Here is a 72089-nt window from a genome sequence, read left to right on the forward strand (position 1 = left end):
TCAAATTTCCTACTCATTTAGATCAAATTAAATTAATCCAATTTTATGTTTCAGAACAATGGAGCATAACCATTTCCATATTCACTACTTAAGTTGCAAGGGAAAATTAAGAGTTTTTTGAAAAAAAAAACATAATTGTGTGTTTCTCCTAAAACATGTTTAGAAGATTGGAAGAGTGACTGTAAATCTACCATTACCAAATATAAACAAGGATGTTTATATTGCCTTACTTCCCAACTTTTGACATGTAGAAACAATTTCACTATACTATTTGGTTGAACTGGTAACAACAAGAATAACTGGGATTTATCAGTGATATGTATGGGCTCAACAGAGCTTGTGACATATAATCTCTCATTTAACCTTCACTTTCACGCGATGAGAAAACAATCATTGCCGTCATCTTAGCATGAGCCTTTGAGAGTGACATAGGCTCATCTGGTTTTGAAAACTGGAAGGAAATGGTCAACTGGACCTGTTTTAAGCTTATTCACTATCAAGCAAATAAATGGTAGTTTAATACATACATCCAAAATTAAGAATATACTCATAAGTAGACAGGGCTCCCTGATGTCTTGTCCCTCCCAGAGTCCTGTCCTAAGCTTGGCAGTCTATCTCTGGGGCTGCTGGAGAATTCCCATCTGCACTCGAGGATCTACCCTATTGGTGCACGAAGGCACCCTTTTTGGGCCAGAGTTTGATTCTTCTCTTTTCAATTTTTTGCTGCCACATTGAGTCCATAGCAGGTCAGTTTGTCCTACTACAGAGAAGTTAAGAACTTTGTTAAACTGGGGTGACTGGCTGGCTCATTTGGTACAGCATCTGACTCTTGATCTCAGGGTCATGAGTTCAAGCCCTATGCTGGGTGTACATATTACTTAAAAAAAATAAAAGAAAGAAAAAAATTGTTAAATAATTTGGTACCAGCCGACATTTCAGGGAGGATTTGAATCAGTGTCTGTCTGGCTCCTAATCCCTCCATTCTGTCTGTATTGATTCCAAATATATGCCTTTTCCTTTGTTTTCTGCCCTGATTTAAAGTTCCAGTTAAAATCAAAAGATGATTCCATGACAACAAATTTGATCAAAATTAATCCCAACATATTCTTATTATATACAATATAATATGTGAACAAAGTATTGGAAGTATCTACATTAATCAATTCTTTAATCTTAATGATGTTGCCATATTAGGAATTTTTTTTTTTTTTTTTGGTTTTTACCTTTGCAAACTGAATGTTACCTTTGTTGTCAGAACCGGACGTTAATCTAGAGGAGAGCAGCGATCTCACACACAGAGGACTAAAGTCAAAATGCATTGTGAAATGAATTAAACTTCTCATAATTAGTTATATTTTCTTGACTTATTTTCTTATCAGAATCTTTTAATACGTTTTCTCAATATTATTGTCACATGCCCCATCTTTCTTTCCCTGACTCTGTTTTTGTTTTTGTTTTTGTTTTTTTGTGAGTACCACTCCACATATAGAATGCATTAAGTTTCTAGACTAAAGAACAGATGTTTACAATTATTTTTACCCTTTATGTTCTTTTACAAGGCATATATTTGGGTAAGTAAAGAGAAATTATTAGGACATTTTAAGATACACGGGCTTCAAAACCTCAGAGTTTTTTTATAATTTTATGTGCTTCATACAGAAATAACACAAACAAGAAAATAACTCAGATAATATGTGTATCTTAATACACATGAATAACATTGGACAGGCATGTAAATATACACACATGTAGAATCACAGATACCTGGAAATGTTAACTTCATAGACACTTACAAATGGTTTTAAATATACTGTAGATGAAATAGCTTAAGATCATTTACTGGGTTCCTTTTGTACGTAAAACACTAAAGCCGAAATAAGTTACTCCTTTTGGAAGACATTCTGGTTTCTCTATGAAAGATAAAATCTTCAGGAAATATGATGAGACCAATCACAAAATAAAATAGCTGACATATGAGATTTGATAGAGTCTTGATCACTGGAATCCAAAGGCAAGTTTATGTCTGTCTGGGTAACATTCCAGACACATTGGTCAATGTATGTAATTGTCTACTTGGCAAGCTCAGGATGAAATATGGAAGTATTTGAAGATTAGCATTAAAATTCTCCTAATACATACTTCTTTCAAAATGATGTTCAAAATTCATCTCATGCAGGATGCCTTCCTGACAGTTTTGGCAGGGAGAATCATCTTTCCTTCTTCAAATGTTGCTGCTGAGAAACGTATTTTCTTTTCAAATTTAAATGAAATCTCTATAAAAGAAGGAAATAAAAACAGTGAGTGAATCAATACAGGTAAGAAAACAACAACTATGAAAATGTTTGTTGCGACTTTCTATTGGGGCTCTTTTCTAGCAATATACGTGTATATATCCATTCACGCACATATATAAATATACATAAATGTGGCTTAATTCTTTCATTGACACTATAAACATTGGAAGGGAGGGGACGGGGAGGAGAATGTGTCCATGTAGCATCATTGGCATAATAGAAGCTTATCTGTATCAAGATGAAGGGAGACTAGAATCCCACTTTGATCAATCCAATAAACATGTGAAGTACATGGATATGTGGCTACATGTCCATGGTAAGTGAAACACCAGAGTTTTCATGATGAGTAGTAGCTGACATCTCCCACCCACTCACGGTGTATTCCTGATGTGGGGTAAAGTTCAGAGATGCAATGAAAGCCAGTTTAGAAAAAGACTTTGCGGAAAAAGCTTTTGTCTGATGAAGGACTCATGGCTCCATGGAGTGTAGAGACTATTTGGGAATCATAACTTTTGATCAACAGAACCACAGGAAAAAAGAAATTTTTGAGAACGCTTCATCATAGAGGTCGGCCATTTTAAGCCAAGGGATCGGGAAATGGGTCAATGATGAAATGACATCTGAGAAGTCCTGAAGGAGGTGAGGAAAGAGCTATAACTGATGAGTTCCAGAGGAGGCTTTGAAGCACAGAGAACAAAATTAATGAAACAACTATCAGTGATTACAATACCCTGTGATTTCCAATTTTCTTCAACAAAACAAATAATCGCACGTTTGAAAAAATCCTCTTTATTTTATAAATGAAATATCGGAAATGTTAGTATTTACAAGTGACGTGTAGGGGGACAAAACACATTGTTTCCCTATATCCTTTCAGGACGACCAAGGCAATACCACTCCCAGGAAGAATTAACCGGCATCTTTCTTTTTAAAAGCAGTGAAGTCGGCAATGAAAATGAGCAATCTATTTGAAAGGTCCCTTTTAACGAGTCGTCACTGATCGTTCTCTTGACCTTTGCCTCAAATAATTGCATTTGCCTGGTAGAACTTAAAAGAAGACATATCTAAGATCCCCGCCCCCCCCCCCCCCCCACCCACCCAAGACGTTCGGGAACAGAGTCCTGTGAACTAGTGAGTGGGGTTTGAAGACTCAGGGGGTCTATTTGCAAAAACATACATCAGAAGGTTTAAGCAGGTACAGTTCACAGAAATTTCAAGAAAAAAAAAAGGAAAGATTATAAAGTAGTCTACAGAATTACTTGATAAGAAAACCTTCATTTTCCTGTTCCTCTTTTTTGCAGAACGTGAAATGTTCCATTAACATGATGTTCCATTCCTCTCTAAAAGTCTGATTTATCATCTGGATTTGTGTTCCAAGCACTCATCATTTGAAGGTGACAGAAAATGTTAATTCATTTCGATTACACCAATATTTTGTTTGCAGAGAGTTTATCTATTAAAGTGCCCTCATTTTCACATAGTTTGGGCTGAAGAAAAAACAGCTACTGATTTTATATCGAATTCAATAAACTACCTATGTTTGCCCTGGAGAAAGTTCCTTATGTAAATGAATGCCTTTAATGGTGTAGCGATGACTTCTGTAAGCCATTCAGAACACATCAATGTTTAAATCATTTCTGGTGTTAAATTTATTTGAGGTCTGTAACAGAGGAATTCAGCTCCAAAAAAACCTGTATGATCTCGCATCCGATAACTGGTTTAAAGGCACGGATGTCATCTGAAAAACTAGGATGGTTACGTTGAAAAATGAAAATAGTAAAATAATTCAAAAAGCAACATTTAGCTTTTGACTGAAGTTTAAATGTTGACAACAGAGTTGGAAGGAAAATAAAGCAGGTGTAGAATTACGTGTTTGCAGCTGGGGAGTCTACCTGAATTGGGGAGAGAAACAATAGAATTTAGATAGATCTGGGATTTGGTCTGCAAAGAGGCCTAGAATTGCAAATGTCAGAAGGGTAGGTAATGGTTGGTACCCATGAAATGTTGAGCCCCGTCTCTGAAAGCAGTTGTCGGGGGTGCGGAGTTTGAACTTTCCTTTAACTTATTTTTTTTTAGAGTTTATTTATTTATGTTGAGATAGAGAGGGAGAGAAAGAATCCCAAGCAGGCTCACACTGTTAGCCCAGAGCCAGGCATGGGACTCGAACTCTCGTACCACGAGATTGTGACCTGAACCGAAACCAAGAGTCAGATGTTTAAGCGACTAAGCCACCCAGCACCCCTAACTTTTTTTTTAATTTACATTTTTGCATATATTTTATAATGTCCAAATATAATTAGATAATAGTAGACGTTCATAATCTCCAGAGTAACAAATGTACAGATACTGGAAGGCACGTGCTTGTTTATTCATTTTGTAGATTTATGTGATTACAGAAAGTTAGGAGATTAACTAGGATACTCAAAAATCAAGTCTCTTAGAAAAACAAAGTTGGATTTAAACATCTTTTGGACCCAGCGCACAAACAGGATCTTACTGCTACACTTTCTGGTATTTCCTATATCTCACTCCCAGTATCCAGAAGGTTCTAGCAACTCTCTTTGATGATGCCAATCCGCTTTTTTTTTTCCAATTTTATTAAAGTAAATCAATGAAAACAAAAAACACTTGGGAACAAAATAGGAAATAAAGACCTCTTTTCTTCTGGTGGCATTTCCTCAAATGCTACTTAAAAATTCTTCTCCCAAGTTTATATACTTCTAGCTAAGAGAAGTTCTACTTCAAAAATTCTACAGTTTAGGGGCGCCTGGGTGGCTCAGTCGGTTAAGCGTCCGACTTTGGCTCAAGTCATGATGTCGTGATTCATGGGTTTAAGCCCCGCATGGGGCTCTATGCTGACAGCTCAGAGCCTGGAGCCTGCTTCAGATTCTGTGTCTCCCTCTCTCCCTGCCCCTCCCCAACTCATGTTCTGTTTCTCTCAATCAACAATAAATAAACATTAAAAAAGTTTAAAAAAATTCTACAGTTTCTCTTACAGATGAAGTGCTCCCAGAAGCCAGACTCTTGCAGTCCCAGCAGCTCTAGGGTCTCAGGATGATGTGCCCCCAGACGTGATATCCTCATCATGGCTGCATCACATCACCTTTCGTGGGGTGAAGACCTCATCAAATCAGTCCTTTGCTCTGCAGGATGACTTCGTGTTCTCAATTTCTATGCCCTTCTAGTCATCATCTCCACACTTGCGGTGCATGTCCAAAAAGTCAATTCTGTCATTATTTGATAAGTACAGTAAAGATATTCTTTTATCACACTCTCCAGATTTAAGTGTCTCTTCTGACACTGTGTGGGTCCAGCTGCTACGTGGCCTTCCCTAGACATACTTTGCATAGAGAATGTGTTTGCATTTTTAAGAGTCATCTGTAATTTTGGTTCCCTCTTCCATAACAATTTGTGTGATTTCTCGTCTCGTAAAATCATTCTCATCAGAGCGCTTTTTCTTCTAGTTCCTGCATTATTTTACTAGCAAGGAAAATTTGCTATTAAGACATCTTGTCACCCTTAGGACAGAAAATGGCTGTGGATTTTTAGGTAGCAGTAGATCAATCATTCTTCCATTTACCAGCATGGAAACCAATTTGGTGGAAATGTAATGTGAGAGTATGCCTTGGCTTTTTGAGTTATTACAGCATAATGCCATGTGTAACTGATGCTATTTTCTACATAACAAATTATTCTTATACATTTTTACAGTTCATACAGCTTAAGAAAGCATGGCATTAACAAAGATAAGATAAATTCTACCTATTGTAACAAGTTAAAAAAAAGAGGAAAGAGGGATAAAAACAGTGAAATACAGGAAGAAAGAAAAATAAAAGAGAAAAAAAGGGTAATGAAAGAAGCAATAGAAGTGTGGCCATACTAATTTTGGCATTGGCATTGCCATCTTTCTGTTGAGTCAGGACAATATGTTCATGGACCGATTTTGGAACCAGATATTGAGTTTAGAATTTTGTGTAATGTTGTATGTATTGTTTACATAAAATATAACCATCAAAACCCCAGAGGATAAATCAGGAAAAAAACATCTCTGACCTCAGCCGCAGCAATTTCTTACTTGACACATCTCCAAAGGCAAGGGAATTAGAAGCAAAAATGAACTATTGGGACCTCATGAAGATAAAAAGCTTGTGCACAGCAAAGGAAACAATCAACAAAACTAAAAGGCAACCAATGGAATGGGAAAAGATATTTGCAAATGACATATCAGACAAAGGGCTAGTATCCAAAATCCATAAAGAACTCACCAAACTCCACACCCGGAAAACAAATAACCCAGTGAAGAAATGGGCAGAAAACATGAATGGACACTTTTCTAAAGAAGACACCCAGATGGCCAACGGGCACATGAAAAGATGTTCAACATCGCTCCTCATCAGGGAAATACAAATCAAAACCACACTGAGATACCACCTCACGCCAGTCAGAGTGGCTAAAATGAACAAATCAGGAGACTCTAGATGCTGGCAAGGATGTGGAGAAACAGGAATCCTCTTGCACTGTTGGTGGGAATGCAAACTGGTGCAGCTGCTCTGGAAAACAGTGTGGAGGTTCCTCAAAAAATGAAAAATAGATCTACCCTATGACCCAGCAATAGCACTGCTAGGAATCTACCCAGGGATACAGGAGTGCTGAGGCATAGGGGCACTTGTACCCCAATGTTTATAGCAGCACTTTCAACAATAGTCAAATTATGGAAAGAACTTAACTGTCCATCAACTGATGAATGGATAAAGAAGATGTAGTTTATACACACAATGGAATACTACGTGGCAATGAGAAAGAATGAAATCTGGCCTTTTGTAGCAACGTGGATGGAACCGGAGAGTGTGATGCTAAGTGAAATAAGCCATACAGAGAAAGACAGATACCATATGTTTTCACTCCTATGTGGATCCTGAGAAATTTAACAGAAGACCATGGGGGAGGGGAAGGAAAAAAAAAAGTTAGAGAGGGAGGGAGGCAAACCATAACAGACTTTTAAAAACTGAGAACAAACTGAGAGTTGATGGGGGGTGGGAGGGAGGGAAGGGTGGGTGATGGGTATTGAGGAAGGCACCTGTTGGGATGAGCATTGCATCCATGCATTCCATTGCATGGAAACCAATTTGACAATAAATTTCGTATTAAAAATATTTATATATTGTAGAATGGAATGCCTGAGTGGTTCAGTCAGTTAAGTTTCTGACTCTTGATTTAGGCTTAAGTCATGATCTCACTGTTCATGAGATTGAGCCACGCAACATACTCTGCGTTGAGCATGGAGTCTAAGATTCTCTGTCTCTCTGCCTCTCCTCCATTCATGCTCTATCTGTCAAAATAAACTAACATTTAAAAAAATATATATATACATATATAATACATACATATACTATATATATACATACATATATATACACATACATATATATATACATACATATGTATATATGTATATACATATATATATATACATATATATATATGTATATATATATATATATAGTATGGGGCTCCTGGGTGGCTCAGTCAGTTGAGTGTTCAACTCTTGATTTAGGCTCAAGTCATGATCTGGCAGTTCATGAGTTCCAGTCCCACGTCAGGCTCCACACAGATAGTGTGGAGCCTGCTTGGGATTCTCAGTCTCCCTCTTTCTCTGTCCCTCTCCTGTTCACTCTCTTTCTCTCCCAAACTAAATACATAAGCCTTAAAAAAATTAAAAATAAATTAAAAAATTAAAAATATATACTTTAGATTAAAAGCTCATGAAGAGAATAATGCATATTTAAATATCAAATTTCCCTATCAATGCCAGAACATGCTCCCCATTTTAGATGGTACCATAGTTTTAATGATCTGCACTTTGCCAGAAATATTTATAGATTATTTTCAACATTTTCATATACCCAGAAATATATATTTTACTTGTATTTCAAAAGGGTATATCTAAGTATTAATTTTCATTAATAAATATATTTATTACAGCTGCATAATAAACAATACAAGCATATAGAGGCAGAGGGAAATTAATATAATCTGAGCATTTATAATTGTGAAGTGATGCTCATTCTGAGTTTATGCAGTGAAATTAAAAGAATACAAATGAAAATAAATAATAGTGAACTCTTCCTATGTGTTAGACACTTCACGTGAATTTAAGCACTTCTTGTGAATTGTCTCATGTAACCCAGTTTTGATCTCGAAGAATTTCAGGTTATTCAGTTTATTTTAACTATGACAGATCTGAGACCCATAAAGTTTAAGTAGGCCATCCAAATCACTTTTGAAAATGTCAATAATTAACTGACTGTAAATAATTGAAACTGTCCAATCAAAAAACAGAGATTATCAGACTGGGTATAAACAGTAAGATCCAGGTATTTATTGTTTGAAAGAAACACACTTTATTTTTTCATTATTTATTTATTTATTTGTTTAATTTTTTTTGTTAATTTTTATTTTTGAGAGAGAGAGAGAGAGAGAGAGAGAGAGAGAGAGCATGAGTGGTGGAGGGGCAGAGAGAGAGGGAGACACAGTGTAGGAAGCAGGCTCCAGGCTGTGAGCTGTCAGCACAGAGTCCGAGTTGGGGCTCGAACTCACCAACAGTGAGATCATGACCTGAGCTGAAGTCGGAGGCTTCCGACTGAGCCACCCGGGCACCCGGAAAGAAACGCTCTTTAAACATAAAAATACAGATAAAGTAGAAGGTGGTAAATTATATAGCACATAAAATGTGAACATCAAAAGCATGAGAAAAGGATGTGGGTCACATTATTATTAGAGAAACAGAGTTCACAACATCATTATTAGATAAAAAGAAAATAATGGTAGTCAATTAAAGCAGAGAATATAAAATTTTTTCAGGTATGTACCTCATCATGGAAATTCAACATGCTTGAAAGAAAACATGTAGGTGAAGAAACAGACAAATGCACAGGTGAACATTTTATTTTTATTTATTTTTAATTTGTTTAATGTTTGTTTATTTCTGAGAGACAGAGAGAGAAAGAGAGACAGAGTGCAAGTGAGGGAGGGGCAGAAAGAGAGGGAGACAGAGTCCAAAGCAGGCTCCAGGCTCTGAGCTGTCAGCACAGAGTCTGACGGGGGGCTCGAACCCACAAACCATGAGATCATGACCTAAACTGAAGTTGGATGCTTAACCGACTGAGACACCCAGGTGCCCCCCAGTTGAACATTTTAATATGATACTCTCAGTAGCTGATAGAAAAGTAGGAACCAGATAACTAAGGCTATAGAATATTGTAAAACCACTATCAAGGAAATTGGTATAATGGACATTACAGCTCACTGCTGAATATACTATTTTATCCATATCTCGAACACTCACTATGAAAGACTATATGCTGGGCTCCAAAACATGTCTCAATAAATTTCAATGGATTCAAACAATACACACATTCTCTGACTACAATGGAATTAAATTAGAAGCCAAAAACAATAGTAATAGCAACAATAATAATATTAATAATAAATGTATAAAATTTCCATATATTTTTAAATAACCAAAAGATCATAAATAACCTCAGCAATATCATGGGAAAAATAAAAATACTTCAAAATGAAATGGAAGACACAATGTAGCAAAATTATAAAATAAAAACTAAAGCAATGAATAAGAGGGAAATAATTTATAGCTTTACATGTTATATTGGTAAAAGAAGAAAAGTATAAAACTGTTTAAGATCCCAACTTAATATTAGAATAAAAAAAGAGCTACTTAAACCCCAAACAAATACACAGTGGGAAATAACCAAAATGAATGTTTAAGTAAATAATAACAAAAAAAAAAACAAAAATTAACAAAATGAAGTGGGTTTATAAAAAATAATATTCAGGGGTGCCTGGGTGGCTCAGTCGGTTAAGCATCTGACTTCAGCTCAGGTCATGATCTCACACTCTGTGAGTTCAAGCCCCGCGTCGGGCTCTGTGCCGACAGCTCAGAGCCTGGAGCCTGCTTCAGATTCTGTGTCTCCCTCTCTCTCTGCCGCTCCCCTGCTCATGTTCTGTCTCTCTGTGTCTCAAAAATAAATAAAAACATTAAAAAAAATTAAAAAAAATAATATTCATAAACTGTTAGCAACATGGATCAAATAAAAGAGACATTATATATTGCCAGTATCTGAATGAAAGAGAGAAATAAATCACTGCAAATTCTACAGAGAGTAAGAATTTTTATAGGAATATTATGATCTACTTATAAATTTAAAAATTTGTAAGAATAAGATACATTTCCCAAGTTCCTTATTAATACAAACTATTAAAGCTGACATAGAAAAAATGAAAATCTTAAAACCCTTCAATCTGTTAAAGAAATTGCATTCATCATCAAATATTTTCCTACCAAAAAAAAAACTTCTGATGTGCTTATCCAAGTGAATTCTAGCAAACGTTTAAGAAAGAAATAAAAAACTCATACAAGCATCTTTACAAATAGAAAATAGAGGAGCATCCCCCAACTTGTTTTATGAGGCCACAATGATCCCAATCCCAATATCAGACAAGGATATTGCAAGAAAAGGAAATCGTTGAACAATATCCCTGATGAATTTAAACTAAAAAAAAAAGAATATTAACAAACAGAATTTAGAAACATATTAAAAAGTAATCGAGCATAACCAAGGCGGGGTTAAGCTAAAGAAGCTTAGTTTAACATTAAAAAATTCATCAAGGGAGTTTACCACATAAGCCAGTAAGGAAGACAAAAAAATATTTATGTTCATCAAACATAGAAAAGGCATTTGGAAAAAAAATCAGCATCCATCCATTCACAAAGAAAACAAAGGAGTGGGGCACTTGGGTGGTTCAGGGAGTTAAGCATTTCACTCTCGATTTCACCTGTGATCTCAGGTCATGATCAGGTTATAATCTCATGGTTGGTGGGTTTGAGTCCCAGGTGGGGCTCTGCACTGCCAGCGTGAAGCCTGCTGGGGATTCTCTCTCCCTCTTACTCTGCCCCTCCCCTGCTCTCCCTCGCTCTCTCCCTCTCTCTCTCTCTCAAAATAAATAAATAAACTTAAAACTAAAACGAAAAATGAAGGAATGTAGCTGTCTTTGTGACTTATTCTACTTCTGTCAGTGTCTGTCTGACTTGAGCCTCGTGTTTCGTCTCTCCATGGTCAGGTTTTCTCTTGTGTGGGATTTGTGGCTATTGGGTGTATTTGTGTGGGGCAGAGCACACATTCCAAGAAAGCCTTTTGCTGAGTCCTTTCTGACCCATCCTTGGTCCTTGTTCCTGCCAGGAGGGATCCCTGTCCCTGTGAGGCTTCTTCATCAGCCCTCACTCTCTGCTCACACCCCCCCTTCCTCTGGAGTCTCTACTCATGGGAAACTCACTAAATACATTACATTTATGTTTTACTGAGACCTGTAGCTTCCTCGGATCTTAGTTTTGTTTTCCATGAGGTCTGGAAAAGGGTGAAATGCTATCCTGGATAACTGTGAGGGAGCGTGAAGGAAGCAAATATATCTAATTCACACAGATGTATCTTTTAATAGGCAACCTTCCCATCTCTGTGTTAAATCCGTTATATGTGTAGAGCATTGAGCACAGCCTCTGGGAAGATAAAGGCCTTCATTCCTTGATGTGTATTGTTTTGGGGCAGTTCTCTCTGGTGTTTGAGCAGAGGTGAATAATAGTAGAAATGGCAAGCCAGGGATACAACTGGGGAGGCAAGTGAGAAGCTGGTAGGAAAAACAAAATACTGTGGGAAAATGTCCGAAGTGTCTGATATTCAGGAAGTGCGCAGAGGTTCACATGCTCAACAAAGATGTCCACAGATGAGCGGCCAACAGTTGGTAAATCTGGAAGCAAGATTTGGTGATGAAGGAAGGGAGTCTGTGCTTCCGGTCACTCTACTAAGTGACATAGATCAGTTGCCCAGCCATGGAGGAAACGTATAAAAGAAATGAAGCCTCCAGAAAACTGTATCCAAGTCAAAGACTCTGGCTTCTTGTAATTTTAGATGTAAAATAACTATCTACATGGAAATGACTACAGTTAGAGCAGAGACTTCCCGCCAACTGGCCACCTGGGATGTGAAAATAGGTCAGGACTAGGGTGATCCACTAGACCAAGGGTTTACTAACCACAGCTGGCGGGCCGGTTCTGGTTTTGCCCATCGAGTTTTACTGAAACAGAGCCACTCTCACTTTTTATGTGTTGTCTGTAGCTGCTTTTGTCTACATTGGCAGAGTTGAGTAGGAGAGATTTCATACCTTACAAAGCCTAAAATAGTTACTAACTGGCCCATGTTAGAAAAAAAATGTCCTGACCCGTGCACACTACATGCCTGGAGTCGCAGTTTTAGCACATCTTACACTTTCTCCAGATACCTAAGCAATCTGTCTCATGGAGTGAGGAAGGTATAGGTAATCACGAAGAAAAAATTTAGATAGCCTCACCATTTGAGGTGTCATGGAATAAGGGAAAACACTAAAAAAAAATTCACGCTGAAGCCCGATTGGTTAACCATCAGTTTTTAGACACTCCATGGAGTTGATCTCTGCCTGCTTAAATCTGTGGGTCTTATATTTCTAAGTAGATTGTGTGATCCTTAAAGAAAACTCAGATATTTCTGTGTGTGTGTGTGTGTGTGTGTGTGTGTGTGTGTGTGTCTTCTACCTCATAGTTCTCTTGGCAGAGTAGATATTTTAGCAGGCATGATTTGGAATGAATTAAATCAATGTTAGGGTAAGTACATAATGAAATATTAATTATCTTTTATCATAATTTCTGAATGTTATTAATATTACATAATAATACATGCATTAGGGGATCTCAGTGCTGTTCATTATGAACTTCTTCGATTCCAGTACTGCATTATAGCATGTATTAAAATGTTTCAATAAAACCAATGCAAATAACATCTATTTGCTTCTGTTTATTAAGAGGCATAGATGGCTATCTTATGGTAATGACATGGTTAAATTACCCTCTAAGTCAATATTTTTTCAACTGGAACATATCCAAAAAGACACTCAGAATACCAACTTAGTATCACTCAATTGCAGCTATAATATAGTAAAGTTTGAATATGTTAGTTTACACAACCAAATTAAATACTGCATTTTAGAGCATCAATAAATATTAAATTATGTAAGCTATTGACGCTCTTTTTTGGTAACTACTAATTCTCTAAGTTAGCTAAGAGAGTTTTCTACTATTAGTGTATGATCTGAGGGAAATGTAAGCTATTTTCTTTCAATTTTATCTTCTGTATCATAGAACTCTTCTATAGTGAATATGAGTACAAAATTATTCTAGGGATTGAAGTGATTAAACTAAATAAGGAAGGAAGAGTAGGAATTTCTGAGCAAAAGTTTCTCTGACCATAGGAGCCATTTTGCTATAGTAATCTTCTCTAAGTACTAGAAGTGACAGCAGTGTGGACACTTTCTACATTTACTATAGAAAAGGTGCTATTACTAGGAATGTATCCAAAGGATCCAGGAGTGCTGATTCATAGGGGCACTTGTACCCGTGTTTTTAGCAGCACTTTCAACAATAGCCAAATCATGGAAAAAGCCCAAATGGCCATCAACTGATGAATGGATAAAGATGTAGTTTATATATACAATGGAATACTACTTGGAAATGAGAAAGAATGAAATCCTGCCATTTGCAACAATGTGGATGGAACTGGAGGGTATTATGCTCAGTGAAATAAGACAGAGAAAGATAACATATGTTTTCACTCATATGTGGAACTTGAGAAACTTAACAGAAGACCATAGGGGAAGGGAAGGGAAGGGGAAACAACAGTTTCAAACAGAGAAGGCAAATCCATAAAAGACTCTTAAAAACAGAGAACAAATTGCAGGTTGATGATGGCGGGGAGAGGGGAAAATGGGTGAGGGGCATTGAGGAGGGCATTTCTTGGGAAGAGCACTGGATGTTGTAGGTTAAGTGATGAATCTAGGGAATCTACCCTGAAACCAAGAGCACACAGTATACACTGTTAGCTAACTTGACAATAAATTATATTAAAAAATATATATATACATATATATATATACACACACACAGGTATATGTATATGTACATACAGAGAGAGAGAGAGAGAGAAAAGGTGCTAGAATGCACTGCATAAAGTAAATATTTTTCTGTTCTGCCTAAATCATAATTCTATGTTCTATTAAGTGTTTCTCATATATTTTTTAAAGTTTTATTTATTTATTTGTTTATTTAGAGAAAATGCATGCATGCATGAGTGGGGGAGGGGCAGAGAGCGAGAGAGAGAATCCCAAGCACGATCTGCACTGTCAGCACAGAGCCCGATGTGGGGCTCAAATCCCAGAACCATGAGATCATGACCTGAGCCGAAATCAAGAGTTGCACACTCAATGGACTGAGACACTAGGTCCCCGCCCCCCCTCCCCGCCAAGTGCTTCTCATAGTTTTACAATAACTTATCTTTTGAGAATTGCATCAGAATAGAGTTCCTGAAGAACCCATCCTCTAAGTCAGTGCCTGCTTCCTTCACGATGAGTAGAATGTCCTAGCACACTGAGAGACACCCATCTGGGTCATTCACCATAGGTTCAGGGTTAAGGCCCACGCTTTGAAGTTCTAGGAATGCTCTTCAGCCAGCTAATCCTAGCAGGGATAATTTTTAGAAAAAACAGTTAAATTGCATCCAATTCAAATATACTAATTGACAAAATCAATGCTAAAGTATTTATTATACAGAGATCTTAACTTTTAATATATCGATCGATGCTCTTTGTTTACATAGTGCACACATCCTAAGTGGATAAGACTTCTTAGGATTAAAAACTACACATTTGAAAGGTATTTGGAGAATCCACAATCAGAGCACAGGGCGTTGTCAGTATCTTGTGCCATTTGTAGAGACAAACTTCTCCAATCTAGTGACTGTTTTTGTTTCTGTTTCTCTAAAGGTTATGGCTGATTAGAAATAGGATTCCATTGAGCTGGTGCCTGAATTTCAGGCCTTTGGTCTTTCTTTTTCCCTGACTCCTGTCTTGTGCAATGTTACAGGACGTTTTCATTATCTTCTAAAATGAATATGACCTTGATGAAAACATTTTGGACATTAATTATTTTTATCCTACCAGATGGGTATATATTTAGATTAATCAAAGATATAAAACTATGAAGGACAGACTTGAAAACTACTATAGAAGGTAACATAAAAACATATTGTTATATGAAAATCGTATCCAACCGTGCACGAACTCAACAAATCTATTGCTAAAACCATTATTTTTTACTCTTCTTTTTCCCCCTCATCCCTCCCTCCACTACTTCTTCTCTTCATCTGATTAAAAAAAGTGCTATAAATTCAGATTTTAAAAACGTGCTCTTAAGAATCTACTAAGGACCAACGATTGATCTTATTTTGATACGAAATAAATCCTTTCGGAGGCCTTCACTTCCAAATAAACAGAGTTATTTTAGCTCATGTAATTTAATTTTACTCTGGAGAACTCCTTCCAATGTTTTTGAAGACTGGTTTCATGCTATTTCCCATCAGACTTCATTTCTAAGAAAATGAATTTTTTTGGAAGTTTGGTGATACACAGCATACAAGAGACTATTATTAAAAATATTTACATAGTACAAGACTCTAATGTTATGTGCAGTTCTGTGTATTTTGTGACCTATCTTATCACTCATATAATAATGGAAGGGAAATAAATTCTTCTTCCCTGGATTAGGGAACTGAATTTGTGTAAGTATCACCAAGAAAGCATAGACTCAAATTGTAAGTGAATGACCTCTTTCCTTTTTACAGTAAAAATTCCCATTAATGCCGGTTTACTACTAAGTTCTATAACTTCATCCTTTTCTTCTAGCAGACAGAATTTTTCACCTGTAGAAATAGCATTGCAGCTGTTGATTATTTCCTAATCTTGATATATTAAAATGGAACAAAATGTTTCCTCCAGAGCGTCTGAAATGTGCTCTCCAGTCCTCTCCTTCTTTCCTCAATAGCGTTCGGTGTAAGAGTCCTTTCTATTCACAGTGGATTTCATAAATTAGATACCATATTTTAGATTTTTATGTATTACTATTATTGGCACCCACAATAGAAACATTTTTACATGAGTAGGGGTGTATCTGGCTCATGGAGACTGATACCACAGGAAGCAAACGTATTTACAATAACAACAAAAACTATGGAGAGGAAATTCAAGTTCATGTTATGGGATGCACATAGAGCAGGATGTATATTCACAAATATAAGCTCAGATAACAGACAAGTGATAAAAGAAAGAGAAATCACCAAAAATAAATGATACTGCCTTCCAATTTTTTTTTCCACTGAAAATCGACAGATGCCGCTGAGAACACAAAATTCAGAAGAGAGATTTGCTGCTTTCAGTGAAGCCTTTAATTGTCGTCTCTTTTGAGACTTAAAGAGAACACTTACCTCGCCTGACTAGAGTCAAGTATACTCATTGTGGAAGTTATTCTGTGGCTCCATTTCTATAAAGGAGAGATATCATCATGTTCTCTTTTGATTCCTATCCAGGCTTCTACTGGTGATCCTATGTTTAAAACTGTGATATTTGAAGACGCACACATCTAGATCGACACTTTATCTCTAACCACTTATTAGCGGAGTAATCTTGAGAAAATCACTCAAGTTCCATATGTTGTTCCCCACCTCATGAGATTGTTAAAGCATTTCAACTGGAAATTTACTGTAAGACTGCCTATTAATTAATAAAGTTCCACTCATATACAAATACTCCGTAAATGTTAACGGTAATTACTATTTGGTCAGTTAGTATTGGCATTACACATGGATTAACCTTGCCACATACCAGAGAAATCTTTCTTGCCATTTTATCTAATGACCATACTTACTTACAACCTAAATAAAATACATTGGTTCTGTATGGCCGTTATCTTCCACGGCCTTCCAACGGAATTTAATTGGCCTCCTTCACTTCTTTCAGGGTCCCCTGGTAGAGGTGGTGAAGGCACAGGTGTGCCTGAATATAAGAATATAAGAATATCTCTGTGTGTTCATCTGCATGTATGTGCCTGTTTCTGTTTATGTGTATTTTTAGGCCCCCAGCAGAGTCAGACAAGTTAAAAATCGTTAGAGGAGGATTGCATTGGGGCAAAATGCACCTGCACTTCCCACCTCCTTCGATACAACCAGCCCTGTTGGGTGTACTCGAATTCATCCCCTGCTTACGGGCATGCTGGGTTTCTACCTTCCTCTCTGGCCACTCCTTAATATTTTTCTTTGAATACCCTGCCGGACTCTGTTGAATTGGGAGCTCTTCAGTGCTTGACGGTAGACGTTCTTTTACTTCTCAATTAATATTATTATTTTTTTTTAATTTTTTTTCAAAGTTTTATTTATTTTTGGGACAGAGAGAGACAGAGCATGAACGGGGGAGGGGCAGAGAGAGAGGGAGACACAGAATCGGAAACAGGCTCCAGGCTCCGAGCCATCAGCCCAGAGCCCGACGCGGGGCTCAAACTCACGGACCGCAAGATCGTGACCTGGCTGAAGTCGGACGCCTAACCGACTGCGCCACCCAGGCGCCCCAATATTATTTTCTTAGAGAGACTACGCTCATCTTCATGGCTTCAATTACTGCTGACTCACAAATTGTGTCTCTAATACAAATCTCTCTAAAGATTTTCAAGTATGTATATTTAAATATTCATTTGATGTCTACAGGCATATCCGAAGGCCAAAGCTGAACTCATAATCTTTCTCCTAAACATGTTCTTGGCACAGTGCTTAGGTAAAATGTGGTCTTTTGCCTACACTGCCAGATATTTGACATAATTCCATGCTTTTATACAGTTTATTACACTTGGCCTATGGCTGTTCAATAAATATATTAGTAGTTATTACTATTAATTATATAAAAATAACCTTTGCCATGGTAATTGATCTGTGGTAAAAGATAAGTAAATTATTTTAATAACAGTTAGCTATCAGCTCTTCTGATTTGCATAATTCATTTTCATATCTCGAATTCAGTTAGTGAACCACATTGCTCATTAAGTATTGTTCAGGCAAAGAACAAATATACCACAACAGAACATGCTTTCATTGGTGTCTGTCTAATTACTTGCCCACTAAGACAATATCTATAAGTGCAAAATGAAGTGGAAAACGGATTCAATTTTCTACATTATCAGAGAAAAAGCATATGCTCTACATATCTGCATAGCATATCATTGTCGAATATAATCTCTTTAAAGGGTGGCGTCCACATGAGTTGGCTTGAAGACACATTGAGTTATGAGTTATATACTTCCCAGGCATGTCCCCCTGAAGTCTGCACGTCCTGGATCACAGTGTTGGTGCTCTGACTTGCATTCTGAGACCATAAACATGCAGAAATTGGAGAAAACGTAAACATTTTCAACGCCACCCAGTAAAATAATTTAATTATGGGTTCAATGTTTAAATAAAGCATCATTTGTGAGTAGCCTTGGCGAATTCTGACAGTAATCCATTTTCTGAGCAGCAAATTTGAACTTATAACAATAGAAAGCTGGGTTTGAGAAGTATTTATTGAATAGATTCGACACGAATTGTTCCTTCTTCCTATTTCTAGGCTGCCAGCTCCTGCTGTGGAAAACCGCAAATGTATTCTTGGCTCTCTTCCAAATGTATGACTTCAATGCTGATTGGAAGGAAATATGCCTACCGATCCCTTCTCCATCCCCCTTCCCCAGTGATGAGGTTTTGGGGCGACAGGTTCATGGGGTCTGGAGCAGATGACCAAGAAAGAAGTTTTGAAGACATCTTTGGTACAAAAAGGTGAATTATTGAAGCCCAGGGACAGGAGACTTGGGCAGGAAGAGCTGTCCCAGGACCATGGGGAGAGACTGGTTTTATACTGGGGTTGGGGGTGAGTAAAGTCCATGAGGAAGTTTCCAGTGAGATTTTCATATGCTAAAGAAGACTCCCAGGATACTGGAGGCCTAGCTATTGTCAAGCTAATGCTGTTTGTCCCTCTAGCAAAGCATTAGCATTAAGACAGTAGGGACTTCCTGGAAAAAATGTTTTACTCTGCCAGTCTCAAGTATTTGTCAATGGGCTGCAGGTTATAAAAAATTTAGTTCTATCTGCCATTTTCTCCTGCCTTTGTTTCCTACATCACTCTGGAGGGGTGATGGAGACTTAGGTCCTGCAGGACTGTGATCTCTATCAGTTAACCATTTGTTTTCCTCCTTTCCTTTGTTCTTGGGCAGCCAGCAGTGCCTGAGGAATACCGCACATCCTATGAGGGGTGGAGGGGGGGTGTTTGTGACCTGTCAGCTTGCCTAATGCTCCCTCCTCACCAGTCCCCTGACTGCTGTGCTCTACGTCCGTGCTTTTTCCCAGTGGATTTGCGGTGTTGGCCATCCATCCCAATCTAGATTCTTGCAGGGCATTAAAATTAAGTGGGACATCATAGTACCTCACCAAAGCCACTTCTCCTCTTTTGTCTCGGTTTCCTCATCTGTTAGATGGGATAGTAGTAATATCCATAGCATAGTGTCATTTCAGTGATGGGGACCAAATGAGCTAATCATGAGGTGCATAGAACATTGGATGGCCCATAGTGGGGACTCTGTACGTACAACCTTTTATTACTGTTTTTATTATTATCATCATCTGTAGTAATAGTAGTTGGAACATTAGTATTAGAATTGATGACCTTCAAAAAACTACCTTACATTACTTGGTAATTACCTTTGTGTAAGTCAGAGTTCAGATACAGGCCCTTATTACTACTTGCACAATAAAAGCTCTATAAAGACCTAGTGGCAATATCATTACCAACAATGGAAGTAGGGACAGCTTCAAAGGCTCCTCGTGCTCTTGAGAACAAGTTTTGCCCCTCTGAGTTTTAGGAATGTTCAGATTCTTTGCCCCAGCCCTTATATAACTTAGGTGTGATATTAACATAATCACTTTCCAAGAGTAAGCAGATGTTTTTTTTTGTTGTTGTTGTTTTGTTTTGTTTTTTGCCCTCTTGGCTACAGGTCAAATACTAGGTGATACTTAGAGCCTTTCCTGACTGACATGAACAGTCATCCCTTGTGGAATTTCCTGAGAGCCACAGTCCAGCCATATTCAGGTTACACAGAATAATTTTTCATTTCTTTCATTTAAAAATGTTTTAAGTTTATTTATTTATTTTGAGAGAAAGAGAATGTGCGAGCAGAGGAAGGGTAGAGAGAGAGGGAGAGAGAGAATCTCAAGCAGGCTCTGTGCTGTTGTAGCAGGATTCTTTCACAGAGTCTTGACCCTGAAGCTTTTCTTTCCAGGAAGCAACTTTATTCATGCCGGCACGACTCAGTTGGGCTCCTACCCGAAGAACTGAGCCCCAAACACCACCTGGCGTAGTTTTTTTTTATAGGTTTTCTATTTCTTTGTCTCCCATATGTGGTAACATGCAAACATGCTGTCTGATTAAGTGGTCTCCTGTTACAAGGTCATGAGGGATGTCACCTACGCATATAGCCATGCTGCCTTGTTTTGTTTTGTTTTGTTTTGGTTTGGTTTTTTTGCATTTTTTTCCATGGGGGGGGGACCCTACCACACTGTCAGCATAGAGACTGATATGGGGCTCAATTTCATGAACCGGGAGATTATGACCTGAGCCAAAATCAAGAGTCAGACGCTTAACCTACTGAGCCACCCAGGCGCGCCTCATTTTTTTTTTTAATTAATAGAGGGTTGCAAAGGACAGTTTATATGGGAGGTCTTTAATTTTGTAATTCAACTGGGGGTACGCTGAGGATAGCAGATCAAAATCATTGTAGATGCAACAGGAACCTGATAGCACAAGTGGTTATTCACAAATGATGGAATAAGGCAAAGCAAGAAGCTGCAATCTGTTAGGACTGTCAATTTTTAAAGTTCTCTTCCAGGGAAAAAAGGAGAGAGAGAGAAAATTGCTTTTAATGGCGAAGACCCTGCCTTGTTGTCTAACCCTGCTTCTTGAACCATTAGGCTGCAACTTTGTCTCTTCTGATGGGAGATCTTGATTTAGACAAGACTCTGTATTTTATTATTTGATATCTAAAAATTGTTTACAGTAAGTGCATATAAATGTTAACATTAAATATATTACTATTATTATTTTTTAAACGAACATTCAGTGAAATACAACACTTCACTGTTTTAAAATGTTGAATGGTAGTATTAGTTTAACTCTCCCACTTTCCTCTTCTTCTTACACTCCACTGCTCAAAAACTGTTATTGGTTCTTACATGAAACTCTTATTCTCTCTTTCTCTTTCTCTACTCCAACTTAAAATGGTATCAGTAGGCTCTAAAGTTGGCAGATAATGTATTTCATGTCCTGGGTTCCATTCTTAAATATAAAGCTTCTTTGTTCAATGACACCTGTACCTAAAATTTTCTAAATAATACAATAATCTGTGTTTCACACCTCCTACTGTGCCTGATTAGAGAAATAATAATACCTGCTCAAGAATTTTCCTGAGGCTGCTAATTTCAAATATCCCGTGCCCATGTCTAGTTAATTCAATTGTATTGAAGGTAGTTAAGGGTTGGCAAGGATGCAGAAAAAAAAAGAACTCTCATATCCTAGGAGTGCAAATTGGTACAGCCACTGTAGAAAACAGTATGGAGTCTCCTCAAAAAATTAAAAATACAATTACCGGGGCGCCTGGGTGGCGCAGTCGGTTAACCGTCCGACTTCAGCCAGGTCACGATCTCGTGGTCCGTGAGTTCGAGCCCCGCGTCGGGCTCTGGGCTGATGGCTCGGAGCCTGGAGCCTGTTTCCGATTCTGTGTCTCCCTCTCTCTCTGCCCCTCCCCCGTTCATGCTCTGTCTCTGTCTGTCCCAAAAATAAATAAACGTTGAAAAAAAAAAGAAAGAAAATGTTAAAAAAAAATACAATTACCATATGACCCAGTAATTCTACTACCAGGTATCTATCTAAAGAACACTGAAAACACAAATTCAAAAAAGATATATGCACCACTCTGTTCATTGGACCATTAGTTACAATAGCCAAGAAATGGAAACAACCCAGATGTCCATTCATCAATGAATAAATAAAGTAAATGTGGTGCACACACACACACACACACACACACGCAGGAATATTACTCAGCCACAAAAGAGAATGAAATCTTGCCATTTGCAACCACATGGATGGATCTAGAGATATAATAATAACTAAAATAAGCCAGACAGAGAACGGCGAATACCATCTGATTTCAGCTATATGTGGAATTTAAGAAAAAAAAATGAACAAAGAAAAAAGACAAATAAAATAACAGACTCTTGAATACAGAGAACAAACTAGTGGTTGCCAGAGCAGAGGTGGGTGGGGGAATAAGAATACCCTTATCATGATGAGCACTGGGTAAGGGACAGAATTCTTGAATTATTATCTTGTACACCTGAAGCGAATGTAACACTGTATGTTAATTATACTTCAGTATAAAAATGGTGTACATGATAGTACATTAATTAGGATAAGGCTGAGCTCAAAATGCAGTAGTTTAAATAAAATTAAAGGTAATTTCTTTGTAGGGTAAAAATCCAGTATGGGTGGAGGGGCGCCTGGGTGGCTCAGGCAGTTGAGCGTCGACTTCGGCTCAGGTCGTGGAACTCACAGCTCGTGAGTTCGAGCCCCACGTCGGGCTCTGTGCTGACAGCTCGGAGCCTGGAGCCTGCTTCGGATTCTGTGTCTCCCTCTCTCTCTCTGCCCCTAACCCACTCACATTCTGTCTCTGTCTCTCTCAAAAATAAACAAACACTAAAAACAAAACCTAGGATGGGTGGAGCTCTACTCTTGGAAGTATCCCAGGAAGCCAGGCTAGCAGCATCTCTGCCCTCCTCAACATGGAGCTTCCAAGATTAATCCAGTTCTCACTATTCACTTTCCACTGGTAAGAACATAGAGACTTCTAAAAGCAAGGAGGCTGAAAACACAGCTTCCCTGGGCACACGGGTATTTAAGAGGAAGGCCAGGATGAGTTTTGGGGAACAGCCAGCAGGCTCTAAAATACATCATAACATAGGCTTGCTGATGGTTGGGTCTCCCAATAGTGCAAATATTACTGGGTGCATTGCAGGTACCCAGAGCATCATAATCTACCCAGGACCAGAAGTTAGAGAGCAAGTGCAGGTGGGCAGAATAAAAGGGGACACCGTTTTGGAGGTGCCACTGAAAAGGAAAGCAAACTGTACACACAAAAACAGGCAGATCACATGTATCCTTTTATTTGTTTAACAAAATTAAGACATTGAAAGTTTATTAACTTTGAGAGAGACAGAGACAACATGAGTGCGAGGGGGTCAGAGAAAGAAGAGACAGAGAATCCCAAGCAGGCTCTACGTTGCCAGAGCAGAGCCCAACGTGGGGCTCCTACTCACGAACCCGGGAGATTGTGGCCTGAGCCACAGCTAAGGGTCGGATGCTTAACCAACTGAGCCGCCCAGGCGCCCCGAGACTTTTATTAGAACAGACACTTCTCTAACCACCACAGTGGTTGTGTGTTGAGAACATGATGGAACAAGCAGGATTGAGATAGGAGACATCAACAGGAGTAGCATCAGTAATTTCCAAAGCACTGCCAGTGTCCATCTTGTTTAATGGTAGAAATAAGAGCAGAGCAAGGCCACTGGGGGGCAGAAAGAAGATACCAGAGCATATATGTGACCAAATCCCAATGTATTATGAAGAAATGAGTAATATCAATACACTTGTCGCCTGTTCAGAGATTCAAAGGACAAAGACTGAGTGCTTTTCTACTGTCATTATCATTTTTGTTCCTTGGGTATTATCGTCTATTTCCTGTGGCCTGGGGTGGGTGGGTACGCAGTTATGCACTCATAAATTTCTGAGTATTCGGAAGGAAGAAGTGGGTGGAAATTCACCATGGAAAACAATCAGAATCCTAAGCATGAGGTCCTCTTTATAGTGAGATAAACACTGGAGAACTTCCCCTTCCCAGTAAACTCTTCTTTGAGCCAATGAACTCTATGCTCCATATTAGAGGGTCTCCCAGTGCAAAACTCCATTTTGGAATCCAAAATTCACAGTCAGGTGTCTCAGAACTAGGCGCTAGAGGTCTCAGGCACCAGATGAGAAAGTGATCATTAATCAGCACTAGCCCATTAGCATTATGGGAAACGCCATTCAATTGCTCTATTTCACCAGAGGTGGATAGAAATGGAGTAGCATCTCTGCATTTAGAGAACAGGACTTCCATCTCACGTTTGCTGAACAGAGGATTTTCCCTAATGGCTCAACTAATTTTCACTCTTCACCTTTGCTATTCTGTAGCTTTATGCTTTTGCCAACAATATTATGAAGTTGACAGTTATTTCACAATTTACTTTTCCTGGTGGGGTTACCTTTAAGATGTGTCCCCCTATACTTTATTCTGGAGAGCCAAACTCTTCTTGCAAAGTGTCCATCCATGAACGCTTTCTCCTGTGCAGTCAGTCATGGAAAAAAAGTGTTTCATGCGACATATCTTCAGCCCAAATTAGGAAGGCAAGAGCCCTAAGCCCTCCCACCTGGAGGCAGCTGCTGTTTCAGCCTTTGGCTTTTGTTTCGTCAGGGACTTGAAGCCTGAGGATGTGCAAGCTCTCTAAAATATCTTAAACATAAACTACTGATGACAGGATCTTTTTTTTTTTTTAAATCAAAAACACAGCTGCATCAGATCCTTTTTTTTTTCTTAAAGCCTTCTGGGACACTTCAGTTTTCAGTCTAGAATTTCGAGCAATGGGGACATGACCATAGCTCCTCAAGGACTGAGCCATATGACCTCCTTATGCCCATGTATTAGCACGTGGGATTGATTTGAGAATTAAAATGACATTTGAACAAGAAACGTTGGACTATGTAAAAGTACAGAGTTTTGTGATTTCTATGGTTATGTGGAATGCCAAGATTAGTATAAAGCCCTTGATTCTCCCATTTGAGCCCACAATTCTAATAGTATATAATTTTTGTATTTCAAGGGGAAAATGCTCTATATTTTGATATTCTCCATTAATTTGCTAAACAAACCAGCAAAAGCTATGTCCTTCTGTACTAGAGGTTACAATCTAATTCAATTCAATTCACTGTTAGGAAAATAGGGACGCCTGGATGACTCAGTTGGTTAAACGTCCAACTTCAGCTGTGAGTTCGAGTCCTACGTCAGGCTCTCTTGGGCTCTGTGCTGACAGCTCAGAGCCTGGAGCCTGCTTTGGATTCTGTGTCTCCTTCTCTCTCTGCCCCTCCTGCTTTCACACTCTGTCTCTCTCAAAAAAAAATAATTAAAAAATGTATTAAAGAAAATAGCCTATAAACACATACACGCATATATTTTGTATATAAATTACACATATATTTTGCAAAATTATATATTATATGAAATTAAATACATATATTTTTTATTTCACACACTTATATATTATGCAAAACATATATATATTTGCACATTTGCTCAATGAACAAAAAATAAATGGATCCAAGGAACAGTTATAGGTATTAGGGGATATACACAACCACAAAGAATAACCCCTACTCAGAAGGCATTCAGATGGCCAACAAACACATGAAAGGATACTCAATATCCCTAATAACCAGGGAAATGCAAATTAACATTGAAATGAGATATCACTATACACCTGTCAGAATGACTAACCTCAAAAACAGCATAAATAACAAATGTTAGTGAGGATATGGAAAAAAAGGAACACCACTCCCACCCCCGCCCCCTGCGCTGTTGGTGGGAATGCAAATTAGTGCAACCATCATGGAAAACAGTATAGACATTCCTCAAATGTTAATAATAGCATTACCATATGATCCGGCAATTCCACTACTGCGTATTTACTCTAAGAAAAATAAAAACACTAATTCAAAAAGATATATGCACTCCTATGTTTATTACAGCATTATTTACAATAAGCAAGGCATGGAAACAATCCAAGTGCCCAGATGAATTGAAAGGATAAGGAAGACATAGATAGTTAGATAGATAGATAGATAGGTAGATAGATAGATAATGTAGATATAGATATATATACACCATGGAATATTACTCAGCTGTAAATAGGAATTTAATCTTGCCATTTGCAACATGGATCGACCTAGAGAGTATAATGTTAAGTGAACTAAGTCAGAAGGAAACAGAGAAGTACCACATGATTTCGTTCATATGTAGAATTTAAGAAATAAAATAAATGAACACACAAAGGGGCGAAAGACAAAAAAGACTCTTAACTATAGAGAACAAACTGGTGGTTGCCAGAAGGGAGGTGGGGGGAGACAGATAAAAGGGATTAAGAGTGCACTTAGCGTGATGAGCACTGAGAAAAATCTTGTTTTGAGAACGTTGCAGTGGAGGTTATGGAAAAACCTTTGTCTTGGAATTAGGACTTTCATACCTGTTTGATGGTGTAGTCAGGAACAAAGGCATAAACTATGGAATGTTTCAATTGTGCTCATTTGAAGAAGCAAAAATACTCCTTCTCTTACATGATTTCCCACTTGTCTGTAGGACAAGACGCTGAGAGAGGTCTCGCCTGGAATCTTTCTGGGCTATGAAGCGCTGATACATTCTGGCAGTCTGGTTAAGTGGAAGATGTCCGACAGAAAGCCAGTGAAGATTCAGGAAGTCTACATTAAGGACCAGATGCCCAGGGAACTAGAGCCCAAGAGATCAGTGATGAACGGAAGGGAGGGGTGTCTTAGAGTCCTAAGCAGGTACGCCAGATTGGTGTCTGAAGTCTTGTACCTGCTGCCCGTACACATCTCTTGAGAAGCATTTCATGGCATATTTCCTCTCCGAATTTTTCCTTAGCTATACATTTACCATCTCTCTCTCTTCGGATGGGAGTGCTATGTTTTCTTTTCTTCCTCAGGTATTTAAAAGTGTATTACATTTTATTAATGTTACTTAACCTGCCTTTGGTTCCCATCAAACCGTGAATCTTTGTGAACATTTCCCATGCCTTGCCCATGATTGTCTTAAATTGCCTAGTTAAAAAATAAAAAAAAAATCTGTCTAATGGATTCATAGAAAATGTTGAAATGACAGGTTGAAAGAATTCAAGCAAATGCTGGAATCATTCTCTAGAATGACTTTGATTTGTGAACCAGACCAAGGTCAACATTTAGCTAGACCTGAGCCCATAGTTGGGGACAATTAGGACCTAAGTGGAGGGCACGGAGGCAGAAGAAAGCTGTCAGGCAGTCCTTGTCTGTGGATTTCAGTGCTTTAATGCACACTTTTAGTGCGTTGAAACCAGGGCTCTAATACAAAGTCATTACTGAGCCAATCCTAATAAATTTTCAAAATGAATCACAAAAAATTAGTTACAAACCAACTACAAATAGTAGCATTATATTTTGGAGCATTCTAATTTTTAAATTTACAGTTGCACTTAAACATACAACTCATAAGAAAATATTTCACTCCACCTCAACCATCCTTCACAAATAATCAAAATGAATTGAGATTGTGCTGAACCATTGAAAAGTCAAAATAAAGAATAACATAAAATATTACACCAGCATTAATGAAATGTAGTTGATCAAATAACTTCTTAAAACTTGTCTTTTAGAGGCTCCTGGGTGGCTCAGTCAGTTGAGTGTCCAATTTTGGCTCAGGTCGTGATCTCGCAGTTCACGAGTTTGAGCCCCACGTCGGGCTCTGTGCTGACAGCTCAGAGCCTGGAGCCTGCTTGGGATTCTGTGTTTCCCACTCTCTCTGTCCCTCCCTACTTACACACTGTCTCTCTCTCTCTCAAAAATAAATAAATATTTTTTAAAAAATTTTTTAAAAACTTGCTTTTATCTTGTATTTTATTACAACTTACTGTAAAATAGCAAAAATTTAATTTATAATTTATGTACCTGAATAAAGACATGCATTATAATTTTCAAAAAGACACTTTTTTAAAAATTTTTTTTAATGTTTATTTATTTTTGAGACAGAGAGAGACAGAGCATGAATGGGGGAGGGGCAGGGAGAGAGGGAGACACAGAATCGGAAGCAGGCTCCAGGCTCTGAGCCATCAGCCCAGAGCCTGACGCAGGGCTTGAACTCACGAACCGTGAGATCATGACCTGAGCTGAAGTCGGACGCTCAACCGACTGAGCCACCCAGGCGCCCCGAAAAAAAAGACACTTTTTTTTAACAAGACATGTTTTTTTCACATTAAGAAACATTACCTTTTACTTACGTGTCCTTTTTTTTTTTTTTTTCAACGTTTATTTATTTTTGGGACAGAGAGAGACAGAGCATGAACAGGGGAGGGGCAGAGAGAGAGGGAGACACAGAATCGGAAACAGGCTCCAGGCTCTGAGCCATCAGCCCAGAGCCTGACGCGGGGCTCGAACTCACGGACCGCGAGATCGTGACCTGGCTGAAGTCGGACGCTTAACCGACTGCGCCACCCAGGCGCCCCTACTTACGCGTCCTTTGACTATGTCGTCTATAAAGGTTTAGAACCAGCACAGAAAACTAACACAAACTGTACTTGCACTGGTCGGGCATTTATTATCAAATTTTAAGGTAAAACCCATATAACATAAAATTAACCACTTTAAAGTATAAATTCAGTGGTATTCAACACATTCAGAATGTTATATAATCATCGTCTCTATTTACCTAATTCCAAGGCCTTTTCATCACCCTAAAAGGAAACTCCCTACCCGTTAAGCAGTCACTACATCTATGTCTCTCCTCCCTCAGCCCCTGGCAACAACTAGGCAGCTCTCTGTCCCTGTGGATTTGCCTGCTTTGGATACTTTATATAAATAGGATCTTACAGTACGTGGCCTTTTGTGTCTGGTCTCTTTCACTGGGAAGAATGTCTTGCTGGATTATCAACGTTGTAACAGGTGTCACAATTCATTCTCACTTTGGATGAATGATGTTCCACTGTGTGGTCATATCACACTTTGTTTATCCATTCATCTACTTCCAGATATTGGGGTCTGTTTTTTACCTTTTGGCTATTGGAAATAGTGTGGCTATTGTATAGAATTTGTTTGAATATCTGGCTCCAATTCCATTCAGTTTGTTTCCATCACCTGTTTTGGGTGTATGTGCTTAGGAGTGGAATCTCTGGGTCATGTGGCAATTCTATGTTTACCTCATCAAGGAAACAACCAGGCTGCTTTCTACATACTTTACATTCCCACCAACAAGGAGTGAGTGATTGTGTTTCTTCACGTCTTCACCGATACTTGTTCTTTTCTGCTGTAGGATTTTCTCTTAAGTTGCGGTCAACTTAGTACATTCGACTGCTATTGCAGAGCAGCTTTGATTTGCATTTCCCTAATGATTAATTTCATTAAGCATCTTTTCATATATTTATTGGCCATTTACATATCTTCTTTATATACAAATGGGGAGGAATGTCTATGCAATTCCTTTGCTTATTTTTTTTAAGTTTATTTATTTATTTTGAGGACGAGCGGGGCAGAGAGAAAGAGAGAGAGAGAATCCCAAGCACGTTCAGTGCTGTCAGCACACAGCCTAATGTGGGGCTCAAACTCACGAACTGTGAGATCATGACCTGAGCCAAAATCAACTGACTGAACCCCCCAGGTGCCCCTTTTTGCCTAGTTTTAAATTGGATCATTTATATTCTTCTTATTGAGTTGTAAGAGATATTTTATATTTACTGGATACTCGACTCTTACCAGATATATTATTTGAAAATATTTTGTTCCATTCCGTAGGTTGTCTTTTCACTTTCTTGATGGTGTCCCTTGTTGCACAATAGTTTTAATGTTTATGAAGTCCGATTTGTCTATTTTTGGATTTTATTTCCTGCACTTCTGGTGTCATTTCTAAGAATTGGCTTCCAAATTCAAAGTCACAGAGATTGACTGCTTTAGTTTCTTTTAAGATTTTGTATGTGTTTATACATTTAGATCTTTGATCCATTTTCACTTAATTTCTGAATTAGGTGTTCATAAGGGGTACAACTCCACTCATCTGTGTGTGGATATGCAGTTGCTCCAGGACCAATTGTTGAAGAGATTATTCCTTCCCCATTGAATGCATTTGGCATCCTTGTCAAAATCAACTGACTAGAGGTGCCTGGGTGGCTCAGGTCATGATCTCACAGCTCATGGGTTCAAGCCCCGTGTCAGGCTCTGCACTGACAGCTCGGAGCCTGGAGCCTGCTTTGGATTTTGTGTCTCCCTCTCTCTCTGTCCCTCGCCCACTCATGCTCTGTCTTTCAGTCTCTCTCTCTCTCTCTCTCTCTCTCTCTCTCTCTCTCAAAAATAAATAAACATAAAAAAAATCAACTGACTAAAGATGGATGGGTTTATTTCTGAAAAATTTGACATTTGACTTTCAAAACATTTGAGAAATCTCATGCGTAGTCTGAAATTATTAAACAACATTATTTGGAAAACACAAATTTTTAGAATCGAAGGCAATGATATAGCACCATCTCAAAGTCAACTCACTGCCTTGACCACAGCGATAGAGCTACACTATGAATACTTCTGGCAAACGTCAGCCATCAAATCCCATAAGTTGGCATTGTTAATACTGGTAAAATTGTATTTTTCTTTTCTCTTGAAATAATAAACCTTAAGTTTCTGTAATTCTGGGCCGTTGGCTGTCAGGTCTCTTCCCTGGAGCAAAATAGAAGTTGAGTAGAAAGGAAGGAAAGAAAGAAGATACCAGAAGAAAAGAGCGAAAGGCACATTTATTTATTTATTTAACCATCACCAGCCCATTCACCCAATATGTAATTTTCTGTTATCTCACCTAGCCTCTCTTCTGATTTTTTCTGCCTTCAAACATCGGTTACTGTATTTTTTGGTGAATTTTTCAATATATTTTATATTTGCTTCCTTACCTCTATATTTACTACTTACTGCCTTAGTTCTGTTCTGTGTCGACTAATGATTGCCTGTTTTAGGTCTGTATCAATTTACTCCTTAGAAACTGAAATTACTTAAAATTTATTTTGAATAAATTTGTACAGGGGTAGACGTGCAGTAAATAAATGAAAGTTCATAAGTAAGAGCTACAAACAGGGTATATCATCTACCCTCCAGAAAGTAAAGTTAATTTTATTATCCATTCATACTTCAACACTTAAGAACAAATGTGGATTTGTTCTACAATAGATTAATCTAGAAGGTCATGAACATTACACTCGGTTAAGCAACAAGGTCATGGGAGATTTACGTAGCTTGAATCAAATCAATATCATTTTGTTATTCTTTATTCTCAACCCAAAAGACTAAATAAAAATCAACAATATATTGATGTAACTAAATATTATTCAGTGAGATTTATGAGACTCTGGTAAAAGAGGTTGGCTCAGCAGTAACCAGGGATATAAAATCATCATTGGAGCTTTCAAAACAGCAACTTTTGTACGTGTTTTCTTTGTTAAAAATTCAGACACATGCACCAATACTCAACGGTATTATTATTCAACATTACATTGTATATAATAGATACCTAAGAAAGGTTTCTGTAATTAGACATTTATCACATGTTTGATGCTTTGTCTCTCACGATTAAATGTAAGCCAAAGTTCATTTCCAGGCACAACAAATGCATATATGTAAGAATGACAGGGCGTACATAAAACAAACATGTCTAGTAAGACATCATCTTACTAGAGAATAAATGGGGACAATAATTTACTAAGACAGATTACTAGGTAACAATGGTATGAAAGTTTTTCTGTCCCAATCTATTTCTGCTCTGTGAGAGATGACTTCTTCGAGTTGGCACATATATATTAAATATACATTTTAGGAGAGCTTCGTATGCAGTGCTACCCAAATTTGGTTAGGGAGTTCTATAATATTTTATCAGATAAATATTTGGTCCACGTTTTAATCTTTTCAGTTTAATCATTTCATGGACATTGAGATGCAAAATGACAATAGAAATTATGATTGGTTTTAAGGGTATTGGAAGCCACAGTTTTCAGAATTACCTTTGTTAATCAAAGTGCATTGTTTTTTCCAAGACTTTACCATTTGCCTGTAGTTAGCCTCAACTAGCTGTATTTTCTTGATGTTTATTTATTTGGGTATTTATTTATTTTGAACAAGACAGGGGTGCCTGGATGGTCCAGTAGGTTAAGCGTCCAACTTTGGCCCAGGTCATGATCTCATGGTTCATGGGTTTGCGCCCCGCATCGGGCTCTGTGCTGACAGCTCAGAGCCTGGAGCCTGCTTCGGATTCTGTGTCTCCCTCTCTCTCTGTCCCTCCCTGCTCACACTCTGTCTCTCTCTATCTCTCTCAAAAGTAAATAAACATAAAAAAAATTATTTTGAACAAGATTGAGGAGTTTGCTAATTACTATCCCATCAATCATGAGTTAAATATCCTTTGTAAAGTCTTGTGGTAAACATTAGGCAGCCGCTTCAAATTTGATGCAGGTGAATAATTGTACTATAATTATCCCTAAATGCACTGCAGGCGAAAGGCTAAGTGACAGAGAAAGATACGATTATTGCCTAGGATTCCACGCTTTGGGGTGATTTCATTCAATGCAAATCTAGTGATTTACCCACACGGTTCCCAGTCCAACACTGGCATCATTAAGCAGTTTTCATTTTTGACTTCTGCCAAAAAGCACTTCATACTTCAACCATTAAGTCTATTGTTGTTATGGTTGTGAGAAGAACAGCCATAACTTTTTTTGTTTTTTCAAGACAGGACAGTTGTGAGTCCGAGGCATCTTGCTCTAAGAGATACAGCAGGTCTGATGTACAAACACATGCCAGTTCTACGGGGAACAACGAAAGCCGTAGGAGGTTAGACGTCATAAAGAGTGTGGAAGGATATCCAAATTTACAACAGGGTGGTCACGGTAGACTTCATTAGAAAAGGAAGCACTTGGCTAGGACTTGAAGAGGGTGAAGAAGTTGGTCAGGTGACAGGTTGAGCACAATGAAGGGCCCTTGCGTTAAGCTGGGGCTATGGCTGGTAGGGGGAGGTAAAAGGTGTGTGGTCACTGTTCTGGAGTTGGGGACACCGAGGCAGAACTAGCAGATGAAGTTACTGAGTTAAGGGGGAAAGGGAGAGTGGGGCGCTTGGGTGCCTCAGTCCGCTAACCATCCAACTCTTGGTTTCGGCTCAGGTCATGATCTCATGGTTCATGAGTTCAAATCCTGTGTCGGGTTCTGCACTGACACCATGGAGCCTGCTGGGGATTTCTCTCCCTCTCTCTCTGCCCCTCCCCGGCTTGTTCTCTCTCTCTCTCTCAATCTCAAAACGGAAATAAATTTTAAAAAGGGGGAAGGGGAGAGCCACCAGAAAAGACTCTGAAGAGTCCTGTAGGTCTTCTGCTTTTACTCTGAGAGCTAGAAAATATGAGTTCTTTGTCCGCCTCTCCTCTTTTTTTTTTTTTTTTTTCAACGTTTTTTATTTATCTTTGGGACAGAGAGAGACAGAGCATGAACGGGGAAGGGGCAGAGAGAGGGAGACACAGAGTTGGAAACAGGCTCCAGGCTCCGAGCCATCAGCCCAGAGCCCGACGCGGGGCTCGAACTCACGGACCGCGAGATAGTGACCTGAGCTGAAGTCGGACGCCCAACCGACTGCGCCACCCAGGCGCCCCACCGCCTCTCCTCTTTTAGCGCTTTCAATTTGTTTTGAAAAACAGAAGCCATATAAAGTAAAAGTTGGTGGATACAAATGTGATTGCCGTCATTTCAGTGGAATATCCGAGACTTGGATATGACCCATTCTTTACGTAATTTTTCAAAAAAGAAATATCGAATTATAAGTAAAATGAATGATAAAGGATACCATTTTTATTTAAACATGATTGTTTTTCAAAAGAAAATATAATTATCAGTGTATATTTGGCAGACATTTCTAAGTGTTTATCTTTTTAATTTTATTATTTTTTAATTTTTTTTTATTTTAGAGAGAGAGAGCGAGATCAGGGAGAGGGACAGAAGGAGAGAGAGAGAGAGAGAGAGAGAGAAGAAGAGAGAGAATCCTAAGCAGGCTCCACACAGCGCAGAGCCCAGTCCCACGACCCTGGGATCATGAAACTGAGCTGAAATCAGGGGTCAAATGCTCTACTGACTGAGCCACCCAGGTGCCCCCAAAGTGTTTCTTTATTGAAGCACATCATCAGATGTACCCCTTGATGTTTGTGGTGTGGGACAAAGAGCTTGCTTTTCCTGGCTCTTTATTTCTTTCCCACTCATACTCTTATTTGCTGCGAGTTAAAAAGAATCGAGAGAGATTTATTTGGTAACGTCCCCTTAGGGCTTAATGGAAAAGATGGAGAAGGTTGTGGTGTGCTCAAGTTATTGAAAGAGGGAAGAAATAGTCAGTTTCCCTGAGAAATGGAGGGAGAAGAGGAAAGGAGGAAAGTGGAAGGAGGTAGAGACTTGGGATGCCTTCCCCTCCATCTCTTACCTGAGCCCCCTGCTTCTGAGAAACTGAGTCACGGCTCAGCACCCAGCAAAGTGAGGGAGCAGGAAACTCTACGCAGTGAGGAGCGCTGATTTCTTTGGCTGCAGGAAACGGCCAGCCCTTCACAGATAGAAGGCTCTCTACCTTATAGTGTCCCAAACACAAAGCAAGGCCGTGCTGGTTCTATTCCTGGAAAATCTCGCACGTTGATAAACACGGCGGTGTCTGAGGATCAGATCTTGCCGTTCAGTTGTCCTTTTCTCGGTAATTTGGGTTTGCTTTTATTCACGGCCAATCAGAGCACCAGGTCTTCTAAGACTATTTTCTGGAATAAAAAAAAAAGAAATGTGAGCCTCCAATGTTATTACCCATGACAATTGTACAGGTATTTTGTGGATTCTCGGTGAATTACAGTTCATTTATAATTTCCCAGTAAGAAATAGAAGCACGTTCATCCGTGTAGTGATGGGCATCGCTAAAAATAGACAAGGAGAGACTAAACCATCCCCCCCAAAGTCACACAGCTGGTATCAACGTCAAAGTCTGGAAGTCTACAATGAGGACCCATACCCATGTCTGGGTTGTTGGTTTCCCTGCAGTGTATCCTGTCCATCTCGTTAATCTTTGCTAATTTGAGAAATACTGTTGATCAGACTATACATTTGACCTGGCAAGAAGCAGCGTGACGTATCAAACTCATCCTATTTTCTCTTGAGGATATCCAGTTTTCTTGTCTCTTATCCTCCTTTTCTCATTCCATCAGAAAACAACCCGTCTCATCTCTGTCATTTTTAACGGTGTGCTGATTTTTCACTTGAGTGTATCCGTGTCATTTTGTAACAGAAAACCCGAGTTTTGATTCAATTTAGATAAGGTTATATTTAGCATGAACTCAAGGGGTTTCAGTTATCGCAGTGTTACAATCAATAAGAAGAAAAAAATCATAGCATTCTAAATAATGACATCCAGCCCGCAGTCCCACCCTGGGAAACTTACAATAATCTTCATACAGAAATCCAACTTCAAGAAATCTAAATTAGCTTGTGAGGCTCAGTGGGAGTCTAGAGGGTCTCCAGCATGGACATTTTGTACAAAATTTAAGGAAAGAGCAGGTGGCCTGCGAAGTGGTCCAACACAAGGTGGCTGAGGTCCAGATTACGTATTTGTGAATAGCACTTAGATTGCTGATTGGGGTTCTCAGCATTGAGAGTCAAATCAGAATGGAGAAATCCAGGACTTTAATTTCATGGCAGATGAGGTGGGTAAATAAAGATATATCACACATTTTAAATTATGACACAATATGACAGCAATATTAACTGTCAAGAAAAAGTTTTCTTTGAGTCTGTGAGTTATGGTATAAATTCCAAGAAGATATAAATATAATATTTTGAAATATAAATAGGTTATACTCTATATTGAATCTGTCATGAATTATTCTTTATTAAACTTATTATTTTGTTCACTTGCAAAATATCTCCTCTTGGTGTTATTAAGATCAGTCCTCACAAGCACTTAAGCATCATATATAAAGCTTTCCATAGTTTGTAATAAAGTAAAATGCTTTCAAATATTGATTTTAGATAAATAGATTTGTATATGATGCATCACATCAAATTTTACTTAACTAAAGATCAAAGTTTAATTGTAGGTTATTAGAGTTAATCTTGATAGAAAGCTATGGGGATTTCCATTCAGAGGGAAGAAAAATGTATTCAACAAATGGATAAACTTTGTTTTTCTTGTTGGAAAATTAAGTATGTTATTTTGCAAGTTCATGAATTTGTAATGTAGATGGTTCAGCTTGGGCATTTTTGAGCCTTAGAGATCTCAGGGATCTATGTCATAGTGATGTTTCTACAATTCATTCTCCTAGCAATATGAATTTTTCTAAGTGAAACAGAAGTGATAGGTTTTTAGTATTTACCTCCTGGTACTATCCTAGTTTCCCACTCCACAAAAAAAAAAAAAAATAGAAAAGGAATTTGATGGTAGTTGGTAATTACTTTTTTTTTTTTTTTCACTTACATCTGGCTTTCCACTGAAAATAACAAGACAGGTGACACTTCTTAGTGAGTTGATGAGAAATGACGCTGTGTTTGCAGAGACTGGTCTATCTTCCTTTCTTTGTGAGCCACCCTGGAACAGAGGAGGGCTCAGAGAACATAGTCACATTCTGACTCAGTGCTGCGGTGTAACCTGGGGCATCCGTTAACATCACAAATCAAAGCACAGTAAAAGCAGCGTGTGTACCCGAGGTGGTGAGTGGGTTTGAAATACAACAATGTCACAATTACACTGCAGAACACAGCTTGCCATTCTCAACACAGCTGAGGTGACTGTTGCGTGAAACTTTATCAATATGCTTTTAAAGTGGAACAGCAATCATTCCATGAAGTGAGAGATATCTATAGCACAGGAAAAACAAGAGAAATGCATGTCTATAAGAAATGAACCATAAGCTCCCTTAACTCCGGTTTTCTTAATCTAGTATAGGTTGCTTTTCACTATACTGAGATCTTGTGGGGCAATGAATGGGGGAAAACAAAATTGTGGCCAAATTTGTCTAAGATTGGGTATGGCTGCAACGAAGGAGTAGACATAGGGCCAAACTCTTTGAAGAACAACTTCTATAAGAGCACTGTGTATCTTTCTATTATCAACTTGATATCTGTGTTAATGATATGGTCAAAAAACTTGGAATGAATGGCCATCATGAAGGATTGTGTCAAGATGATTTTATTACGTGCCCCATGCTCCTGACCAGACCATCTGTTTGAATCACGGGATATTTATTTGCTCACACTGGTGTTTTGTCTCCTGAAAAAGTACGTGCCTCAGATGCATTAAGTAAAGACAGGAACAGATGTAACCTGAATAATTATAGCTTATCTCTATTATATAAAAAAAATGTCCAAAGAATATACGTAGGGAATACTAATTCTCATTGACAATTTGGGTGGGATGATTTTTGCATATCAGTTAGGATTGCCTTCTGCTACCAGCAATAGAAACCCTGACCAGAAGTAGGGTTAAATGCAGGGGAAAATTTTTCTCTTCTACTCAGAGGCCATGAAGTGGGTAGACTAAGGAAGGTGCAGCTAGTTAAGAGTGTCAACGTGGAGCCAGACTCTTGCCATGTTTCTGCTGTTATCCTCAGGTTTCCTGCCGAAATCTTCAGGGGTCATCCCTGAGTATGTAACAGAGGGGGCATGGGAGGGCCTAATGTCCTTCCTTCTCCTGGACTATTGATCTGCAGAGGGATGTTCTTCTAGAAAATTTCCATTTACAAATTCTGGGACAGAATTTAATCGTGTGGCCAGCCATGCCTAGAAGGTGGTTAGAAATGGTGTCTAGTTTCTAGTTTCTATGTAATGAAAGTTCTAGAAGAATGCACTTGAGAACAGATACTGTGTAACGGAACTTACAGTATCTGCCACTATTTGAATATGAGCTTAGAAAGCCACGCTAAATGAGCAACTTCTAGCAAATTATTTTGGTATATAATGCATTCAGTATGTCAAAATATAAACTCTTTAGAATATGCCATTGCGAAAAAGATACCAATGGGAGCTGAGATCCTTGGTTTCAAAGTTAATCTTTTAGAGAGAAGTCTCTTTTCAGAATTCTCCTTTTGTAACCCTCTTTCCCCAGAGTGTTTATAAAGTCTGTTCACATACATCAGGACAAATAATGGTGGCCTTGGAAACAACAAACAGAAAAAATCGTGGTGATCTGACTGAGAAAGCAAATCTAGTAGTGTAGATTGGGATAGAAACGATAAGAGTTCAGATTAACAACACATTCTTAAGTATGACTGTTTGTAAATTCAGCTGCTACCAAAACTAATACATGGGCTTACATTTTAGGTTTTAGAACGGATATGATTTATATTATCTGTTGGGCCTGGTTAGAACCTAAACATGGCTGACATCGCATACGTAGGTTTCCTCCCACTATCGGACAAGAGAGTGTTCCTATGAGACTTTTATAAGCCAAAATAGCATAAAGTGAAGAATCCGTCACCATTAATTTACCAAAAAAACTTTGAACATTCCCAGATGGAAACAATAACCTCTCTTAGGCTTTTTTAAGACCTTAGGTCACATCACAGTAATGGATGCACAGAATAAATCGAGATAGAGCCCAGATGCTCACAGGTAGGTTTCAGAGCTCTGGTGCTGCAGGTGGAGACACTGAGCGTGGTTCCCAGGGAAGGAACTTGGCTGTGCGGCTCTCATTGCTTGGAATGTGTGCTGCCTCTGTGAGGTCCCGCTGCGAAACGCTGAACGCTATTTTTACTTTTCCCCTTGTATGGTAAAAGTGAAATTTCTCTTTGGATTTTTTTTTTCAGTTAGCGAAAACAGGTACAAATATAGGTGTTTCATAAAAGCGATGTGGCACAATGCAAATTTTTGAAAAGTGGGAGATGCCTGTACCTGGATAATGTAAATATATATATTATATTTATTATATATTATATATATTTATTATATATATTTATTAAATATATATATTATATTTCCAGCACTCAGAACCATGCATTTGCTGGATGGTTTAGAGTGTTATTTGTTTTACTCTGTCTCACTCTCTCTCTCAAACATGAATAAATATTAAAAATAAAAAATAAATAAAATAAAATAAAATTAAAGTTTTAGGTCAAAATGGAGTTTTAATTATTCCAGCACTCAGAACCATGCATTTGCTGTATGGTTTAGAGTGTTATTTGTTTTACTCTGTCTCTCTCACTCTCTCTCTCAAACATGAATAAATATTAAAAATAAAAAATAAAATAAAATAAAATAAAAGTTTTAGGTCAAAATGGAGTTTTAATTATTCCAGCACTCAGAACCATGCATTTGCTGGATGGTTTAGAGTGTTATTTGTTTTATTTTTTATTATTTTTTTTAATGTTTACTCGCTTTTGAGAGACAGAGACAGAGTGCAAGCAGGGATAAAATAAAATAAAATAAAATAAAATAAAATAAAATAAAAGTTTTAGGTCAAAATGAGTTTTAATTATTCCAGCACTCAGAACCATGCATTTGCTGGATGGTTTAGAGTGTTATTTGTTTTATTTATTATTATTTTTTTAATGTTTACTCGCTTTTGAGACACAGAGACAGAGTGCGAGCAGGGGAGAGGCAAAGAGGGAGGGAGATGCAGAATCCAAAGCCGCCTGCAGACTCCGAGCTGCCAGCACAGGGCCCGATGTGGGGCTTGAACTCGCAACCTTGAGATCATGACCTGAGCTGAAATTGGACGCCTAGTGGACTGAGCCACCCAGGCGCCCCAAGTGTTACTTTGTTTCAAGACCTGAAGTCATTTAGGAAACGAGTGTGTCATTGGCAAATGATTTTTTGTTTCTTTTATCATCACCACCCTAGGGGGGATTGTTCTGGGGAGTTGACCGATCGACCTTCCGACCTTCCGTCCAGTTGAAAGGTCACAGGGCCCGTGAGGAGGGTCTCCATCAAGGAAGCCCTTTCTAAAAGGCACAGCACGGAGGACCAAGGGGAGCCGCAGGCTAGTGTGGCAGGGCTGCGAGACCTGTAACCGGGTGCACCTGCTCCCGTTACGTCGCTTCTCATACAGGAGGCGAAAGGAAACAGGAGAAATGCGGTTGCATTTACAGTATGCGTGGCAATGACTTCTCATTCCCCCCCCCCCCCCCGCACTTACTGTAAACAGATGCTTCTCATATGCGACTTACCCTCCATAATGCTCTTGCAAGATGTGGGATAAAACTCTCACCATCAACAGTAAAGAAAGGTAAACTGATACTTTAAAGTTAACATTGCATTAATTGTAGCTATAAACTTCTAAAGCTTTATAGAATGAGTTTATTTTTACGGCAAACTATCTCGAACATATAGAGAAGCAGAGAGAATAGTACAGCAGATGCCCACATAGTTTTAGCTCAGGTGAAATAAAGACTGAATTAGGGAGGGAATTATCTCAGCCTTTTTAATGCAGTTGATGTTCCCGCAGGTATATTCTCTTCCACTTCTCTCTTTTCCCAGGTAAAGCATCTATCCTCAAGTTTATTTTACCTCTGACTGTATTGGTTGTGAGTCTCTATAAAAATATGTAGTATTTTTTAAAGTTTTATGTAAATGCTATCATGATATCAATATCTTTGCAAGTTGCTTTTGCAATCACTATTGTTTTCAAGATTTATTCATTTAGATATGAAGATCAAATTCACTCATTTTAATTGCTTTTCTTCGTTTGAATTTACGATACATTATTCATTCACTCCCCTAATGAGATACAATGTGGCATTTCCAAGTTGTTTTTATCATTGTGTGGCATACTGCAAGGAAAACACTTATATACTACTTTTTCTGCATACGTGAGATTGCTGTTCTAGAATATATTCCTAACAGTGGAGTCGTTGAATCTTCAACTGGCCCAAATATTGTGAAATTTCTCTTTCCAACGGCTTGAGCAATTTATAGTTGAACTAGAAATTTATGAGTTTCTGTATCTCCCCATCACCTCCATCCACACTTGGAATCATCAGCCTCAAAATTCTGCCCCTCAGGTGGTATCAGAATGCAGTTTTAACTAACACTTGTCTGATTATATTGACAATATTTGAATCGAATATTATTTTGAATTGAATTTGCATTGAATATTTGAATTGAATAATATTTTAGATTCATTTTTGTCAGCCTTATATTTTGTGGGAAAATAGAACTGTTTACATGCCTTGCATACAAAGGTACTGGGGACTTTAAAATTTAAATATGTATCATTTTGATCAGGAAATCGTCTTAACACGTGAATAGCTCTATCTATCTATCTATCATCTATCTATCATCTATTGCAGTACACTTGGAAGTAAAATACGTTTAATATTTTGAGCAAGTTGAATTGTCCATTATGTTACCACACAGAGGGTTCACTTTAAATGGGTTGATGTGTTTTTATTCTTACATGCATTGTTTTACAATGCTGACACCATAACATTTTCAGTTTTAGCTTCCACTTAACTCTGTATCATAAGTGTCTTTAAAGCATAACTGACGTGCAATATCCTATTAATTTCAGGTGTACATCATAGTGATTGGATATTTTTATTCCTTCATTGTATTTAATGGCCACATAAGATTCCATTAAGAAGATACAGTGTAGTTCTTAACCATTGCCATAATTCTTTATGTAGTATTGAGTCGGGGTGAGTCTAGGGTTTTAATATTAAGGGCCTTTTCCTGACACCAAAAGTAATGGTTATTTTCACCGTTCATATATATTTTTTTTAAACAGGAAAACAAAACAAAACAAGACAGCACGACTGAGCGTAATTCACAGCTTGAAAACAGGTCGTGGCTCCTTAAACATGTGTCTGTGTGTCTGTGTGTCCGCACCTGTGTGGTTTAGTCTCTTTTTCTGAATACTCCTAAATAAGAACGAACAGCAAAGTTTTAGGCTTTTTTTCACTTATTATTCATCACTAATAATGCAATATCTAGATTGGCCCATTGCCCTCTTTCATAAATTCAAACATTACAGTGATGTTTTTATTTCCATTTCTGATGCCAAGGTAGAAAAATAAATAATAGCTACGGGAGGTGCTTCTTAATCTCCACAGTTTACTTTGGTTCACATTTGGGGAACTGGGAAGGTCTCCAGTCCTTATCGTCAAGATGGAGGTCCCAAGATAGGCAGTGAGCTGTGAGGAGAAAAGTATAAATCACCAAACAGAACAAGCATGGCTAGAGGATCTGCCCCCAGAAAGGGAGGTATTACAACAGATAAGTGCAGTATGATATGAACGGGGTGTGGTAAATAGGAAAGACAGAACCTAGCGGGGTCTATTTGTTAAAATTCCTCTCTGGGCCCTGTTCTTTCTGCCTGGCCCAGAAAACATTTGTTGACCAAACATTCACCCTTTTTCATCTTCCTATCAATTTTCTCCCTTCCCGCTGAAGTCCCAGACCCCTACCCCCTTCTCCTTAGCTCTGGGTGGCATTTAAACCTCCATTGCTTGACTGCCTGGGGCTACTACTTTACAGAGCTCTCACACATACCTGAGTGAATTTGGTTTTCTCTGTGTATCTGCCTCATGTCAATTTCATTCTTACACCAACCAAATGAACATTGAAAAGTAGAGTGAAACGTCTCCTCCCCAACACGTGGAGAAGGCATATTACTATATAAGTTGGGATGTCACACCTTTGGTTTTGCCTATGAACTATGAGTTCCATTTTCACTGCAAGGAGATGCATTATAAAATCTGTTGTCTTCCCCAAAGGCACCTCCATTTTGGCAGATGATTGAGACACTGAAAGTATCTTCTTGTTGGCATCTGTAGTTTGGACAAATCTGTGGAAAAGGAGGATTAATTATTTTCCAAATCATATTTAGACTTCACGGCTTACATATGACCCGTGTCTTATTTCTTGACACTTATTATTTTCTAATATAAAAGAAGCCAAAAGGCCTGATATCGAGCTTACATGCAGGTGAATAAAGACAGTGTTCAGAGTTTAAGACCTAGCCCATTAATAAAGGCTCTGGAGATCCTTCGGGCTGAGGAAACTACAAATAAATTCTAGGCTCTTGACCCCACTGGGCTGAGGACAATGAATTTCTGTGCAGGACCTGCAGAAAGGTGGACTTCAATGGTATCTTTTACCAGTAGGCAGAAGCCCCTTGGGAGAGACAGCTGACTTCAGCTCAGTCCTGGGTCTGCCTGAAAGACAAAAGTATCCACAGCAAGTATTACAAAATGACAGCCCTATGACAGATTTGGTCCTCCACCAGGGAGAGCTGATCCCTTTAAACAATTCTACTTGTCAATTCTGCCCTTACAATAACTTTCAAAACTGTTGTGCAGTCTCCATGTAATTCCAGCAAACTTTAAAAGTCCCTTTAAAAGTCTTATGTTTTAGGGGCGCCGGGGTGGCTCAGGCAGTTAAGCGTCTGACTCTTGATTTCGGCTCGGGTCGTGATCTCATGGTTCGTGAGTGTGAACCCGGAGTCAGGTTCTGCACTGACATCACAGAACCTGCTTGGGATTCTCTTTCTCCATCTCTGTCTCTGTATCTCTCTCTGTCTCTGTCTCTCTCTCTCTCTCTGCCCCTCCCCTGCTTGCTCTCTTTCAAAATAAATAAATGAGCGTTAAAAAGTAAAATAAGTGTCTTATATTTCACCAAAATGGGAGAATCATTTGGCTTACATCTACTCACATCGTAGGCTCCTTAGTTGCTGGGAACCCATCCATCCAGCTTCCTGATGGCACAGCCCGGGTGGTTGGTGGAAGGGCAATGCACAGCGACCCTCCAAATGGGAAGCTACTGGTATCCCTCCTCTTACTCATCATGGCCATCCCCATGGTCCAGTTGGCATTGATGATTCAAAATAAACCCATGGGGGCAAAAATCGGGGATATTTTCTGGGGATGACCCCCAGGACAAAAAAGAAACCTTATATCCAGCCGGTGCCACCCCTGCCTGCCCGTCCTCTACCTAAAGGAAGGATAGCCCCCTATATTTCCCAGCTAAGGAGGGGGACAAATGGGTTCGAAATCCCCACTCCAGCAACAAACGAATGTATCCATGGATACAAGCTGCTCCAACCCCTAGGCCCACTTGGCCCCCAGAGGCATTCCAGAGCATAACTAGACCTGGTGGGTTAAGGTACAGAATGGTTCATTAGTTCCTAGGTATACATTGTCTCTCTGGGAGCGCATAAGGCATGGGTTCCCAGGGCCCTCTTGGCTCCCTCCCGGCGCCCCAGACCAAAGCGAATACTTTTGTTCCTTGTACCGCAAACGGTTCAAAGGAACAATTAAGAAGTCATGTCCCTGTAAACATTCCACTTGAGGTGTTGAGAGCTAGACGATCTTTCATGAAAATAGCAAAGCAAACGCTTTATAGACTATAAATAAATGTGGATACATAAGGAAAGTAACATGAAGAAATGAATCAATAAGCAGAGAGCAGGAGGGAACGTTACAAAGAAATAATCATGATATTCCTTAATGGGTGATTACACAAAGGAACGTTTTTAAAATTAGGTAATGCTAAGAAACATAGATGACGCTCGCTACAAGGAAATTGCTGACAAATATAATGCCACGTTTGCCACAAGAAAGCGGCCGGTCTAACACGCCGCTGTTGTCTGTATCCATTTGTTATTTTCGCCGACGCCGTTCATCCTTCGGGAACCCCTGGACCTGCTGGGGCTGGACTCCGGCACTTAGTCTCTTGATTTTATATGGCATCCCTTATCTCTTCTAGCATTTATTCATATGAAGGGTGCCCAGGACACTAAGAAATTATCATTTCATATTTTATATGCTTCAGTGAGAAGTGCTTAGAAAATAATACACAGCTACGCTTATGGACCACGGTCCCATGCTATGATGTTTGCTTCCTCTCTCTGCTTTCCACCGTGCCCTTCACACTCAAGGAAGCAGCGCACAATGTTGCCAGAATATACTTTTACTTCTTCAATGGGCTGTTAAGTCCCCTCTGATGATCAGTATTTCAAAACGCTTAAATACGCTTTGGAAATTTCCTTTTTGCATATTCTTCCTTGGTTCTGGAATACTGTGTTTCAGACTGTGGGTTCTGACTGTTGAAGGGGTGGGAAAATCACTTGGGTGAGCTGTGATCAGCATTTTCTTTTCATGAGGGGGATGGAAGAGACTGCAAACAAAGAGTTCATCACACCGGGGAAAATCAGTATTATTGCAGGAGAATTTATTTTAACAGATCTGTATATGGATTTGTGTCCTGGGGTCTTAGGTCTGTCTGGAAAATGTTTATCTATTATGGACAACGGACAGAAGAGGTGTGTGATCCCCTGCTCTACGCCACTTTATCGTCTATATTTGAATCCAGACTTTTCTCCTTCCTATAAAATAGATTTATTTTTAGCTTGACTCTAACAACACAATACATTTTATTTGACAGCTTGATATTCTCTTGCGTTCCCCCCATGGATATCTTCCCCAATACCAAAATCTCAATAGCAATTATTTGACATCAAAATGTCATTATCACCGCGCATCCTTCTAATTGTATTTGAAGAGTCCTCTCTTTCATAGGTTTTACGTTCCATCGGCCCTTTCTTCCGCTTCCCCACGTCTCCTTTGCTAAGTGCCATTTTTGTCTACTGTTCAAGAATGGGTCAAGTTTAGAATGAAGGGAGTTTATTTAGGATTCATTCTAATTGACAATAAATAGCCTGGGGACTTAGCTGCCACAGCTGTCCCTTATTAGATCATAGTGCAGCTCATCAAATTAAAATAAGCTGTCCTAAATTCTGCACTGTACAAGGGAAGAAAGAAAAAGCATTAGGCCCTCTCAGAGAGCCCTTTAGAGTGAATTATGTTGATGGTTTGTGTAGAAAATGGGCCAGATGACAGCCAAGTTAGAGCAGCCTGTCACCACAACTAATGCTCACATGTCAGCTTTTGGACCGGAGCACAACTGAAGGCTTACAACTGACTGGCCGTCAGCTTTGGTTCAGGAGGTCAAGGTGCACAAGGTGAGGGTCTCCCCAAACTTCCAGCGTGCCTCCCGTAGCCTTCCGTTTCCCGAGTCTGGGGTCTTATAAATGATGGGATGTTAGGGGTCTGTGTGTAGAGTTTTAAATCACGATCTGATATGGAAGCCTTGCTAGAAACATGTGTAGTTTTACCCAGATTTTTGTAGGTGGCTGGCTTCAGAGATACACTTAATTAATTCCGAGAAATGCAGTTAGGCAACTGCAAATAAGGTCTCGTGCTAGTGGCGAAAATCATCTTCTTTGCTGCCATTTTCCCGAATAAATTTACCTCTGTCTCTAAAAACACGCAAAGACAGCGCACGTTGGCACCGCAGCGTATGTTTTTAAAATGAACTGAATGTGCTTTTGCCTTCTTCTGTTTCCAATGCCAATGCCTAACAGAGAAGTGGTATAAACCCCCAAGTAGGGTAAGAGCGGGGTGGGCGGAGGGATGAGCCTAAACTCGCGCCGAGTTTTTTGTTCTTTTGTTTGCCTTCAAGATGACCAAAGAGAAACGATCGCAGAGAAAAGAACAGAGAAGCCGATTGAAGAAGCTCTCCAAGTTCATCAAACAACTCTCTCCAGCAGCATCTGCCGCCGTCTCTGCTGTGTGGACTACAGGTCAGGACACGCGGGGCCGTGGGGAAGAAATCCAAGCTACGCAGCGTGCTGGGGGAGGGGTTCTCCTATCACTGCTCAAACTTTGTCCTGATGTGCACACCCCTCCACTGAAATAAATCCTCCGACAGTAGGTCTAGCAACAGCCTAAGACAGCAAAGGACATAGAAGACCATAATCTCATTCCCCGAAAATGGCTGGTAGTGCAAAATGAACCTTCGTGTGCTTAGCACGCGATGGGCCATTTCTGTTGAAGAACAATATGGGCCAGGTGAAATATTGAGATTTTTATTCACATGGAGCTCTCATTTTCCCTGCTGGTTAGGAAGCCATAGGAAAAACAAAAACAAAAACAAAAACAAAAGCTATCGTTTCTTTTTCCCTCATGGAAAGTGAAAATAAACTAATCTTTGTAGAATGCACGCAGTGTATGGCTATTTGGATTAGTGCATGCATAGGTACTATTACATTTAAGACTATTCATATTCAGTGAATCTTAAAATATTTCAAGGTAAATCGTTCAAGGTTACGCAATTGAAAATCATGGACATGAGAGTATATATATGCATATATATTTTCTATTTACTCGGTGTCACGTTGGGCATGTAATATATGTGTGTAAATCGAGCGTCATTGACTATGCCAAGTTTAAAATCCTGTTCCTGAAATATTATTATGACTAATTAATTCTCTTCCAACCTTTCATAGCTCTTTCCCTATCAAATCCACTTAATATAAGAGACCAAGAACAGAAACAAGGCATTTCTACTTTGGAGAATGATGTTCCTGGTGGCTTACAAATATATCTTCATATTCTCATTTCATAACTTGAGTACATTATGCCTTTAGTCATTTTTTCTTGCAATATGGATTTTAGTAGATTTGTTGCTTGAGATCTCAAACATAAGGGCATCACATCAGCCGAAATAGGAGTAGGAGCAGTAAACCCTTTCATTTACCACACTTATTAATATGCTTTTTTTTTTAAGACCAAAGGTGAAACTGATGCTTTTGTTTGTTTCACAAACAACTACTTTTCCTTCAAGCGTCTTCATCAGTTACTTATATTTTGGTTACCTAACGGCGCCTGTGCCTGGTAGCTCAAATCATGGAATAAAACAAGAAACATAATTTCATGCTGAATACTAAATATTTTCTAGGACCGCAAAATACATAATGCAAAATCAGCACATATTACTTATTAATCAGCCCTGTTTTAAGGTGATTTAGGCCCATTAGATCATAGTTTAAGGAACATATCTTGAGCACAAATTTGCTTTATACATTATAGGATTCTGCAGAGAATTTCCATGTGTAGAATAGAGAAAAGCATAGACTGGCATATTACAAACAATAAAACCACTGACCATGAAGCTGGAGCACAGGCTTCTGTGAAGTATAATTGACATAATTATATTTGAACCAATTTGACGGAATTTATTACAGCTTTCATATTCCCTGAAATGTTATACTCAATCTATCAAATAATTGTTACACACGTAATATTTTTAGTTCGTATTTCACATGCACGGAATTTATTTTCGTTTTCAAAATATGAAAGACCTTCTCTTTTAGCCTTGCTTTTAATCTGGCGGAGGCGGGGGCTGGCCCGCATTTGAACTCTCCATAACCCCCTTTCTCCACATTTCGATGAGGTGCTGCTAACATGTGGTAGGCATGGACCTGAGTTTTATCTCCACTTGTTAAAATGTTTGCTAGTCTGCAGTAAAACTACAGCTAAAAGTACTCTGTAAGGTTTTATTAATTTGGGGATCTAAGCCATTTCTCTCTCAGTCCATGACCGTTGCCTTTTTATTCGATACAAAAATGCTATATACTTAAAGGGCACCTGATAGGGGGAGGAAAGCTATTCTAGGAATTTTAAAGAGTGGGAACAAATACGCCTTTTTTTGTAAGAGAGAAAAGTATTCCTTTAATGTGCAAAACCCAGATGACCCAATAGCAGATTTTATATGATTTCAAGATACACACTTGTTACTTGCAATAGATTTTTGTATAATCAGAAAGCCACTCCTTGTGATTCCGGCATGTTCAAAATGACTAATATCTTTGCGGCAGCAGCATTTATTTTTAATAGCTGTGATTCTAAAAGTGTTTCTCCCATTATTGCCTCCGACCTCAAGGCACTTCATCAAAAGTGGAGAGTCATGACGTTGGCCGCACCAAGTTTAATGGTAAGACTTTTGGGTGTCAGTCAAACGTGTGGACACAGAGCTACCTCTTCAAATATTTTCTCAGACATGTTATATCTTAAGTCTCAGGGATGAAATTATTTTCTCCTGAAAAGTCTCGGTGCAGAAAAGAGAGTCAAATATTGATAAGAGCGTATAACTTAACAGAGGTAATCGCATCTTGCTTTGATGCTGATGGTTTGCTCCAAAATTTTATAACAACTAATTAAATTTATTATCTACCCAGAAATATATGGACATCCCATGTCACCTGTAAAAAAACACAAGAGTAAGAAGCCATCACTATCTGTTATGTCATTAAAAAAATAATAATGCTTAGTCATAGATTTTATTTACTAAGCATTTCAGAAATGTCATATATTTTATAGAGTTTATCCCACGTAATTTATGCAATGAGCCTAAAACATGGATAGCTCTACGCTGACTTTAAAGTGGAAGAAACTGATGCTTAAAATGCTTTAATTTTCTTGATTCAAAGTGCTAAAAACACATAAAAATATGTCTATTTTTTGCGGCAAAATTTTTTGAGATGTTTATGCAGTTGAACCTTTATGAAAGCATGATTCCATTGATATAACTTGTAACGTACTTGAGTAGGCATGCCTTTCAAGAAAGTGAATGGGACAAAAAGGATTTCTGAGTTTTAAGTAAATATAAATTCCCAACAACTAAAAAAAAAAAACCCAACAAAAAAACCCTTAGAAGATGAGGATTAATCTTCTGCATGAGTGTTTGTTTCTGAAAATTTTAAGAGGATATTCAAATCCATGTGACTTTTACTCATTTACTTCTGTTTTCATGTGATTATTAATGAAAAAGTGCCATAGCCACACAAGTTTAAAGGCTCTGATGGTTTGTGCAACCCCCAAAATAAATAGATGGATACAATGAATCGACTTATACTACTGATTTTTCTTAAGAAAAATGTACAAATGTACAGGTTTTTATTTAGATATTTAGAAAATCTCTCTTCCTATTTTCAGCTTAAAAAAAAAAGTCCTACCTTCATTAGTCTATGCCACACATATGTCATAAAAGCAATTTTCAATGATTCAGGTACCTGTCCACAAAACCACCCACAATCATGGACCAGGATCAGAGGAGGCGAAGATTTCAGTGTGTTAGCATCATTTTTTACAGAATTCAGTGTCTGGACCTACATGCTTCTGTCTGGTCTGATGGTAGTTTCTGATTTTAAAAAGGGTTGGGAAAATTCTGCTTTGTGGGAAACTGGAAAAGAACACTGCAAAACAGTTTTGTATCTTTAGCAGAGACTGAAGCAGAGAAGTCATCATCCTAATAAAGACAAAAGGGAAACTGAGCGCACACTTAGCAACAAAACAAAACAAAATAAAGCAAAGCAAAACAAAGCAAAAGCCAAGCTACTTGATTAACTATGAATTAATAAAGTGTCTTGGGGAATAATCTAAGTCTACCATTTGTTTTGAATTATGCCATATCTAATAAAAATGTTCAAATTCTCAACTTAAAGAAATTTATGCATCATCAGCTCAGATATTTCTAGCAACAGGAAGACTGAAATATAATGGTACAGAGATATTCCAAAGTATTTTCTTACTATTAAGCAGATCTTAAAAGCTGGTATAGCAGTCAGATTCGAATTTTGAGACAATTGTGCCTGATTCCTTTTTTTTTTTGTAAAAATAGCATACATTTAAGCCCTTTTCATATTTTCTAAATACATTTTGGCAGTTTGAGTTCAAGAAATTCAATTTTCAGTCACGCATGGAGCTTCCTAACTACTGCTTTAGTAAGTCATTGTAAGAGTGTTGGCTGTTACATTACTTATGTTACATAAAAGAACAATTGCGAGCATTTATTTACAGTAACTTTGCTGTGTTTTAACAAACCCAATTAGCATAATGGCTCAGGCTGCTATTTTCCCATCCCTCACAATGATTAAAGATTTTAGAGTTCTCTTAACTAACATCATCCATTCCAGTGTTTGCCCTTACGTCTACAGAAGAGATTATACACAAAATTAAACATATATTAAGACCGACACCCAGAGCAATGGACAAATACTCCTAATGCAGGGAGAGATGTCGCTACAAGTAGTCTGAATACCATTATGACCCAGAAGTTTTAGAGTGTTGTCCTGATGGTATGCTGGAAAGAACCATGGATCTGCGGGGAAAGGAGAATAAACTGTTTTTTTTATAGAAGTTAAACAACCTGAAGTCAGATCCGGTCGCAAGGAAAGGGGCTGTCCACTGCATCCCGTGGAGCCTGGGCCACTCCTGCTCTAGCTAACCGGTGTCTCATCCAAGGGGCCAATCCCATAGCCCTAGCACAGAGGAAGGGTTTGGGCACCTGAGTCATTCCCTCCCTCCCACCGCCCCTGTTCTACGACAGGCCTTCACCCTCTTTAGCCTTGATGACAACAGTGTCTGCTTAGTGGGTCTCCTGGTCCCCAAGGGTAACCTCAGCTGTCATCTGCAATCTGCAGCCCCATACTTTGGACACCAAATCTAAAAATGTCATTTCACAGCTAATGAATTTAAAATGTTTCGTGAATGGAAAAAAATTCTTTAAAGTCTTTGTGATACCCTGTAGTTCTGGGGAAGTTGTCTGAAAGGAAGAGGAGAAAGCCCACGCAGTTATTTACCAGAGACATAAAGGAATCTACCAGGATTTGATTCTTCACTCCTCCCTAATTCCTCCTCACAAAAGGAGAAGAATATAGTATGGATATAGTATGATTCCGATGATACAGCTAACTAGCATAAGCAGCAAGAAACCAACAGTCATTAAACTATATAGCCACTTGACTCATCACATTTACAATTGGATAATACTGAAAATTCTTCCCAAAATGTTATAGAGTTATAATTTATTCCAGTAAATATATGAATGCAGCACATTAGAAAATAGATTCTTCCGTAAATATTTTGAGGCAAATAGCTTATACAAATGTATTGAAAATAAGCTTCGGATCGGATAAGATTAAGAAGTGTACCATAATTATTGGGAAAAATAAAGAATATTTTTGTAACACACAGATTGGAAAGATCTTCTGAACAAGTGAAAAAATGGAGAAGATATTAAAACAGATGTTGTCAAAAGTTATTCATAAGAAGTTAAAACGTTTTAATGGCAAAAAGAAAAAAAAACACGGAAGAGGTTTCCACCTAATATCTGTGACACATGTAGAACATTGAAATTGGATGATATACTTCACAGAGTTCAAGTAAGTAGAAGAATATAAACAAACTAACGCAAAATCTGTCAAAAATACAAACATGCAGTTCACAGAAAGTACGCAAATGGCCAATGGCCAATTTAGCGCAGTAACTATCAAAAATGAAACATCGTCGGTTTTTTGAAAGGTAGGTAGGTACCATATTAGATTTAAAGTCTCTCTAATCTGATAATCTACTACCCAATAATAACGTGTGCCTAGAATTCTATCTTACGTGAATAAAAGGTTGATTATGACAATGCATTCATTACAATTAAAAGAAGAAGAAGAGGCGAGGGGGAAGGAAGAGGAAGGAAATAAAGACAAACACTCATCTGTGGAATTTAAGACACAAAACAAACAGCACAGGAGGAAATAAAAAGAGAGAGCGAGAAAGGCAAACCAAGAAACAGACCCTTAACCTTAGGGAACACACTGATGGTTACCAGAGACAAGATGGAGGTGGGAGGGAGGAGTGTAATAGATGACGGGGATTGAGGACTGCACTTGTGATGAGCCCAGGGTGACGTATAGCGCCTGAAACTAGTGTTACACTCAGTGTTAACTAGAATTTAAAAATACATACATATATACAGACAGTCCATTCATACAAATTAAGTGGCCATCAGCAGAGAGGGAGGGAACGGATGAAAAAACACATTAAATTGTGGTGCAGCCACAGAGCCATACCATGAATACTACGGAATCCTATACTACGTAAAGACGAGGTGTAAGCAAATCCGTCTATTTACCATTCGCAGCTGGGCACCGAGGCATGCGACACACGCTGAAAGCAGTCACATGCACTGTTTCAGTTGGAAGCCCACGCATCACGCCCATCGGGCCCGTCGCGCCTCAGTTCTCAGTGTAGGGCGCCCAGGCCGGCACAGAACGGACAGAAACTAGAAGCAGGGGTGATTTCAAAAGCCATTTAGGAAGAAAGCCTTTTCTAAACCGGACCCAGAAGTGAGACCATCCAAAGAGAGAGGTGAATAAATTTAACTCCTCGATCAATTTCACTACATCAAAACAGAGTGTGGCAAAAATAGTACACCAAGAGTAAAAACAAAACAAATGGGTAAACGCCGAAAACTCTTTGTAACCCATATGACGGAGAAAGGCTCTTCTCCGCATTTTATGAAGAGTGCCTACGAATCAAAGAGAAAAATAAGCAGAGAAACTACAAGGTTATGAACATACGGTACATAACATAGACATTTATTTATTATTTATTTTTTTACTGTGTATTTATTTTTGTGTGAGAGCAAGAGAGAGACAGAGTGAGCAGGAGCGGGGAAGGGCAGAGAGGGAGACAGAGTCCAGAGCAGGCGCCAGGCTCTGGACTGTCACCACGGAGCCCAATGCGGGGCTCGAACTGCAGAACTGGGAGATCATGACCTGAGCTGAAGTCGGTCGCTTAACCCACTGAGCCACCCAGGTGCCCCACCAGAAATAGACATTTAGATTTCAGGTCTATTTTTCCATATAAAAAGCTATAAATAGATGAATGAAAGAATAATTTTCCTGAAGCTAACAAGCTTTTTTTTTTAATTAAAGAAAGTGCTAAAATGGCCTTTTCATAAACTTTATTAAAAAGAATATGTAGTACTTTTAATAGCTCGCGAATGAACGAATGAAATTATGTTTTGTATTGCTATTGTATTGCGCCAAGATCATCATTTTAATCCAATTAAAGTTCATAAAAATATCCATGAAATTTCTTGCTTTGGGAAAGGTCCTGGGAAGCATTATTGGTAAGATAAAACAAATAAAAAGCGAGACCCGCCTTCTAAGAATGTAATTTGCTAAGAGTTGCAATCTTCATGACATAGCTGTAATAATATCAGGTTAATTTGGGTAAGCAAGTCCGTGGAGTAGATGAAGAGGGTCCTATTGAGTTTAGGGGAGGGAGGAAGATCCTAATTTGGCGTGAGGAATTTAGGAACGCATCGTGGAGGAAAACCACCCTCCACGATGCCTTTCAGGGGCTGAAAGTTTATTTATTTATTTTTAAAAGAGAGAGAAAGCACAAGCAGGGGAGGGGCAGAGACAGAGGGAGAAAGAAAGGATTCCAAGCAGGCCCCGAGCTGTCAGCACACCAGACGAGCACGCGGGCCTTGAACTCACAAACCACAGAATCATGACCTGAACCGAATTCCAGAGTCGGATGCTTACCTGAGCCCTCTAGGTGCCCTGGGTTTATTTTTAATAAAGGTGTTTTGAGCTGATAGTCTCGGAAAACAAAAAGAAAAGAAGAAAATCGTTCAGATTATTTCTTGCTAACTCTGGCTACTCATAAAAAATTCCCTGGGGGAACTTTTGAAAACAACTTTTGTGCAGCTCCAATTTAGTCAATCCCCAGTCGATTGCGGCAGGTCCCTAGAGATGGGACTTGGTTTGTATTTTTAAAACATTATCTCAGATTTAAAAATGGAACTAGGATTGAGAACCACTAACCTCCGTCTACTTTATGTGATCCTTTATCCCCAGAGTTCAGACTGACGGAAAACAGTCCATGATCTGGTGAAAATACAGCGAGAATATTATGAGGGGAACATGATGCTAGCTGCGTCAACGCCATTAACTATTTTATCCACATCGGTCACAACGTCTCCACCTCTCAGTGCAGGATGATGTACAAGAAATCACTTGGAAAGCTCTAAGCAGAAAAAAATAATATATCACAACGCCTGGTTGATTTTTCAGATCCATAATTGGATGACTGTAGAAAATTAACATGGAACTTGACAAGACTGTTGAAGTCAATTCTACAGACACTTAGGGTAGGTGAGGATACTTAGCCCTTATCTATTTTAAATTATTCAGATGTTTCCCTAGTCTTTTTACTTTACGTGATACAGAATGTGGGAGCCCAGCCTCTATTACAGATGTGGTGCTCTTTAAAGACATAATAATGACAACAAGCTGAACTCAACGTACTGAGTAAATCTGCAAATAGGACTCTCATGATATTTTATTGTCTTATTCTGCCACTGAAACATCACCTCATAAAGAACCGTGGTGAAAATTACTAATAATGGTATTTGCATTTTAGTCTAATTGAGGAATACAATGTTGGTTCCCACTTAAAATGGTTATTCCAGAAAACCAGTGAGAGGAGACATGCTCACATTCTTTCCCTTCTAAAATCCTAATACAGGGACAGAATCTTCATCTGAATGTATAATTCATCTTTTCCTTGTAGATAAATTTCTCGTCATGGCAAACCCAGCATCAGTTCTCTTATATAATCCTATCTGCATAATTAGTCAGAAATAATGGATGTCATGTTGCTTAATACAAATTAAAAATCATGTTTCTGATTAAGAGAATACATTATAATATATAAAAATATTTAACAGGCATCCAGATTTTTTTCCTTCATTTTGTCAGCGTGCTCCCAGACTCTATGATAAATACATGTGATATAAAATAATATGATATAAATAAAATTAGTAAATAAATAGTAACACAAAAGCTTGAACTTATTTATAATTTAGCTTTATATCTATATCTATCTATTATATAATCCTAGGTATTTATATAGCTATCTATGTAACATATGGTATATAGATATATAGAGATATTTGTATAGATATCTCTATATTTGTAAAGATCTACAGATATACATTATAGATATAGGTATATTTATAAAGGTTGATATATATATAATATATATATATATATATATAGAGAGAGAGAGAGAGAGGTTGATATATATATACACCTATCTATGCCTTGCAGACCTTACATATTGTAAATAAAGTTTTACATATTGTAAATAAAAAGGCTGATATATATATTTACATATTTACATATTTTAAATAAAGTTTTACATATTGTAAATAAAGAGGTTGGTATATATTTACATATTTACATATAAATATATATTTACATATTATATATGTACATATACATATATATGTATGTATACATAAATATATATATTTACATATTGTAAATAAAGAGGTTGATATATATTTACATATTTACATATTGTAAATAAAGTTTTACATATTGTAAAGAGGTTGATATATATACATATATATAGTATATGTATACTACATGTGTATATATATGTATAGTATATATGTATACTATACATAGTATACATATATATAGTATACATATAGTATACATATATATATATAGAGAGAGAGAGGTTGAGCTATATATATATATATATATATATATATATATATATATACACCTATCTATGCCTTGCAGACCTTACATATTGTAAATAAAGTTTTCTCAGATGCTTCTCTTTCCTTTACCTCTTTCCCGTGGAATTAGAAAACACCTTCCATTATGGAGTTCCCTGGCATCTGGAGGAAATTCAACCTATTATTCACATTTTTTGTCGAAACTTGTTACCTCCTAAAACTGATTCTCTGTGATTTAACAAATCCTCTAAACATAAAACTTGCAATGCAGCCACAAAATAAACCATTTAATGCAGGCGAGTAATTATTACATTTTGGTCCGGTTACACAGGAGACTTTTTTTCCCTCATCCTCGTGAATCAGAGAATATTAATTCTGATATTGTTACACCTCAATTAGCAAAATGGAAAGAGGTCAGAGCCTTAATTTGGATAATGAAGGTTTCAGATAAGGATGGGAAGTTCGACATGTAAATGATACGTGTAGAGAAACGTGGCCTAATTCACACAGCAGAGCTTTTCAGGTAAGTCACATAACCAACTTTTCAGGGAAATGAATACAAATGCAGAAAAAAATGCATTAAGGAAGCAGTTAAGGATATAGATTAGTACAATACATAAATATGTTAGAGACAGAGAGAGGCTCAACCAGGTATATGGCAGCATATTCCTTTTCATGAACAAACATTCCATTTTTTACCTACTCACTTATATTTATAAAAGAAAGCTCATGTGTTTTTATAAACTATGAAGGAATTTCTTATAAGCAAGGCCATTATGGAACACAAGCAACTTGGTATCAAAAGTGCTAGTTCAAGGGCACCTGGGTGGCTCAGTGGATTAAGTGTCTGATTCTTGATTTTGGCCCAGATCATGATCTCACGCTTTGTGAGTTTGAGCCCCGTGTCGGGCTCTGCGCTGATGGTGTGGAGTCGGTTTGGTATTCTCTCTCTCTCTCTCTCTCTCTCTCCCTCTCTCTCTGCCCCTACCCCATTCTCTTTCTCTCTCTCTCTAAAAATGAATAAAGTTTAAAAAAAAGTGCTAGTAAAATAAATACTGAAACGCTCTCTTGCCAGTGGGTCCTCATGGACCTTGGTAAAGTTATTCTTGATCATCTTTCAAACTCTATAAAACATTCTATAATATTCTACAATATTCTTACACATCCTGTCTTCAAATACTGTCACACTGGGGTTGGGGATTGAAAAATCGAAGACAGCTACAAATAGGGTTGCTGAGAGATGAAAGGGTTTCATTTGAAGCTTGAAATAAGGTAATCATTTTGATAAGACCTGTGACGGACGATAACCTCAGAGGTAGTGGAACAAATACTCGGAGAGTCAGAGAGATTTAATAATAAATAATCAATGAAAAATATCACTGTCTTCAAATGTATTTTTACGAAATATCGAAACAGCCTGAGAGAAATTAGTTGTAGCACTTAAAACAATCAATAGTCATTATTTGCAAAGAGCTCCTTGGGGGGGATATATATATGTATATATATATATATATATATATATATATATATGATAAAGGATAAAAGATAGATAAATAAGCAAGCCATAGAAGAAAATATAGAGAACGTTTAGAATGGTTATAAACACGTGAAAATATATTCCACTTCATGACTACTCATAGGAATACAAATTAAAACAGTAAGACACTATTTCTCTCTTATTGAAATGATTGACACAACATATAATACTGGTATAATTATGGATAAAACAGTATTCTCACTTAATGACAATGGAAATACAGATTGCTACATACAGTTTTGTAATATAAATTGATAGTATGCATTCATGTTTTAGGGCACATGCTAATGTGCCTAGCAATCCAGCTTATAACCATCTAATCATCTTTCCTGAAAAATAATCTAAATATTGTAACATATATTTCTATATTACATATATATGTATATATGTATATATGTATATGTACATATATATATACATGTGTATATATATATACATGTGTATATATATATATATATATATATATATATATATATGTCGGGACCCACAGAGTAATTTAAACAGGTGAGGTTGAACACAAATCACAGTTATAATATAATTAAAAAGTACTGATGAGCTTTAAGGTAAGCTAGGACTCATGGTATGTAGCTAAGGATGGACAGCCTTGGTCAGGACCCTCTCCAGGAAAGCTAGGGCTCTGACTTCTTTGGGGGAATTGGAGTTCCAGGCCAGGAAAGGGCAGGGAATCTTGCTGGCTTTCCCAGAACAGCAATGTAGGTGCTGAGCAAGCAAGAAGGAACCTTTATGGCACAGATGAGCCACAGTCAGACTCCAGGGTTGGGGTCCAGGGGAGACGGGGCGGGGCACCTGCAGTGGGTAGTGTTCACTTCAGGACGGTATAGCTTTGGACGGACTGTGGAAGAAACACTTGGAAGGAAGGCAGGCACGCAGAAAGAATAGGGCGTCAACATAGGCAGGAGCCTGGAGCACCCAGTGTAGAAAGTCTGGGAGACCTGGTATTCATGTCAGGTGAGCCCTGGGAAGTAAGCAGCATGCTGGTCTGAGGCTGCAAGGTGTTTTTATTATTTATTCATTGGAGTACCATTGACATATAATGTTATATTAGTTTCAGGTGTACCATGTAGCGATTCAACATATATGAGCATAATTTGTAGACAAAATGATCACCCTGAGAAGTCTACTTATCATTTGTCACCATGCAGAGTTATTATCGCATTGTTGACTGTATTCCCTGTGCTGTACGTTACACCCCTGTGACTTCTTTCGTTTATAACTGGGAGCTTGAACCCCTTAATCTCCTTCGCCTATTTTGCTCAACCCCTACCCCCCTACCCCTCTGGTAGCCGCCAGCTTGTTCTCTGTATTTATGTGTCGGTTTCTGTTCTCTCTTGCTTGTTCATTTGTATTGTTTTTAGATTACACACTTAAGTGAAATCATATGTTATTCGTCTTCCTCTGTCTGACTTATTTCATTTAGCATAATCCATCCATGACCTCACACATGTCGGAATGGCTAGTATCAAAAAAGACAAGAAATAACAAGTGTTGGAGAGGATGTGGAGAAAAGGGAACTCGTAGGCACCGTTTGATAGAAATGTAAACTGGAGTGGCTACTATGAAAGCCAGTATGGAACTTCACCCCAAAGTAAAACTAGAATTACCATACAGCCTAGCAATTTCGCTTCTGGGTATTCATGCACCAACATGCACCCCTATGTTCACTGCAGCATTATTTATAACGGCCGAGACCTGGAAACAACCTAAGGGTCCATGGACGGATGAATGGATAAAAAAAAAGATGTGGTATTACATACAGTTGTACGTCAGTGAAGCGGACAATCTAGAAGGAATGGATAAATTCCTAGAAGTATGCATTCTTCCATGACTGAATCAGGAAGAAATTAGAAAAAAAAATCTTACGCAAACCAATTTGACAATAAATCTCATATAAAAAAAAATCTGCACAGACTGAGTACTAGAAATGCAATTGAATCAGTAATCTAAAAACTCCCAACAAACAAAAGTCTGAGGCTGCAGGCGGGTTGGAGCCCAGGCATTTTGGGTTACAGCTGGGGCAGGGTTTCCTCTATGACCTCCTACCCATACAACCCCAGGTGGGGCAGACCTCAGAACTGGCGAAGTTCTTATGCAGTTGTCCCCTATGCCCTTACTTATGCAGTGTCCCTCCAGCGCCCTCTACTGAGAAAGCTTATTATCATGCACGCTGTAAGGGAGAAGATCTTCTTCCCTTTTAGTTTTTAAAATGTTGATTTATGTTTTGACAAAGAGAGAGACAGAGCATGATTGGGGGAGGGACAGAGAGAGAGAGGAAGACACAGAATTCGAAGCAGGCTCCAGGCTCTCCGCTGTCAGCACAGAGCCGGATGCGGGGCTCGAACCCACAAACTGTGAGTTCATGACCGGAACCGAAGTTGGTAGTTTAACTGACTGAACAGCCCAGGCGCCTCCTTCATTATTTAATTTTTAATGTTTATTTAGTTTTTGAGAGAGAGAGAGACAGAGACAGAGCGTGAGTGGGGAAGGGGCAGAGAGAGAGGGAGACAGAATCGGAAGCAGGTTTAAAGGAGAAAAATCTTAAAGGAATCCCATCTACTACTGTAAACTCAATTCTGAAAGGGTGCTTTGGAGGTGAGAGCCAATAAACTGATAATGACACAGTTAAATGTAAGGTAATAATTTCCTGTTTACTGAAATCATGAATAGCTGGGATTTCTACTACCCTCATCCGAAAACTTACTATTTAATACAGAAATGTTCTGAATAATATGATGTTCTGTGTCCCTCAAATGTAATGGATACTCAGCTGAATATTTGGTTTTGAAAGAGGGAGAAGGATTTAAATTAAGTAAGTTATAAATATATTTTGGCTCTATGTTTTAGCTAAAACTTAAACATTTTTAAAATTATTTTTAATAAATGTATTCAAAACTCCAAGTACAAATATAAAAATGTAAAGTGATTTTTAGGGAATAGTACCCAGGCACAATGTCATAAAAAGTCTGAAAACTTTAGTCTCAGTTGTTGTTGTCACATGCACAGATAAATTTATCTGCATAAATATATTTACAATTTCCCCACCATGTTCTCTGTATCATTTGATTCTTATAGGATGTTTGCTTTTTATCTATTCTGCTATTTTTTGTTACATACTTTTGCCACAAGTCCAAAAGAAACAAAAAAGAAAATCTTGGGCATTCTACCAAAATCAAAACTTGAGATAATGGATGCTTCTTTTAAAAGATCTTAAGATGTTTGACCTAAAGATAAAATTATCAAAGTTCACATACCATGTTGACTGGTTTTGAAGTCTCCCACCCAAGAGAAATATGTCAGCTTTCTTTTACATTATATTATCAAAGATGTCCAACAAAAGTTGATAAGGCACATTCTAAAATTTCATAATAGGAAGAACTCAAGCTAAGACTATGACTCTGTATCTTATAACATGTATCTTTTATCACTGCAAACAAGGACAATAAAACTTCCTCAGAGGGAAAATGGGTATAATGTGTTACTTAGGTGATCTTGATAGAAATACTGGAAATAATGTTTCAATGAATAAAGCATCGGGGAGTTCAAGTATTTCTCGATAGTATCAAATTTCTGAAACGGCTGTTCACAATTGGTGAAGAAAATGTGGTTATCAGTGTCAATGCTGAACTTGGGAGTAATATATATCTAATGTGACTGTGCATTTCGGAAACGTAATGGTGTGATTTTATGCTTTATCACTTCATGTTTTAAGGATATTCTTTCTTTGAAGTCTAGATGAGTATGAAATGGAATGTGATTTTTGTCAGTTTAATGTAAATGAAAAATGAACGCATGATTTAAAGAAGATGTAAAATTTTATTTCCAGTTATGGTTTTTACATAAAGATTCCTAATGACCAAAGCATGGAGCACATGAAATTTTTAAAATAATATAGCTCATCCTTGAAATCCAGGTACCCGATACTCTTAGGGTTTGTATATTTCTTCAAAAAAAGATTCATAGTCCCACTCTTTTTCCTGATCACCAGGAAGCCCTTGTGTATTAGGGTTCGCAAGGGAGAAACAGAAGCAGTAGGGAATATTTATATTTATGTTTATGTTTTATTATAGAAGTTGGCTCACTCAGTTATGAAGGCTGAGGCATCTCACGTTCTGACATCTGCAAACTGGAAACAAAGAAAACCGGATATAGTCCAACTGAGACCTGAAAGTCTGGAGGACTGATGTCTGAGGGCGGGGGAGATGGGTGTCCCAGCTCGACCAAAGAGCAAATTCACCTCTTCTTCGACCTTTTTGTTCAATTCCGGCCCTGAATGGATTGGGTGGTACCCATCCACATTGGAGAGGGTGGTCTTTATTCAGTCTACCCGTTCACATGCTAATCTCTTCTAGAAATACCCTGATAGACACATCCAGAAAATAATATTTTAACCGGCTATATGGACATCCCATAGATCAGTCAAGTTGACCTATAAAGGGAATCTGAGTATTTTGCATTTATATACTTTCTTTATAATAAATGTCTGATATCTGTACTTTTAGGCAATGTTAATCTTTCAGCACAGAAGATAAGAGAGTAACAGCTAAATATGTAAATATGATATTTAAACCCACATTTAAAATTGCTTTTTATTTAAAAAATCTTCTTAATTTTAATTTCTGAATAAGGTTTATGTGATATACAACATTATATCAGTTTCAGGTGTACAGTATAATGATTTAATATTTGTATATATTGCAAAGTGACCATCACGATAAGTGTAGTTAACATCTGTCACTGCACATAGTCACAGAATTTCTTTTCTTATGATGAAAACTTTTTTTTCAATGATTATTTGTTTTTGAGAAAGAGAGAGAGGCAGAGTTTGAGCAGGGGAGGGGCAGAGGAAGGAGACACAGAACCTGAAGCGGGCTCCAGGCTCCAAGCTATTAGCACCGAACCCGACGCGGGGCTCGAACTCATGAACTGCAAGATCATGACCTGAGCCGAAGTCAGACGCTCCACCAACTGAGCCCCCCAGGGGCCCCAAGTTTATTTATTTTCTAACTAGAAGCCTGTACCTTTTGACCCCCTTCACCCATTTGGTTCACCTCCCACTTCTAACCTCCCCCAACTACCATTCTGGTTTCTGTATCTATGAACAGGTTTTTGTGTGTTTGTTTGTTTATTTTTAGATGGTAAATGTAAGTGAGATTCTGCAGCACATCTCTTTCTCTGACTTATTTCACTTAACCTAATACCCTTAAGTTCCATCCAATTTGTCACAAATAGCAATTCATCCTTTTCTATGGCTGAATGACATTCTATTGTATATATGTGTATATAAATACAGCATCTTTTTTTTAAGTGTATTTATTTTTGAGAGAGAGAGAGAGAGAATATGAGCAGGAGATGGGCAGAGAAAGAGGGAGAGAGAGAATCCCAAGCAGGCTCTGCTGTATCAGCGCCGAACCCAACATGGGGGCTCAAACCCACAAACTGTGAGATCATGACCTGAGCCAAAATCAAGAGTCAGACACTTAACCCAGTGTGCACCCAGGTGCCCCTACCCCACATTTTTTAAAATTCATTCCTCCTTGGTGAACATTTAGATTGTTTCTGTATCTTGGCTCTTGTAACTAATGCTGCAGTGAACATGGGGGTACAGATACCTTTTCACGTTAGTGTTTTTGGGTTCTTAGGGTAAACACCCATAAGTAGAATTGCCGAATCATATGGAAGTTCTAGTTTTAATTTCCTGAGGAACTGCCATTTACTTTTCTTATTGTTTCTTTGTTTATTTGAGACATGGCCATCAGAGTTTATCACTTCTCCCAAATACCCTTGGAACCTCACACCCCATTCATTCTCAGATAAACCTCCGTAATCAAGTCGCTAACAGGATGGAAGAGTTAATTATGAAGACCTTCTCTTAAAAATGAGATTTTGAAGAATATATTTATAACAGTAAGTGAGGCAGATCTTTTATGCTGTGAGCGAACATTCGAATTATTATAATCGATTCCACATAAGTAATAGTATGCCTGGATGAAACTTCTGATTTTCACCTTGGTTTCTATGGCAACTTTTCTTGGTCAACAAAATCTATTAGTCAACAAAATTTCTTTGTCGTCATCATGTCATCCCTGGTTCCTTGCTGTTGCAACTTCCAACAAGTTTTCAACAATGTCAGCATTGTGCCTACACTCATTTGAGTGATCACCTTCCTGATTGACACTTTTGACAGTTACTTAGGGCTTTTTTTAAGTTAGCAATAAAAAAAAGCCTCTGCTCTGAAAACAAAATACTCAAAAAGTAATTTAAAAGCTATAGGTAGAGAAATGATATAAACACTTTGCCAAGTCCTGGACGCTCAAGGGTTGTGAAATGGAAAAGGTCTAGTGAAGAGCCCAATGGTGGAAACCATAGTTGGAAATATAGATTGTTAGTGGAATTTAGACAGGCAAAAGATACAGTCACACCATCAATGACAGACTCCAAATTTGAACACAAACCTTTTGCTTTAAATGTTTATTTGAGAGAGAGAGTGGGGGGAAGGCAGAGAGAGAGGGAGAAAGAGAATCCCAAGAAAGCTCCACTTGGAGCTTGATCTCATGAACCGTGAAATCATGACCTGAGCCAAAATCAAGTGTCAGAGGCTTTACTGACTGAGTCATCCAGGCACCCCTGAGCACAAACCTTTTAAGGGTAGAATATATATTTTTTAATCCCGTAACTATAAGTGAGTTTGCATATTTAAACCATATTTAATCATACTTTTGTATCATTTGTGTATGCTGTGTTCATGTATGAACTCCCTAATGGGTGGGAGTAAGCAATGGCCATGCTGATCTGTCAATCCCTGAGGATCCAGAATGACCCCTTGGGCATAATAATAAACTAGAATTTCTCTGCAAGAATGTAAGACTAATGGGGGCAATGATCACATATATACACTTTGAGATGATTAAATAGTATATATTGTTAACTGAAGGACAAAAGTAAGAACAGAGTTTTCTTTATGTGCGTTGGGGGTGAGAGGGTGCCTTGGGGAGCCAAACTAAGTTAAACTGAAAGAACAAGCAAAAAAGAAAAATATATTGTGTGACACTCTGGACGTAGTACCTTCTTTTGGGTTAGGAATAACTGCTAATAATCATTAGTACTTAAGAGTCATTAAGTCATGACCAAGGTGTTAGATAGCCAAAGTTCACGGAAATCAAAAACGGTGAGCTATCATGTAGAACTGAATTTGTAAGATGTGGGAGCACAGAATTTTCTTGAAGTAGGTAGGTGAATGATCCACATTTCTTTTTGTGTATGATTCAAGGTGCCTTAGAGAGGCCTCCAGGAAACCTCAAAGATCCAGAAATTGTGCAGGCAGGTCAACAGTACTTAGAGAATCCACAGAAGTGATGCCAGCAGGGAAGCCGTATTTCAGAGGATGAATCCACTAGATGAAATGCAGTCTACTAATGAGTGGGCAGAGGAAATGGGAGGCCATAAGTTAACTTTCCTGGGTATAAAATAGCTCGTGTACAATTCTGTTATGCAGTCTAAATAGCCTTGGAAGTCTAAAACACTGGGAAGAAAAGAACAAGGGCAATATTTCTGTTTGGGGTTAAGATGTGCCACATAGGCTATTTAAGATATTTTATTTTATTAATGTTTATTTATTTATTTTGAGACAGAGAGAGCAAGAGAGCAAGAGTAGGGGAGGGGTGGAGAGAGGGACAGAGGGAGAATCCCAAGAAGGCTCTGCACTGTGAGCATGGGCCCAACGCGGGGCTTGAACCCAAGAACTGTGAGATCATGAATGAGCCAAAACCAAGGGTCAGATGCTTAACTGACTGAGCCAGTCAGGTGCCTCTACCTGACAGCTATTTAAATTAAAGGTTTTACATGGTAAGAGTTTGCGTGATTTCAGGAAAGAGTATACACCACTGGTATTTTTCCAAGCTTGTGAATGTTTTACATAAGAAAAAATAAATTAAGCAATAATCACTTTGGCACTAGAATTATAGAATATTTTTAGCAGAGATATAGGTACATGCTACAGCTGAGGTTGAAAAAGAGGTAATTTCCAAGTTCTCTTCCCAACGGGATACACCTGGGAGCGGATGAATTTCCCAACTCAGTGACCCTCCATTAAGAAGAAATGAAAAGAGAAGAGCTTCAACTTATAATAACTAATGCATTACATTGTAGAGGGTTTAGAGTTTAAAAGACACCTTCCTTTTTCTCATTTTATACTCATGAAAACCATTCATAATAAGTGAGACAAGGATCATTGTCTTTATCACCACCACCATCATCATCATCTTCATCATCATCCCCTTCGTTTTCAAAAGACTGGAGGGATTACTAACAAATTAAAGATGTCTTTGGGTTTAACAAAAATGGGGGTGTTATTAATGCAAAGAGTAGATAAATAAGACTTACAAAGAGCCCCCCCATTTACTAACATTATTTCTGAATTTAATGTGAGAGTTATCACTGAACTACAAATTTTGCCTTCAGAATTGCAAGTGGCCCCACACGTTGATAATATTTTTTTTTCCTGTAGTTTCAACCGTAAAATTAAGAGAAAAATCCTGGAAAGAAGCTACTGCTAATTTACACTGAGATTATTTTAATTAAAAATATATTGAATACTCAAAGTACACTGGTGTGTATCTTCTTTGAGTAAAATAATCTATGCAAAGAATAATTGATAATTATACTGGTAACTGTGTGTGTGTCTAGGTTCATCATAATTTTTATTTGTAAAGCTCTCATCTTGGTCCATTTAAGTCCAAGGTTTACAAATATTTCTTATTCATGTCTCCTTTGTAAAAAAGAAAACACTATCTCGGGGCACTTGGGTGGTTCAGTCAGGTGAGCATCAGACTTCGGCTCAGGTCATGAGATTGCAGTTCTTGAGTTCAAGCCCCGCATCAGGCTCGTTGCTGTCAGTGCAGGGCCCACTTAGGATCTTCTGTCCCCGTCCCTTTCCCCTACCCTGCTGGCACGGTCTCAAAAATAAATAAATATTTAAAAAAACCACCAGCTTTATACATAATCTTTAATTTCCCTATTTCCCCATCAAGCCTTCATCAATTATATAATAATTAAAGAGGGCATTTCACTGCACCAAACTCCATAAGATCAGCCTGACTTAATCGTACTTTGCTATTTGTGGTCACACTTTTCAACTGCATGTTTCTTGAACCATTCAATCCAACACCATTAACATCGGAGGAGACATGCATTGTGAAGCAGAGGTGTGAAGACAAATGTTGCAAAACATCAATTTGCATGAATACAAGTAAAACACTGAGAACTTCGAGCGGAATATCACAAAACTCCAAATGTGTTGTAAATGTCTTAACATTTATTTCCCTATAAGCTAAAATAATAAAATATCCATGAAAATGAACTGAGATCGTGTGTTCAAGGGGAGCATGGGGACCTCTGTAGAGTGTGAATCCCTGGAAGTCAACAAGACTCACCTGCCGCCTAAAGGACTTTCTTCCATCGAAGGGTGCCATAGCCCTGGCCCTCCAAACGAGTTATGGAGTCTCCTTTGCTCTTTGTCAGTTGGAAGATTTTAAACGACTATATCCTGCTCGTGACACTCCTCTCAATGAGACAGACACGATTATTCTGGCAAGAGACGCGCTATTCCTTTGGTGAGCCCAGTTTTTCTGTTTAGTTGAGCAAAGACATACAGAAGAGAAATCTGTGGCCTCATACAATTTTCTCTTGCAACACTGAAAAGGCTATTAGTATTTACTGTTTACGGAGGTGAATATTGTTAAAATTTGCATTAGAGAATCCATTTAAAAAACAACTAAATACTGGTGATTACAATGCCTGCATTGCATTAAAACTGTTAATTTGCAGCAGTAATAATTTAGGATTTTAATTATAAGCTTGAAAAGCAGATTTAGAAATGTAGCTGGCACGACTAATGTTAATTTGTCCTTTAATGTTTATTGAAAGCAATATATCCAGTGTAATTACAGTGCATGTCAAATAACCTACTATTTTATTTTTTTAATGCATGATCCCTTAATTTGCTTGATTAAGATGATTTACCATCTGTTAAGATTTTTGTTGTGTCATGTTTTTGTGGGCTTCATAGTTCTTATCAACAATAAGAGATTATCTAGAGTATTTATTTCATCGATTCCATAATCATTTTCCTGGGTTTCCCCATTAAATTTCTCACTCTGTTGTTTATCATCATGTTCTCTATGCTCATTACATCAAGGGTCGTGTAATGTCTATACCACTAACGACTACAAATGTTGTTGGGAACCAGTGGTGTACTATCATGACAGACCTGGAAGAAATTCCAAGCTCGTGGACACTGGGTTCTTCTTAGTAGAAACCAGCACAATGTTTCAAGCACCCTCATCTCTAGAATAACAACACTGTTTCAGCCAAATGTGTTCTGTGTCAACCTTCTTTCCACTCCTTCATGACTGCTTCCTGAGGTTCAAAAAGCATTTCTCATGCAATGCATATTCAACTTTATGAGATTGCATTCTTACAATGTTCTTGGCTAAAGACTCAGCAGCATCTGTGGATACATTTGAATATTTCCACACTCTGTGTAAAGTCTCATTCAGACTTAAAAATGCCATTCGTGTCATTTGTATGGACTCTTTTATTCTAATTTCTGATGATTAAATTTTACAGTCACTGACACGTCTATAAATAAAGTTCCCCTTTTTGCAAACAAAAATGAACACATTCTGACAAATTTAAACGAGTGAGTTTTAAAGCATGTCAAGTACTTCCATCTAAAAATGTTCCTTCTGGAGTGCCTGGGTGGCTCAGTCGGTTAAGCGTCCGACTTCAGCTCAGGTCACGATCTCGCGGTCCGTGAGTTCGAGCCCTGCGTCAGGCTCTGGGCTGATGGCTCAGAGCCTGGAGCCTGCTTCCGATTCTGTGCCTCCCTCTTCCTTTGCCCCTCCCCCGTTCATGCTCTGTCTCTCTCTGTCTCAAAAATAAATAAAACCTTAAAATTTTTTTTTAAAAATGTTCCTTCCAATTTACTTGTTTCTACTCACAAGGTTAATAGTAATATTTCTCAATAGTTTTCAGTGTCGAATAAGAATTACATGGTTACTCATCTTACACTGACTCACAAAAGAAATAGTCTTTAAAACTAGTATTAATATTTTTTTATTTAAAAAAAATTTAAACATTTATTCATTTTTGAGAGTGAGAGAGACAGAGCATGAGCGGGGAGGGGCAGAGAGAGAGGGAGACACAGCATCTGAAGCAGGCTCCAGGCTCTGAGCTGTCAGCACAGAGCCCGATGTGGGGCTCGAACTCATGGACCGGGAAATCATGACCTGAGCCGAAGTCAGACGCTCAACCGACTGAGTCACCCAGATGTCCCAAACTAGTATTCATATTTTAATTTTAATTGGATAAATTTAGACAATTTGTAAGTGCTCTACTTCTTTTTTGTAATTTCTTTAATGTTTTTTTTATTTTTGAAAGAGAGACAGAGCATGAGCAGGGGAGGGGCAGAGAGAGAGAGGGAGACACAGAATCCGAAGCAGGCTCCAGGCTCTGAGCTGTCAGCATAGAGCCCGATGTGGGGCTCAAACCCACCAACCATGAGATCATGACCTGGGTCGAAGTCAGCACTTAATCAACTGAGCCACCCAGGCGCCCCAGTGGTCTACATTCTTAGAGTAAACTTTGTCTTTAAATATCTTTATTTAACTTTTTAATTATACATATATATGCTTGTATATATATATATATAGAGAGAGAGAGAGAGAGAGAGAGACAGAGAGAGAGAGAGAGAGAGAGAATCCCAAGAAGACTTCATGCCCAGTGCAGAGCCTGACATGGGGCTCTATCTCAGGACTATGAGATCAAAGCCAAAATCCAGAATCCTGAGCCAAAATCACGATTGCCCAATTGAGCCACCCAGGAGCCCCCTTTCGAGTGAACTTTAACAAGAACTTATCAGTCAGAGGATCATATAAGATCAGTTATGAAATTATATAACACAATCATTGAAATAATTTATTTAATTTGAAAGAAATATTTAAAAGAAGAAATTATTTAAAACCAATGACTATTACATGGAGTTGTTTAAAATGAACTCATATTCGGAGGAAAATTAGTTTATAGAAGAGATGAAAACATATTCCCAATGATTATATCATAACAATTTTACAAAGGTAAAGTAAACCTTATTTACTTAAAGTAATGAAATTGCTTTGTAGAACATAGTGCTGTCCAAATACACTGTCCAAGTCATGATTCTCAGTTGAGCTGCCATTCAATTAGCTCCTTTAAAAATGTGCCCTAGAAAATTCTACTTTAGATCTGTCCTAGAAATAGAAAGGGCCTACTGTTTACCATAAAATGCAATAATGCTTATGTGACCAGTTTTGAAATGATTCCATGAGAGTGCAATGAGAGTTCCATGAGAGGACAATACAGCTCAGCTCTCTTATGTGTCTGAGTTTTGAAATGTTCCATGAGAGTGCAATGAGAGTTCCATGAGAGGACAATACAGCTCAGCTCTCTTATGTGTCTCTTACAAAGACACAAGGATTCTCTTCCCCTATCTCAAGCCAGGTGCAAATAAGAGGAGAATATTCATAATAGGTTATATAATTTGCTGCTGCTATTTTACTTTAAGGAGAGAGCCTAGAGTTTGCTTCCTTTAACCTAGAAAAAACATCTATTTCCCTGAGAACACAGGTAGGTTTATTAAATACTGCAAATCTTTCCATATAGTCATCATTTATTTGATTATATGCACGCAAACATACACACACACACGTACCCTATGCACATACAGAAACACATACTTTTCCCTTTTGGATTATACAGCCTCAGTAAGAAAATAATAATAGTGCTCATTTATCACATTGTAAGACTATTGGATGCACTATAGAGAAGGTATGGTATTGGATGATTCATGAATATTAACTTCAGCGATGGCAATAATCTTTCAAGACAGTTATCCTTGGTCGCATTTTAACTGTCAAGAACCTAAGACTTAAAAGGACTGTGGGACTTGCCTTCAATTAAGTAATAGGGATCATGTTGGCTTCATTTTGAATTCTACATTTTCTCTATTCCTATAGATTTTACAGGACTATGTTAAATGTAATCAAGGATTAAAATTTTTAGCTAGTTATCGTGGCCATGTTTTTGGAGCTTAACTAGGACCCGTTTCAATTACTTATGTGACTATACTAAATATTCATAGAAGCAAAAACAGATTTTACTGTTATTCTAAAAAATGCTATTGTAGGGGCGCTTGGGTGGCGCAGTCGGTTAAGCGTTCGACTTCAGCCAGGTCACGATCTCGCGGTCCGGGAGTTCGAGCCCCGCGTGGGGCTCTGGGCTGATGGCTCAGAGCCTGGAGCCTGTTTCCGATTCTGTGTCTCCCTCTCTCTCTGTCCCCCAAAAAATAAATAAACGTTGAAAAAAAATTAAAAAAATGCTATTGTATTCACAATCTGCATTTCCCAATACAGATGTAAATTTTTTAATGTAAATTATGTTTTAAAAATCCTAAAGCCAAAGGGATAGGACACTTGGCGCCTCTCTTGAAGCACAATTACGTACACGTTGGAAACACCCATTGGGTAAATTTGGTGACCACGCACGTAAAATGGAAATTCACAGGCTATGTGGAGCTAGATCTCACAGCATCAAACTCCAAATTTTTACTGACTGCTCTTTTTTTTTTTTTAAATGTTTATTTATGTTGAGAGAGAGAGAAAGGATGAATAGGGAGGGGAAGAGAGAGAAGGAGAGAGAGAATCCTAAGCAGACTCCATACTGTCAGCATGGAGCCTGATGGGTGGCTCGATCCCACAAGCCTTGAGATCATGACCTGAGCCAAAATTAAGAGTTGGGTGCTCAGTAGACTGAGCCACCCGGGTGCCCCTTTGTTGAGTGTTCTGTGATCACTAAGGCATATTAGAATCCCTCTGCTCATGTAAATATACTAAACTATCCCTTGTCTGTGTACACGCTCAGTAAGAGAAGGTGACAATGTGACAGCACACATTTGCCTGTAAAGAAGCAAGACTATTGGAAGTTATGTCATATTTCAGAGTTCAGACGTTAAATAGAGGCATTTCGCAGACACAGATCACCTCCTCGTAAATTATCTTCGGAGGCACTTTAAAGCCAAAAAACTAAATTTGGCACAGGAAATTACATTTAACTAAAAGCACTCTTTT

Source organism: Felis catus, chromosome A1 (genome assembly GCF_018350175.1).
Source record: "Felis catus isolate Fca126 chromosome A1, F.catus_Fca126_mat1.0, whole genome shotgun sequence".
NCBI classification, from domain to species: Eukaryota; Metazoa; Chordata; class Mammalia; order Carnivora; family Felidae; genus Felis; species Felis catus.